Raw genomic sequence first — 72,089 nt, 5'->3', positions numbered from 1 at the left:
CAAGGGAGTTGGTAGTATTGTCAAATGCAACCATGAGGTCAAAAAAGATGAAAGTTGAAGACCTTCCATTGGCTTTAGCACTTTGAGGACATAGGTGACCTTTGCCAGAGCATTTCAGTGGAGTGGTATGCAGAGAAGTTCGATTGCAGCAGTTTGGAATGTGGGAGGAAGCTAATGAACAGGGAGCTAAGCATGCAGGATCTTTTTTTAAAATGCTTACCTGTAAAGGAAAGAGAAAGTGTTACTGGGTTAAAAAACAACAACACATTTTATGATGGAAGAAAATTGCAAGAATATATTGCTGAGGGAAAAGAAGCAGTAGAGAAACTGAAAATGTAGGAGAAAGAATTGATAGAGCAAGATCTTCCTCTGCTAAGGAAGGTTTATTAATTTCCTATGGTTGTCATAACAAATTATCAAAAACTTTTTGCCTTAAAACAACAACAATTTATTCTTTCACAGTCTAGAGGCCAGAAGTCTGAAATCAAGGTGTCAGCAGGGCCATGTTCCCTCTGGAGCCTGGCTGATGGCAAGACCCCTTCCTTGCCTCTTGTAACTTCTGATGGTTGCTGGTACTCCTTGACTTGTGGTGTGAGCACCTCAATCTTTGCCTTCATCTTCATATCACCTTTTTTTCTATGTGTTTTTGTCCTGCTCTCTTCTGTTTTCCCTTTGCCTTTCTCTATAAGGACACTTGTTATTGATGTTAGGGCCGAGCTGAATAATCCAGGATGATCTTATTTTAAGATCCTTAACTTAATCATATTTGCAAAGACCCTTTTTCCAAATAAAGTAACATTCTCAGGTTCCAGGGATTAGAATGTGAATCCATCTTTTTAGGGACTGCCCTTCAACACAGTATGGATGGGATCAAGAGTGAAGGTAAAGGGATGTGTCTAGAACTGGATAAGGGATCTTCCCCCTCAAGAATGGGGAAATGAGGATAAGATAGGTGTGTGTAGAAATTGGAATTGGAAGTTCAGAGCAAAGACTTTTCACCTGCAAGCCACATATCTCTCAATAAAGCAAGAGGCAAGGTTATTGGTTCAAGGAAGAGCAGTGAGGACAGAGCTGAATGTAGGAGAAAATTGAGGAAATGCTGCAAAGCCATGGGTGTGGGAGGACAAATGACAAAGAACTGTTACATAGCAAATGGGGAGCTAAGGTGTTGGGAACTACATATTTGTAGATCATACATTGTAGATTTTACCATAACTTTATAAATCTTTGTATTTCACTTTAATAGTATGCAGTAAAACAAAAAACTTCAAGAACAAATAAAATAAAGCGAAACAACTGCTATGAAGATGAAGCAGCAGCCTACTAACATAGTGTAGACTGGCCCAGCAAATTCACCACTTTTTCATCATGAAGCCTGGAGAAACACAGATGGTGACTAATGCACATCCAGAATTAATGTGGGAGAGAAGGGAATGAAAGCCTTCAGTCATTGGGAGCTCCATGGGGAGCAGGGCAAATTGAGCTGAATTTTCTTTGGCTGCCGATCTGAAATTTCTCTAGAAAAGGCTTTTCGAGGAAATGAGAGAAATGCCAAGAAGGGGAGTATGCTAAATGTGGGGTAGATAAGCCTCTGAACATACTGTACTTGTCCAAATGATCAAACTATAGGAACAAATTTCAGTCTGTAACTTCAGCCTTATTATCACTTTAAAAAATTCACATGGATATTTACAGAGCACAGCCATGTTTTGACCTCCATATCGCCCTGAGTCCATATTTGGTAGAAATAATACAAGCATTTATCTAAATGTCTCCAGGCAAATTCTGATCTTGAGTTTTCCCACTGTGTACCCCCAAACCCATATGCAAATATCCAGACTGCTTTAACAAGATCAGAAGAAGGAATCAGACATTATTCTGATCTGGTATCCCTTATGTCTAAGTCAGTGAGTTTAAGTAAAATCGTGATAATTGCATTAATGGAACAGTGATGAAAGATGAGCAGAAATTTTGTTCTCTGACTCCATGATATCCACTTAATTCTTCAAGTTCCAAGCTAAAGTAACATGAGTTACTTAAAGTAACATGAGTAACATGAGCACTGTAGGTCATTTCTAGATTTCATATTGTACATATATCTCTCCAGCACCAGGAGACAAGGTAGTGACTGCATATATCTTACAGTAGTGCTGCTCAAACTTTAACGTGCAAATGAATCTCCTGGGAATCTTGTTAAAATGCAGATTTTGTAGGTTTGGTGTGGGCCTGAGATTTTTGTATTTCTAACAAGCTCCCAGATGACACTGATGCTGCTGGTCCAAGGACTATAAGGTGTTAGACTACGTAAAAAACATGTAGAATACTTATATGGAATCCGAAAAGGTGAATCAGTAGCTATAGCATCAGAAAAAAAAATAGATGACAGTAAGCTGAAAATGTTTCCCTTATCTTTTGAGAAGATTTACATGTTTTAGGCTGTTAGTAAGTCTTCATATTGACCATGAATCCACTTATCTTTCTCTGTAGTGAGTATTAGCAATCAAAATAAGCCAAAAATCTACTTTAAAAATAGTTAATGAGAAATGTCTTATGTCTTAGTTTTGAGATTGAATGGATTCAGTAAGTGCATTCCTAAGAATGTATAGGTTTTTTTTTTTTTTTTTTTTTTTAAATAATAGACCTAATGAAGAAAATGGTTAATCTCTTGAAGAAGGAAGAATCTTTTGTTTTTATAGTCAGGATTTCAGTAGTAATTTTAGAGAAACTTACTAACAGTTATTAAACTACTTGCAGATTTAGCTGTCTGAGAGGATCATATTGGTCCTCATTCAACATTCACTTTCTCTTTCTTTTTATCAATCAGAAACCCAGTTTTGTGAAAGTATACCTCTAACAGCATGCAGCCATCTGCCTAAGGATAACTAGCACCTGCCCAGCTCCAACAGGGAGTCTACTTTATTACAGGATAATCCACCCCCCTGTCTTTTTTTTTTTTTTTTTTTGCTGCTGGTGGTTTAGTAAAGAGATGTGGAAGCTTCTGGGAGAGCTTCTAGAACACATTTTCTTGCTTCTAAAAGAGAACCACAGAAGAGAAAGTTTATCATCTGTAGTTTAGTAGGACCTGAGCTCGAGGACTCCCAAAGTCATCTTGTAACCAGCCTGAGAATAAAGCCAACAATAGCGGAAGGAAAGATAGAACTGATAGTATCATTAGCTGCTGATCTAACCAATCCTATAGCCCTCCCTACTTCTAGACCTCTTATGTGAAATAATTTATTTTTAAAAATTATTCTGATTAGCTTGATTTGAGATCTCTGTTAGCTGCAGTTGAAAACATCTTTCTTTTATCTTCCCACCAATTAAGGTTGAAAAGGACAAGACCTAGAGTACATTCATTACTGGATTAGCTGATGTTAGAATCCTTAGGAGGATCATAATGCAATGAAAATTTATAAACCATCTTATTAAAGCTTTATAAATTCAGTTTGGTTACATTGTAATGGCCAACCACATTGATTCTCCTGTTAGGTGAATAAATTTCTTTTTCAATTTTTTAAAAAATTATTACTTAATATCAACTTTCAAATGACACTGACAAATATTAGAGCTGAGCAAGTTTTTTTTAAAAAAAACACTGGTGTATTTGTTTTCATCTTCTACTTTATGAACTTCATATGGCTTCTGATGAGTGGTCATATGTTATTCATGACTGCTTCTACTGTGAGTAGGTATATGAAAAAAAACCAAGTCACCAGCCACTCTTTTCTCACTTTGAACACACACACACACACATTGCCAGAATGAATATTGTACAAATGTGAAAAATTGAAGCCCACATTATAGCTCAGGCTGCTGCAATGCTTTGACATTGGCTTTTCCCAAAAGTAAATAATGTTAGTTTGTTGACCATATTTTTGTTGTTGTTAAAACTCTATTTGTGAATGCTGTGAAATTTGCAATTGCTGAGCATAATGTTGTGTGAAGCACAAGAGTTGAAGAATGGCTTCTTTATGATAGCATATGGCAAATCTTTCTAATGAGAGCCATTTACTATATAAGTCTCCTACATGTGGTAGTTGACAGCAGGTGTCTGGAGAAAATCCTGCAAACATTTTTAAGTATACTGTTACTGGCAATTGGCAGGAAAAGGTAAGGATCTGGATGTGGAGGATTGAACCAGAAAGGAGAATAAAATGCAAAATGATAGTGAAAGAGAGAGAAAGAGAACGCCCTCAAGCTGGAGCCCAGCAGCTTGTTTTTGCATTAAGCAAGTATATAAAAAACTCCATTGGAGGGCACTAAACATGACATATTGCCTACATGGAAGAGAAAGGTCTTATTGTACACAGACCACTAAGTTCCCTAAGGCTCCTTTTTCAATAGAGAATGGACACAAGTGACTGGCTCACGTCAGTGTGGAGTTTAATTAAACCACTCAACACTGGTCTGCAGAAGCTGAGAATGAAATTTATTGGGGGAAAATATACATTTGGACAAGTTTTACATGAGAATTTTTTGCATCCCATGCTTAATGTCAAATGCAAGGCTGTCACCCATAATTGTGCTTTTGTGCACTGAACAAAGGCACCTGGTCCAAGGGGTGAGTGGGGGCTGCCATTGAAGCCACACAGCATTTACCAAACCAAAACCCTGACTAAGGGCTGTATTTGCTGGAAGTGGAGGTTGCATTTTTTCTTTCCATAAAGCTGCTTTCTTTATTTAAGCCATGTGCTCTAGCTCGGTGGGGCTATGGGGGGCATCTTCTAATGCACAAAAGTTGGGGGGTGCATTAAAAACAATTTATGCATGGTGGTGAGGGTGCTTTCTCTAATTCATCTACCTAGAAGAGACACCATTTTTCTTTTCTTTTCTTTTCTTTTCTTTTCTTTTCTTTTTTTTTGGAGACAAGAGTTCCTCTCTGTCACCCACGCTGGAGTACAGTGGTGTGATCTTGGCTCACTGCAACCTCCGCCTCCCGGGTTCTAGCAATTCCTCTGCCTCGGCCTCCCGAGTAGCTGGGATTACAGGCACCTGCCACCATGCCAGGCTAACTTTTTGTATTTTTAGTAGAGATGGGGTTTCACCATGTTGGGCCAGGCTGGTCTCGAGCTCCTGGCCTCGAATGATCTGCCCACCTTGGCCTCCCAAAGTGCTGGGATTATAGACGTGAGCCATGGCACCCAGCCAGGACACCTTTTTTCTATTTGGAACAAAGGCTCATACAAGCTAGCAAAAGCCCTGTTCAAGATGTAAGATTGAGTCTCTGCTCCCAACACTGGACCAGAGTAAAAGGCTGGCACAGAGGGAAATTGGCCATTTACTTACTAATATATAGGGCAGATTACTCTTATATTTTGAGTACTTTTATTATTGGAATAGATATGGCCTTACTATCTTCATGCTATTCTCAAAATTAGCCTAGTCTGTTGGTGAAAGTTAAGCTGCCAGAGGGAGCAATAGTTTTATATCCCAGAAGGGTGGAATTTATAGTCCTACCCTTCCATTGCCACCCAGTGTTTCTTGTATTGGTGTTCTTAGGAACAGGCAGTGAGCAGAGTTGATGAGGAAAAATTTTTCTTTTATTCTACATGTGATATTACAAATTCAGGTATGACTAGAGTGAGAGAGTGAAAACAAAGCAACCAAAAGTGAAAGCAAATCACACATATAGTATTTTTTTTCCTTCTTCTTTTTTTTTTTTTTTTGAGACGGAGTCTCGCTCTGTCACCCAGGCTGGAGTGCAGTGGCTGGATCTCAGCTCATTGCAAGCTACGCCTCCCGGGTTTACGCCATTCTCCTGCCTCAGCCTCCGGAGTAGCTGGGACTACAGGCGCCTGCCACCTCGCCTGGCTAAGTTTTTGCATTTTTAGTAGAGACGGGGTTTCAGTGTGTTAGCCAGGATGGTCTCGATCTCCTGACCTCGTGATCCGCCCGTCTCGGCCTCCCAAAGTGCTGCGATTACAGGCTTGAGCCACCGCGCCCGGCCTCCTTCTTCTTATCAAAGTTTAGCAGGAACAAACTTAAGGCAGTATAACCAATAACTGCACCCAGCTAGAGATGGGGATCATCACCGTTCCCAGGAGATAACAAAACTAGTTTCTTGCTAATAGGAATTAAAATCATTAGGAGCTATGATTGTAAATGAATGAACAAACAACAACAAAAAGTTTTAGTAAGGATTTTAAACTCATTTTTTTATTCTCTTTTTTTGTCCATATTAAGAGAGAAACATATATTCTCCAAGTAATTCTATTATTTATCATAAAGGTCAACTTGATTATTTCTCTATTTTATTCCCCTTTCATTGTGACGAGATTGTACATTTTAACCCATTGCAATTCCTTCCTATGGAGAAATATTCTTTCTTGTCCCATTTGGTATTGGGCTTGACCATGTGACCTTGTTTGACCAATCATATTTGAGCAGTTGTAATAAATGCCATTAAATGTTTGGCTATGACACTGTTTTCCATCTACCATGAGAAAGACATGTTCCAAGCAGGGGCTGCTTCTCCAGCCTGGGTCTGAAAATGAGAAGCTGTGTGGAGTAGAGTCACAGCCTATCTGCAGCCTACATGTAACACATATACTCAATGAATCTTTATTTCATAAGCCCAAGAAACTGGGGGATCATTTGCTATTACAGCACAGTTGCCTAATATGAAAAAAATGGCACCAGGAGTGGAATACTGCATAGCAAAACCCCTAAAAGGTGTAGCATTAGCACCTGGCCAATGTGTAACAAGGAAACTTTAAAGACAGACAAAAATGCCAGTCTGTGATGTGGAGTAGTGAACATTTGTTATAACTGCTGTCCACAAAAATTTGAAGGCAGATAGTATATTAATATACTTGTGATTTGGGTTAAGATGTAGTAAAACAGAATGTCACCAGAGTACCATAGTTGTTGTTAGATGCATTTGACAAGAAACTATAAAGAAGAGATGAGCTCAGAAAAGAACTGACCAAGGATAAGGAAAAGAAAAGGAAAATTTGGAAATGTTGAGACTTCCAGGGTTGGAAACATGCAACTATTTTTCTTATCTAACAGTAGAAGATAAAATTTAGACATCCTCTGAGCAACAGGGGCCAACTAAATCTCAATGTTCAAACAAGAATCAATTGAGGGATGTGGCTACTACATCATTAGTTAAAATCTCTAAAAGGATGACACTCCCTTCAAAATAAATCCTTTCATCTGGACAGATGGCTCAGGGAAAGGAGATGATGAGGGCATGTCTATTCTATAAAACACTGATAAGCTTGTTAGAGAGAGGATCTTGACAAAAATTGTACTATGGCTTTTGGCACATTGTCTTAGTCCATTTTGTGTTGCTATAGCAGAATCCCTGACCGGCTAATTTATCAACAATAGAAATTTATTGGGTTCTGGAGGCTGGGAAGTCCAGCATCAAGGGGCTGCATCTGGTGAGGGCCTTCCTGCTCTGTCATCCCATGGTGAAAGATTGAAGGACAAAAGAGCACAAAAGAGACTGGAAAGCAGTTGAACTTTTGGTAGGAACCTATACCCAAGATAACTAACGCACATTAATCCATTAATGAGGGAGGAGCCCTCACTATCTAAGCATATCTTAAAGGCCCCACTTCTCAACACTGTTCCATTAGGGATTAAGTTTCCAACACCTGAACACTGGGGGACACATTCAAACCATAGCATACATGGATCTAACTGGAATCAAATAGATATAAAGCCAATAGTGGTGTGTGCACATGTGCATATGTGTGTGTATGCGCATGTGCGTTGTGTGCCTATGAGAGAGAGAGAAAGAGAGCGCGCGCGTCAGGCTGTTCAATACAAAAGCAAACTGTTGGGTCCCCAATTTTCAATAGGCAGGAAGCAGATGAGTAAGATGCTCAGGTACAAAGGAGAGCATATTCTATAGTGACCTCTTTAGATGTAGCCAAAAAGGATCATGAAAAAAGAAAGACTTCCCAGAGTGTAGAGCCAAGAGAAAAATGGACTGTAGAACTACTTCCAGGAAGAACTGGAGTCCAATAGAAGAGCATTTTCTCCACACAGAAGAAGAAGCCTTTGTAACATTTGCCCAGGAAGATTTTAGATGACTGATTGTTGTGCATCTTCAACTCTCCTTTCTAAAAAGTGTTTGGTACTATTGTCTTGTTCCTGAGCCACTATTATATCTTGGGTATATAACTTGTGTTTTAGTCCAGATGTTTCTGAAGAAAGAGTAGAGATATCCAGACCTGAAATAGAGACTATCAAGAAATGCTGGTCTTCAAGCATACTGTCACAACTGGATAGAATTTCGCATGTGAAGAGGAGGAAAGCAACTTCATGATCCCAAGGGTGAACAATAGCTGATTGTATTATCGTCCTTTTCTATTTATTCTTCTCTTCCTTCAAAGAAGATTACTCATTCTCACCCAGGGAATTCTCACCCAGCTTACTGTAATTTGCTATAACCCTCCCCACCTCACCCTGCTACCATAGGTGGGGTATATTTTGTGGAAAATAAGCAAAGACCACCCAAATGAAACAAACAGAAGCTATTTATTCAGAATTCGCTATATAGCAAGGGAGTCAGCCACTATCACTTGCACTTACAGGAAATTCAAAGGCAGGCAGACAGAATAGGAAAGTTTATAGTGAAAACTATAGGGAAGACTTAAGGTGTGTTCTGATTGGAGGATATTGGCATGGGAAAGCTGCCAAACCAAGGGCTAACGACTAGGCACACCAAACTTAAATTGCCTCACTTGTTTTTAGTCACTTGCTTTTAGTTGGTTTTAAAAGCCATATAGCTAAAAGTCACACAGCTAAACTATATATATCTAAATTCCCACTACCTTCCTTAGAAATAACATCTCTAATATATAGGCCACCATGGTTTGCCTAAGTTATTTTTCAGGAACTTAGAGTCAGCTCTTGTCCAATTCCAGCAGGCCAAGACCACCAACACTTCAACTGGGTCTGCATGAGGATCCAGTGGCTGATCTTTTGATGTCAGAGGGGCAAAAACTCCACCCTTAGATCATGCTGCTGATGCCATTTTGTTACTGTGCATCCTATGAAGAGCTATGAAGCTTGACTACACTTGTGCAGATCACTGATTGCCCCACAATTCCTGTGCCTTGAACCACCTTGCCCCTCTATGCCATAAATACCCCTAAAATCTCATCTTTAGTGGGGGAAAGGATGTATTTGAGACAGATTTTCCTATCTTTTTGCTTTGGCTGACTCATGAATAAACCCTTTCTCTGCTGCAAAATTCATCATCTCAGTGATTGGCATACTGCATCACAGGCAAACGAGGCCTGGTTTGGTAACACTGTAGGCAGGCTAACTTGAAGTGTGGCATGTTATGTGATTGGTTAGGAGAGCATGTTTTACTTTCTCTGGTTGAGCCTAAGTTGAAAGCAGGGGCAAAAAGGAGGGAACTCAGGAGTCACTGATGAAGTCCTGACGGTTGTGGGCTGATTGCCACAGAGGTTGTGGTTTGGCTTCCTAGGCTGGTTGCTGCAGAGGTTGTGAGTCAGAGTTCTATTGCCTAGGTCCAGCCACTATCCATCTGTATATTTAGTCTCTCTCCTTTGTCTCACTGACATTGAGCCTCTTTGACTAGCAGGGACTTCTTTGACCAGTAGTGGGTGGACATGATAGACACCATGTTTGAGCAGAAGGTTGAAAAGCCGTTGTCTGCTTGACTCTAGCTCTCCTTTCCATCTGCTGTGAGAATAGCATGTCCCACATGGAGGCTGCATCTTCAGCCTGTGTTCTAGAATGTCAAGACATATAAAGAAGAGCTACAGCCTACTCACTGCCAAAAACACATCTGCAGCTGACCTAGAGCCCACGTGAAATGTCAATTTAAAAAAATTTCCTTTTTTAGGAAGCCATTATCATTCGAGGTTCATTGTTTCTACAATAAAGCTAATTAGTACAGTCATCCTCTGGTTTGGATTAGAGGCACTCTGACAAGTAGATGATTCTGCTTTAAGGAAAATCTAAATATAGGGTTAAAGTAATGTTTTTTGACATACTAAGAAACAATATTCTACAGCAATGAATGATAATAATATCATTATCAACTAATAATGATAATACTAATATCAACTATAATGTTGATATTAGTAGCTGATATTTATAACTAGATGATTTTGAAATATTTACATACTAATATAAAGAAAATATTATTCACCAGAATTCCTTAAAAAGAACTCTATTAGAAAAATACTTTGATAATTGATAAGGTGAGAGAGTGAGAGAATGTAGGTATAGGAAGAACTAAGTAAGTAGTAGGTCATATTTTCTTGTGACATGTTCTTATAGATCTTTGTCATTCTCCTTCAAAAGTATTTGTCATAGGTTGTAACTATAAATTTCTGTGATTTTCAGTTTATTGAGAGGCAGGAGAGCTGCAGAAGTTAAATAAATGGGAGAGTGATGAAGCCACGTTGCCTGGGTTCAAGCCTTGGTTCTGTCATTTACTAGCAAGAGGACACCTGTCCCTGTTACTTAGGATCTCTGTGTCTTATTTTCCTCTTCTGTATCATGGGCATGATTTAATAGTAACTGCTTCATATGGCTGTTGTGAGAATTAAATGCCTCAGTTCTTATGAAATGCTTTGAATTTAAGAGAAAAACAGACTTACTCTTAAAATAGGTTATTAGGGAGCTAAAGCAAATAGCAAAATGAGTTGGATATGTACAAGTACATCCATTACCTCTTATTTTTTAGTACTGAAAGAAATTAGCAGACTCATAGAGACAAATGGATTAAAAATATTATTTTCTAATACAATTTATTCTTTAAGACTGAATGATATGGTCATTAAAACATGAGTTTAAAAAAGAAATTCCATGATTTGTAGATGAGTGTAATTAACTACTTACTAAACAGAGTGAATAGGTTATTGAAGCTGAAGGTAAAAAATTTGAAGTAATAGATTTAGTCCAGAGAAAAGATACTGATACTCTAGAATACAGTATTTTTTGTTCACTAGTTATATGGCACCCCCTAATTTGTCTGTATTGGGTAGCCTTCTTTCTTCTGGTCTACAGCTATAGCTTTTTGCCTGCTAGAATAGCCAAAACAATTTTTTAACGTGAGTGTTGTGAAACTTACCCTACCAGATTATCAATATAAAATTTTTGACAATGTGGTACTGCTGCAACTATAGACATAAACAATGGAAGAGACTTGATGACTCAGAAAATGACCACTGGACCTATAGAAGCCTGGAATAGGACAGAGGTAGCATTAAATCAGTGGGGGTAAAATGGCCAAGATATGGAAACAACCTGTGTCCACTGACCAATGAATGAGTATAGAAATTGTGCACGTGGTTTCTCTCTGTCTCTCTTTGCACACACACACGCACACGCACACACAATGGAATATGGATGAACCTAGAGAACATTATACTAAGTGAAATAAGCAAGACGCAGAAAGAAATGTACAACATAATCTCATTTATATGTGGAATCTAAAAGAAAAGTCAAATACATAGAGAGTAGAGTTGGTTACCAGGGACAGGGAGGGAGAAGAAATGGGGATATGTAGGTCAGAGGGTACAAACTTGCACTTATGCAGGATGAATAACTCTGAAGATCTAATGTTTAGCTTGAGGACTATAGTTAATAATATTATATTATATATCTAAAATGTGCTAAGAGAATGATTTTAGGTGCTTTTACCACGCACACAAAGAGGTAACCGTGGAAGGTGATGGATATGTTAATTTGCTTAGCTATAGTCATTATTTCACTGTGCATATTAAAACACCATATTGTACACCTTAAGTATGTATAATAAAAAATAAATTAATGAATTTTTAAAAATCAGTGGGGTAAAATACTTAACAAACAGTGCCGAAACAATTAATTATTCATATGTAAAAAATAAAATTATATTACATTTATCTACAAAAATAAATTCTAGATTTATTGCAGAGGTAAAAACGAAAAAAGTTCAAAACTTTTAAAAGATATGGGAGAATATCTCTTATGCCATATAAGAAGGGTAGATTTCTTAGATGAGACACAAAAAGCATGAACAACAAAGGAGATGATTGATAATTACATTGATGTGAAACATTTTTATATTGTAAAATTATATTAGTAAAGTGAGAAGGCATACCATTAGCTAGAATAGAAGATATTTGCAATTGCAAAGATTTAGTATCCAGAATAAAGAACTCATAAAAATCAATAAAGAGATAAGCAAGTCCACATAAAATGAACAAATTATATGACCAGGCAATTTACTGCAAAAGGAAACTTAATAACTAATCAATGTACAAACAATCTGTAATCAGGGAATTGCAAATTAAAATGAGATCTTTTTTCACATCCATCAATTTAGCAAAAATTAAAAATGTCATCACAAATTTTGGTGAATTTTCTCCAATTTTTCAATGTAAATTGGCACAACAGTTTGGAGGACAATTTGGCAATACCCAATCAAGTGAAAAATGTGGCCCAATCTTATGCTCAACAATTTCACTCCTGGGGATATACCCTGGAGACACTTTTACACATGTGCTCTGTATCAGCTGGGGTTCATTTGTGAGGAACAGAATCTACTCTAGCTAGTTAAGTGGGATGGCATTTTCTATAAGTTATTCAATGACTTTAGCATTATTGGGAAGGCTGAAAACTGTAGGTTGTGATTTTAGGAATGACTCCAATCACAGAACTGGGCCAATAAAGGAGCTACTGCCTCCTGTATGAGCAGGAAGCCACTGGCTCCAGAACCACATTGCCATTGCCAAGGGCAGTACATTGTCACACCAAGTTACTGTCATAGTCCAGAAACTGCCAGGATCAGAAAACTGTTGCTACTGCTGCTGGATCCAGATCAGTGCCATGCGTGCTATGATCCACACCAACAACACAGACCCTGCCCTGGCTCTCGACACCTACAAAGCTCATGACTAGAAACTGCAACTCAGCCAGCACTGACTCCATGATCCTTCTTGCCAGTAGAGAGCACAGAAAGAGCAGAAGTGCAGTCTCTGTCTCACTTCTATCTCCAAAATCTTGTTAAATTTGTCTGATTTGCACAGTCTAAATCACTGCCAGAAACTGTCTGTGAAAGAGGAGGGATATTGTTTTAGCCTTCTATCCTCTGCACATGTGAATCTCAGTCAGCCATGTATATACCGCACTGCACCTCTATGGTTACTCAACACACAAACCTGCCAACACAACTTAGCAAAATCTTAAGGCTATTTTGTTGTGTAAAGCTTTTTCTCGGCCAGACTATGTACTTATATCCCTGGGGGCAGCTGGGACCTGACTTTATATTTGGAGTGGATGAAAGGTGGTAGGTTGGAGCATAAGGAGACTTGGCATCTTTTTGCAAGGTAATTACTGCAGGTGCAATCACACTGGATCTTTTAATATGACAAATTTATCTGACAGAAATGGGAGGGGCTACATTTGCTTTTTTCAGTCTCAGTGGGGCTTGGAGGTTCAGGTACTCAGAGTCATCTAAATCCACTCAAATGTTCCCATTCCAACTCACGATATCCCATGCTTTCTCAATTAGTGTGCAAACTTTCACATAAGAGACCAAGTGAGGCTGTGAATTTAAGTTGTATTTCAGTCACCTGTTGCATCTGATTATAGTTATATCTACCTTGAAGGTACAAAAGAAGACATTCATTGAGGGCAGTAGTTCTCAAAGTGTCCCTGGACCAACATTAGCATCACCTTGAAACTAATTGGAAATGTAAATTTCAGGGTTCACCTTAGATCTACTAGATTCAGAAACTCTAGAGGTTGGGGACCCAGTAGTTTGTACATGAACAAGTCTTTTTCAGGGGATTCTTATGCAAGTTGAAGTTTGAGAGTCATTATTTTAGGAAAATTCTAAAATTCTCTGGTCTCCTGTGGACTGAGCTAAGAATTTAAAATGTAGAGCTTCATGTTTTCTTTTAAAAATTTTTCCAATGCATTTAGAATTAGCCAACTCCACCCATATTTCTTTGATTTCTCATTTTCACCATAAGGGGTGTAGATCAGCCAGCTGGTCTGACAAAACCTTGTATTTTATAGGTACTTCATTCCAGCCAGGCAGAGGTTATTATCTGTTGCTAATAAGATTATCACTATTTTCAAACCCACCTAAAAGAGATAACCAACTCCAGAGGTCAGTTTCCTTGAAACTGTGTTGCATGCAACCACACTTGATACTAATTACATAATTTATTAATTTAGAATTCCATTGGCAGAGGGCAGAATCCACTTTGGCTTAAGAATTCATTTATTACTGGCAGAGAAGGACCTAATTGTTTGGGGACACAAATTTAATACAAAATTTGGGACCTTCTTCAGGAAAAGGAATATTATATTACAAATGCAAAATTAGGTATGAATTTAAACTTATTAATGAAAAAATAAATTACAACAAATTACAACTTTTAAAAAGCTTATATTTACCACAAACATCACAAATCAAGAACAATAATATGTATAATTTTATTAATCAAATGGATAAACCTTTACAGCATTTTTCTCTATATATTGCATCATACGTCCTTTGATTGACTTTATTTGATAAATGAGTTTGTAGTATCATTTTTTTGTGGGTGACCGAAATTTGTTATTATTAACAGTTTATAAAATTTCTTTCATCTTTACAACTCGTTATTGACAACACCATGTAAATTTTTAGAATTATTGCCAAAATTGGAAAAGCTGTGTCAAATTTCTTTTTTATGTGAAGCATAAGATTTGGAGAAGTTTTCCACAGATTAACTTCTGGTTCTGTCAATATTAAACTTTGTTGCCTCTTCACTACTCACTCTCCTGATGCAATGTGATCTCTCGATTTGTCCCCTCATGTCATGAAGTTGGGTGATTCCACACAGTGAGCACTAGGAGTGATTGATTGCAAACACAAAAAATATATTTGCTAATCCAATCTAATTATATGCCCAACTCAGTTTTTCCTTAACTGCAACCTGAAAATGCCTGAGGCCACTCCATCAACACTGGAAAATATAATTGAGGGGAAGTGCTAGTGGAAAGAGACAATAGCCTTCATTTGTAGCAATTAAAATATGTTTTGCAATTTTTATAAAAATACATAAGCAGTCATTGGCTCGTGCAATGAGGGTCTCTGAAATCTTAAGCTTTAATAACGTCATGGTAAATCTATCTTTAATTATAAGGTATTAAATGAAATCATTAGAGAATAGAAAAATAGACTTTCAGTTCAGCTTTCAAGTATGACTTCTAAAGCTGCACTACAGAGTGGACTACTGAGGCCATCTTTTTTTTTTTTTTTTTTTTTTTGAGATGGAGTCTCGCTCTGTCACCCAGGCTGCAGTACAGTGGTGCCATCTCGGGGCACACTGCAACCTCCGCCTCCCGGGTTCAAGCGGTTCTCCAGCCTCAGCCTCCCGAGAAGCTGGGACTGCTGGTACACAGCACCACACCAACTAATTTTTGTATTTTTAGTAGAGACAGGATTTCACCATATTGACGAGGCTGGTCTTGAATCTGGCCTCAAGTGACCCGCCCTCCTGGGCCTCCCAAAGTGCTGGGATTATAGGCATGAGCCACAGCGCATGGCCTGAGGCCATCTTTTTTATGATCTGGAAGCTGCCAGCCATAGACCTAAACCACCCACTACCATGAGCAGGAAGCTGCTACAATTAGGAAACCATCACATCATTAGGAAAGTTGTTGCTGCTGCTGCCAGTTCCAGACCCACAGCAGGTCTGCAACAATTCACAATGACAAATGGATACACTATGCCTTGCCTCTCAAACCTGTGAGTGAGTGGACATTAGGACTACTGCCAACAATATCAATACCTCTGTGATCGTGCTTATCAACCACAGCAGCAGAAATGGCAGGAGTGCAGTGTCTATCTTATTTTCAGGCTGAAAACCTTTCATGCTTGTCTTTGGTCAAACCAAAATTATATGTGGATCTCTTACTGTGAGGGAATTTGATAAACACAACTTTTAGCTTTTTAGATACCAATTTACAGAAGTCACATAAGGAGTGTAGAGTAGATACTGCTCATCAAGGAACTGAGTGCAAAATAAGACGTGATATTATGACTAACAGGCTGGGCGCAGTGGCTCACACCCGTAATCCCAGTACTTTGGGATGCTGAGGCGGGTGGATCTTGAGGTCAGGAGTTTGAGACCAGCCTGGCCAACATGGTGAAACCCTGTCTCTACTAAAAATACAAAAATTAGCCAGGTGTGGTGGCGTGCACCTGTAATTCCAGCTACTTGGGAGGCTGAGCCAGGAGAATTGTTTGAAACTGGGAGGCAGAAGTTACAATGAGCCGAGATCACGCCACTGCACTCTAGCCTGGGCGACAGAGCAAGACTCCATCTCAAAACAAAAACAAACAAACAGAAAAGTTATTGCTAACATTTATTGAATACAAGGCTCTCATCCAAAAAATGTGGAAAGAAAAACAACTTCCAATTCTTTATCAAAAGGAGAATGGATAAATAAACCAATTTATTCATATAATGAAAAACTGAATTGAAATAATTCAGTATTTCAATAATACAGTATTGAAATAACGAAATTCAGCAGTTAAAGTGAATGAACTAAAGTTATAGACATCAAGAGGAATATATTTTAGAAGTATAATATCAAGTTCACAAAAAGCGAGTTGCAGAGGGATTCATAAAGAATAACTGTTCATATAAGTTCAAAACAGAAACTCCATACAAATAGATACATCTATAATAAAAGTATAGAAACGGGACTAGGAATAATAATCAGATTCAGGATTGTGGAGTCTGAATGGTATCAGGAAGTTTTTACTGGAGCTCTTTGGTTGTGTCTAGGTGGAAAGCTACATAGCTCCATCCTGGGGTAGGGTGTGGGGTTCCATCTACGTAGAATACAGTGTGTTATCCTCCATGGAGATCATTCACTTTCTACTCAAAGAACAGTGCCTTTGTTCAACATGGCAGCTCTGAGTGTCCTCATAATGGTTTAATTTTTAAAGCTGGGGATACCAGTGTTTATTATGATATTCTCTACACATTTGTATACTTTAAAGTTTTTATAATAAAATATTCTATGAGTTGACATATGAAATTCCAATTTCCATCTATGAAATCCTTTCACTTGTGATCTTGGAAATATCGTTTCTCAAACCTAAGAATTTGATAGTCAAGTTCTACTTTACATCTCTTGTTCTTAGGCTCCCATGCTGGAAGACAGTCACACACTTTTTTTCTTGAGTGATGATCTTCATTTTAACAATTTGTTGGCATTGATGGACCAGAAGAATCTCAGAGAGTTAATCATAAGTGTATGATAATGATCTAGCTTCTAATGGAAAATTTGAAGAACTTATTATACATTTACTAAATAGTTTGAGGTCTTTGATTTCTGCTGTCATTACTGCTAAAACTCAGGATCCCAATAGTTGAACAATATGTTTTTTAGTTGATTTTTTTTTAGCACTTTGGTCTGAAATACAATATTTGTTACTAACATTTATTGAGTACTTGCTGTGTGCTGGGCATTGTTCTAAGTGCCTTATATACATACTTCATGTAAACCTTACAGTAACTTTAAACGCTAGTTTTATCTCTATTTTAGGTACTATTGTCATTGGGACAAATCCATATACATAGGGGGTCTGCAGCAAGCTCAATTCTTGCCTCCTCAGAAGAAAGAATTTGATGGAGGAGGTATAAGGCAGAAGAAGACAGGCAAGTTTTAGAGTAGGAGTGGAAGTTTATTAGAAAGCTTTAGAACAGGAATGAAAGAAAGTAAAGTATACTTGGAAGAGGGCCAAGCGAGTGACTTGAGAGATCAAATGCATGACTTGGGGTTTTGTATGTTGGCATGCTTCTGGGGTCTTGCTTTACTTCTTTGATTCTTCCCTTGGGGTGGGCTATGCACAGTGGCTGGTCAGCACTTGGGAGGGGCTGCATATGCAGTGTGTTTACTGGAATTACATGCATGCTCACTTCAGGCATTCTTCCCTTACCAGTCTAGCATTCCCAGAGGAAAGTAATATATCCTACCATTTTGCCTCTTACCAAAATGGTAGTTAAACCCTACCATTTTGCCTCTTAGTGCACATGCTTGAGCCCACTCGCCCAACTCCTAAGATCTTATTGGGAAGCTGCTGATCACCAGTTTCAGGTGTTTTCTATCTATTAGGAGACAGCCTTCTCTGGTGCCAGCTGTGACCAATTACTATTTTAGAGAGACAGCTGACAACCACCTGACCATCACCTGATGGTAGCCTGACACTTCTGTTATGTGTTTGGAGAATGGGGGAGCCTACTCCTGTCCTGCTCATGCCTGACTAGCTACCTACTGCAACAGTATTTTTGTCTCCATTTTACCAATTAGAAAAACGTACTATAAGGTCACATGGCCAAAAAAGTGATAAGGCTGAATCCTGGTTTAGCTGACTCCAGAGCTTGTGTCAATGTTTCATCTCTAAAATATATTTGCTTCAGTTCTCTGTGATAACTTCTCTCTCAGATGCTGTGAGTGTTTTCTCCTTTTCCTCTTTTCCCCTATGCCTCACCCCAGATTTTTGCACCTCAAGTGTTTGATACCCCAGGAGATATACTTTTGATCAAGGGAGGAAAGTCATTCCAGAATATCAAGTTGAAGGTTAGTCAGTTGTTGTAAAGAGAAAATTCTAATGTTACTCTGGAATTCAGTAACATTTATACACACCCACACACATTCACATTATCTTCAAAAGGAGAACTTCTAAGTGTTAATTTCATATTATTCACTTAGTCTGGTGAATATAGCCTTTAAAAAACTCCCAATCTATCTCTCATTCCGTTTTGTGGTTTCTACAGCTGATTGATCACTTCGGAAATTACTCCCCAAAGCTACATTAAGGAGCCCACCTCAAACATTACCATCTAGTGAAATTGTCAGAGACAAAAACTTCTGGCAAGTAGCTAAGTGTATTCATGGAAATATTATGTTTTCAAAAACAAACAAATACAAGCAGTGAAACCTTGCTTCCTGGGTCAAGGATTTGAGTTTTTTTGTGTGTGTTTTTGTGGGTGTGGGTCAAAGGCTGTCTATTTTAATAGTTCATCTTAGAAAGATTAAAAATACTTTCTCTGGATGCTGACAGAGAAGGAAAACTCACAGAGGCCCTTTACCCTCAACCTTGGCCCAACAGCAGCAGTGGGGCGGGGCTGGGGGTAGGGATGGGTTGGCGGGGTTGAAGAGGAGGGGGGTGCGGTTAGAGCTTGCTGTAGCAATGACTTGATTACATAATGCCTCCCATCTGTCCACAGATGTGTGAGTTTGCTCAAATGTTTTATTAGAAGTTTATTACATTTTCTTATAATCCCAGCCCATCTGCATTTGCTAGCCTATTTGCAATTTCTGAAATACTTAATCCATTTGCTATTCAGTAAACGGAGATATGAATTGAGACATGTTCTGTAAGTCCCTGGTGTCATTTTGGTGATAACACATGTTCCATGGATATAATAAATAAGATTGATAAAGTAGGCCTTGCAAGCCTCTTGATGATAATGATGATGATGTTGATGCTGGTGATATCTCTCTGGATCAGTTCACTGCCAAAGGCTCTAAATGAGAGTCAGTATTCTGTGCTGGTAACATTAATCCTACTTCAATCCACCCATAATTTGATCTACAAGGAGAGAAAACAGAAGAATAACAAGAGCAAAACAAAACAAAAACAATTCACATAGACTTTATGTAAATTTTTTAACTATACATCTAAATATCTATATCTAACTATATGTAACCCCATCAATTTTTTGGCCTTGAGAGAATTGGATCTAAGAGTTTTATCATTCTGCCACCAATAACAGCACCTTTTCAATCTGAGTGGTTGCTATCACTTATAGTTTGGCATGCCCAGTAGTAGAAAGTGGGACTCTTTATTTCTATCCATGGGAAAAACACTATGTCTATCTTGCTGACACCCCAGCTCCCAGCATGGTGCTGAGGATGTGGTAGGTCCTCAATAAATATGTCCTGAATAGATGACAGAACAGATATAGATTTGTATTGGGTGTGTCTTTTCCAGCTGGTTCATAGTTACTGAATGATTGTTGACTAAATAGATTGTTAGTTTAATGTCGACTTTATATTTCATGGTAGAATTTTCATTTGTCAGAACCACTATTTGTCATGAGAAATTCAATCTTGGAACTCCTCTGAGATTCTGAGAAAACTTTCTATTGCATATTAGCGATTCCATGCTGGATAATAGTGGCTTTCATAGGCTGAATTATTCATGTGGTTGTGTACTAAAGCTTGGTAATTTTCATCTTTTGATTTAGGAGTAGGATCTCTAAGAGACCAATTTTATTCCTTAAACTGAGAAAGGTTTGGAGTTTTTAATATCTAATTTTGGCAGCCCTCTGTCAATGAATAGAGTTTCTCTTCTTTCCCAGTCTCATAAGCAACTGTTCCATTCACATGCCATTTGTACATATAATACATTTTCAAGTTGTTTATTCCAATACAAAATGTGTTTCACATATATTGAAAGGTCAAAAAATAATGTCCTCTCTTTTATATTTTAGCATGTGCAGAATTTATTGTGGTGTTATTATGTGATTTCATTTCATTTTTATTTAAAAGGAAAACAACAACATTGAAGACATCCTGAAATAGCATTCATTTGGCAGGTAGGTCTCTGGCTTTCTGGTTCTGATTCCATGCTTAGCTGTGCCAAATCCAGTCAGAAGAGGAGAAATGGTTTACAGGTGTCATGGAATTCCATGGTTTCACTTGCAATGGGTAACCTTAGGAAGGAGAATTTCCATATATGACGCCAATGTTGATTTGTCCAAAGAAAGCATCCCCAAGTCTCAGACTGAAAATAAGGTATTTGGTTGTATGAGAGGATGAGCCCAGCAGTTGGTAACCCAGCAGGAGATTCTTCCCTGAGAAATTGTGATTATTTTCACATGTAAGAAAAGGGACAAATGAATATCATTTTCAAACCTCTGTCTGACTAAACACACCAACCAGAAATGCATCTACCTACATCATTTTAAAAGAAATTCAGTGGGGCTTTGACAGCATTGACCTTCTTTCACTGGATGTTTCTCACACTTACTTGCTCTCTGTTTTCATGTTTATAAAATGTGTTCCCAAGCCCTTTAAGATAAAATCAACAATAGTGCCTAGGGCTCCAGAGAAAGATTCCCAGTGGGAGGGTCTGGGCCTTTTGTTCCAGAGAATCTAATAGAGTGTGAAACTGACACAGACATGGGAAGATCGTTCAGCTAAAATTAAAGTCTTTGTTCCTTCATTAGTTGAACTTGAACTTCACATTTCTGAAGTTCTGCTAGGTTACTTTCTCTAAAGTTCTGATTTAATCAAGGTGAACAGGGAAGCTCATTAAAATCTATTCTCCCTCTCTCTTTCACTTTTAAAAAGAGATTGCAAAAATCCCTTTTTTTTTTTTTGGTATAGTGAATGTTCTTGATTCTTTTCTCGATGTAAATTTTGGGAAGTTAACCTGAATCTCACATATATATTTTTCATAATCATTAAAAAGGGTTTTTTCTTTTTAAAGTCTGATGGAGACTTTATCAGTTGATTGACTTCCTCAGTCCCATTGGGAAAGGTGAAGGGTCAACAGCCAGGCCTTTAGGTGATTAATGAGCTAATGTGATTACATAAAATGTATTTTTATCACCTTTAGTTTGGGGGAACTATTGAAAATGAGAGTAAACCTTAGACTGTAAATCTTTATCATTGATCTAACTTTCTTTTTTTTTCTTCTTCTAATTACATTTATTTTAATGCTGAATTTACTCCTGTGCCATAAATTTTTGTTTCTTCAGTTTCTTCTGGGATATCTTTTTCTTCTGGGCAACCTCCTCTTCTGGTTTAGGAACAATCTGTTCCTTTTCAGTAAGAATCACCTCAATGTGGCAGGGAGAGCTCTTGTATGGGTTAACCCGACCATGAGCTCTGTAGATCCGTCGGCGCATCTTAGGTGCTTTGTTCACTTGGATATGCTCAATGACCAGAGAATCTACATCTAAACCCTTAAGTTCAGCATTACTCTCTGCATTTTTAAGCATGTGCAGCAAAAATTCAGCACTCTTTTTGGGCCACGGACCTTGTGTCCAGCCCCACTGCTTGGCCTGGGCACACCTGCCAACTGCACCATTGTAATGTCAGAATGGTACACACTGTTTTTGTAAAGTGACATCTTTCAGATACTTCGTGTTCATCCCCCACATTGGTGGCATCTTTCCCGTATTTCTTCCTGATGACATTCTTCAGGTTGTGGTAAACCTCGGCTCCAATGCGCATGGCTTCCCTGAAGTTTGCTGCACCAACTGGGAGGATCATGAACTTCTGAATGGCCAGCTTGTTGCCGGCATGAGAACCGCCATTGATGACATTGAAAGCCGGGATTGGCAGGATGACTTCAGAGTTGCCAGCTAAGTCAGCGATGTGGCGGTACAGGGGAACCCCCTTCTCAACGGCACTGGCTTTGCAGATGGCGAGGGACACCCCCAGAATGGCGTTTGCACCAAACTTGGATTTATTTTCTGTTCCATCCATCTCGATCAGCAGTTTGTCAATCTTCTCTTGTTCTGTGACGTTCAGTTTCTTGCTAACCAGGGCAGGCGCAATAGTTTTAACCATGTGCTCAACAGCCTTTGAGATACCCTTCCCCATGTAGCGAGTCTTATCACTGTCCCGGAGCTCTAGGGCCTCATAGATACCAGTTGAAGCATCACTGAGCACAGCAGCTCTGAAGAGACTTTTTGAGGTGAAGAGGTCAACCTCAACAGTGGGATTCCCAGGAGAGTCAAAGATCTCCCTGGCATGGACCTTGAGAATAGACATGGTGAATTTCTAGCCGCTGGGTCTCATGGCCTAGGAGAGGAAGCGGAGGGTGCAGCAGACACCGAAGTAAGAGGGAAGCCAGCGAGGTCTGTATGCTCCGGGTCCCTACAGCTACATTGATCTAACTTTCATGTCATAGTTACTATATCTTTTTTTTAAAATATGAGCTAATAGCTCACTTTCTTTACTTAGCAGGAAAAAGGTGAGAAAATTAAAATAAAGCAAAACCTTGGGATTGAGAGTATGCAGATAAGTGGCTCTAATATTTCTTTGATCTTGATAATACAGTTAATTCTTTTATATTCCTAATTGGCAGTAGGAACTTATTGCCACAAGCCTGTGAAACTTTGTTGGATTCTGATACAATTCTAACTAGCACATTGATTTTTTTCTTCTTTTTAAGAATGTAAACTTTTCCCCTTTCTCCTTCCCTTAGTGTTGCAGTCATAAAAGTATGTGATCTCAAGTCCTTCTCTTTGATCTTTCTAAATGAAGAATGGCATGGAAAATTAAAAAGTAGCCCAATAAACTGAAAATAATTTTTTCATATTTCTTGAGGTTTTATTATATTCTTATTGTATCCTTTGTATGATACAGAACTAACTATATTACTTAACTCTGGATGTGCAACTCTAGCTACTGACCACAGAAGGTCCTAAAGCTTCAATAAGACCCTTATTTGATCAGAGCGGATGTTTAGGGTAATGACAGTGAATAGGGGAAATGAATAATGAATATGCCTTTGGGTAAATTAGCATCAAATTCAGGTTTTATAAGTTTAAGTTTATATATATAAATGCTGACTTATCCCAAACCAAAAACAAACAATACAAAACAAAAACTTGCAGAAAATACTTGGAGGATACCTCGTATGTGCAGAGCCCGTGGAAGAGTAATGGAATGAAAAGATGAATGGAGCATCAAGTCTGATCTTAAACAGCTAATTTTTAGTGGGGAAGAGACACTGGCTTATAAACAGCCATAGCTGGATGCACATGATTCAGTTTTCCTTTCTTAGAATTCTTTTCTGATTCTACACAGACGGTCACAAATTCAGATGCCTACAAGGAGCAGGCAGGTAAATACAATTAGTGAAGACAATGAGAAAGGTGGCTAATTGAAGGACACGTGGTCATTCTAAAGGTAGCCACTGCTTTTCAGCTCCAGTTATTGCTGAGTGGCAACATGAGCCCAGTGTTGCAATTTCTTTTAATTAATTTTCCAAGAGAAGTTGAATTTGATTTTTTGGGGTGAAATCTCCCAATTTTTAAATATTGGCAGATAACATCGTTTTAAAAAACACTGTACAGGCCAAATAAAACTCTGGGAAAAACAGGCTACCATTTGTGAGTACTGCATTTCCCCCACCTTCTGGTTGGCCTTATCCATTCTCATGGGCTTTATACCTATAACTTGCAAATTACGTATCTCACAGTCACCATGGATGGTAGCTGATTTTTCCTTTAAGATCAGATTTTATGCTCTATTCATATTTTCATTCCCACAGTACTTTGTCATGGGCTCTGCATTTATTAGGTATCCTCTTAAACATTTTCTGGAGGTTTTTATTTTGCTTTGTTTTTGTTTTGGGATAAGTCAGTGTTTGTACATAAAAACTTTATAAAATCTGAATTTGATGCTAATTTATCCAAAGCTTTTGAAAATATCTCTCGCTCTCTGTGCTGTTATAACTTCCTGCTCTTAGGAAGTGTTGGTTCAAGTGACAAATATGTGGAGCTGATCTGCAAGAAGTGTATGCAGGATATAGACAGCATGGACTGGAGACTTGTGTGCATTTGCAGTTCAAGGGTAGAGCACTGACCTCAACCCCAGCTTTAGCTCACAGGACTTGACCTGCTGCTCCACGTACTGAGGAAAGGTTGGTATTTTCTCTCTCTGTTTTTGTCCTCTCTCTTTTTTTTTTTTTTTATCTTTTCAAGAGCCAGTCACAGAAGAGTCATTTTTGCCCTGGGCTGGCAATTCTTTAAGTGCCTTTGACCAAGGCATGTGTATTTTCATGTTTAGAACATATGTATTTCCCTCAATTTTTTCCTACATGCTGCATTTTCTTGACTCCTCAAATTCCTCAGAATTTATAGTCAGTAACTTCTAAGTCTTCATCCTTCACTATTTGTTTGAGTTCTAGGCCTGCTGCACAATCTGTAATTGAACATGTTCAAAATAGGATTTAAAAAATTTCTCTCTCCGTGATGCTCCTTTGGCATTCTCTCCTCAGTGATTTTTATCACCATCTCCATTTGTGCAATCAAGAAATACTAATCCCAGATTGCTTTCTCACTTTTATACCTAATCAGTCAATAGCTCCTGATGATTCTACTTTCAAACCTCACCTCTGTCCTCTACACCCTGTGCCACTCCCTGAATTCAGACTTCCATCATTTCTTGCCTGTACTGTTGCCAGCTTGCACCAGTCATTTCTCCAAGCAAGCTGTTCTATTCTCTGCCACCAGGACTTCTAAAATGTGATTTTTCACAATGTTTTTTCTTTGCTTAAAAACTTTTAGTGGCAGATCCTTACAGTTTTAAAAAACAAATTCCCTGGCATGGACTACATCTTGACCTCAGCCTTCTTCAGTTTTATCTTCCATACCTTAACTATGTATCTTGCTACATGTACAATTTCTTTTCCGTAAACAAACCAGGCAGTTTTACTTTTCCATGTTATTGGACCTGCTATCCCATTGCCTGAAAGGTTCTTTGTGTCTGTGGAGACACTTGGGAAGAATAATTTCTTTGAGAAAGCCTTAGAATTCCTCAGGAGATTTAAAAGTTTTCTTCTGTATTGCCATACTACCTGTCACATACCTCTATTATTGGATTTGATGTATTATACTTTTTATAACTACATCAGTATCTTCACGACTGTGCTGTATTAACCTTTTGGTGAGAGATCAACTTATTTAAGAATCTGATAAAAACTATAAACTCCACTTCCCCAGAGGAAAAACACTTGAGAAGACATGTTAAATCTCACATATAATTTAAAATAATTTAAGATCTCTTTAAAGTCCATCTGTGGGCCCCAGATTAAAAGACCTTATACAGAAGATGAGTCCTTCAAGGGCAGAAAGGACCACATTGTTTCCATCTTTTTAGTATGCCTAGTAAGGATTGTTAACAGTTATCACAATAATACTGCTTAACAAACCAGCCCAAAACTTAACTGCTTAAAATTGTAACCATTCATTTAGCTCAAAATTCTATGAGCTGCTAATCTGGTCTGGGCTCAGTTGGGTGGCTCTTCTGCCCTTGGCTGGACCTCTACATGCATCTGCTGTTAGCCACATGCAGATTAGGCAACTCTGTTCAGGACATTTTTTGGGGGAGGGGTGGGGTGCGACGGGATTTCATTCTTCTTGCCCAGGCCGGAGTGCAATGGTACGATCTCAGCTCACTGCAACTTCCACCTCCTGGGTTCAAGCGATTCTCCTGCCTCAGCCTCCCAAGTAGCTGGGACTACAGGCATGTACCACCACACCTGGCTAATTTTTGTATTTTTAGTAGAGATGGGGTTACTCCATGTTGGCCAGGCTGGTCTTGAACTCCTGACCTCAAGTGATCCACCTGCTCGGCCTCCCAAAGTGCTGGGATTACAGGCATGAGCCACCATGCCCCGCCTGGGACATTCATTAGTAATCATCTAGAACACCTCAGCTCTCTTGCATGTAGTCTCATACCCATCCTGGACTTATTCTGTGGGTTAGTGAGTTTTCAAGGACATATGGTGGAAGTAGACCTAGACTGGAACTGACACATTATCACCTCTGCCGTGTTTTATTGGCCAAAAAAAGGTGCCAAAGTTAGTCCATATTCAAGAGATGGGAAAATATACTTCACTTTCTAATAAGAGGAACTACAAAGCCACTTTGCAAAGAGCATGTCGATATAGAAAACAGGGCCATTTTTGCAATCAATCTGCCATAGAAGCATGTAGTATACTCAAATAGTTGTTGAATACAAGTTTTTGGAAGTGAACCCCAAATTACAGAGAAAACTCAGATAAAATGAAAGAAGAAAGGAAAGACATTCTAAATAATGGGAATGATGTAGCTATTTTGTGATAAAAATTTTTTTCCTTCTGCAGTGGTTTTACATGAAGGGAGGGATCAAATGACAAAAAGATTAATACAGTGTTTATGTATGTGATTGTTTGTTTACTTAAATGTGTCCCATCACATTCCAAAACAGATTCAAGAAAACTTAGTGATGAAAGCATAAGTACTTTAAATATTCTAAGAGAAAATCTATGTGTACAGCGTTACTTCACTATCAAAATGTTATTCTTGACTGTAGATACATACTTAGAATTATCTCCTGGATGGCACTTAAGGACAGTAGAGCTACATAATATTCCTATGAATAAAATGAATTGATCTCATTACTCTAAGGAAGAACTATACCTACATAATTTCAATGGATGAGAATTACTCTTGTGGCTTCTTGCTTCTACTATAAAGAAAAGCCTTTCTCATATATAACCTTGGTCTTCCATATTGCAGATTTAGACCATTTGCTTTTTAAACCAAAGTTTATAGATTTCTCCCTAATTGGTTTCCGAGACATTTTATATCCATATTAATAAACATTTTTATGTATGAACAAAATTAATTTGTTTGTGAGTTATATGCATATGCTATGTGCCAATATATTATGCACTTTATAAGACATTTGTAAGATAGAAAATAACATAGGCTTAAAATAGATGAAAGAAAGAATACTCTAAAAATTATTTTACTTATTTTTGCTTATGATACCTAGCTCTTTTTGCTCTCATTTGTGAGAGTTGTATGATTTAATATGCTTCAATATGTTTTTAAAATCCTAGTTTAAAACTCGATTTTAACAAATTCACAATCTGACAATTTTTGAATTTCGATTGCCGTGTCTTAAAAAGATCCCTTGGGAGTATTTTTAGATCTGAATGGAATCTACAAATGGAAGGAATGAAGGAGTGGAAGGAACCCATCATTGACTAGGCTTACTAAATCATGATGGTCATTTCTCTAGTCTATATTTCAATTATGCAGAAACTTTTGTTGAAATTTGGATAAAATTTTTTATCTTCTCTGATGTTAACCACTTGTTCTTACAAATAATTGGGAGTTGCTTGTTACTGGTTTACCAACTGAATTCAAAACCATTAAAACTCTTTGGTAAATTATTAAATAGCTTAAATGTTCCATTTCTAAGTGTAAGTGTTCAGTTAGGAAAATTTTTATAGGGCTGCATTTGTATAATTATCAGCAACAACACACATAGTGATGGAAACACTTTAAATATGTTTTCAAAATGTTCTCAGCATAGCTTGAATTTCTTTCAAAGAACAGTTACTTTAAATTCATTGTGAAAATATCATCTTTACCTTGAAAGTAGATGGTGTGTGTGTGTTTCTTGTGTTTTAAAAGTCAGCAAACTCTGAGTTGTAGAAAATATTTTCATCATTGCTCCATATCTCAATATCCAACTGTAGACTCCTCTACATTAAAACAATTAATTATAGTAAAATACTCATAATACACATTTACCATTTTATCATTTTTTAAATGTATAGTTCATTAATGTTAAGTACATTCACATTGTTGGATAACCAATCTCCAGAATTATATGGATCTTGCAAAACTGATACTCTATACCTATTAAGCAACTGTCCATCCCTCCTTCTCCCTAGTCTCTAATAACTACCCTTTCATTTTCTGTCTCTATGCATTTCACTACTATAGGTACTCATATAAGTGACATTATACACTATTTTTTGTTATTGGCTTATTTCATTTAGCATAATGTCCTTGAGGCTCATCCATATTATGGCATTTGTGAGAATTTCCTTCTTTTTAAAGGCAGAACACTATTTCATTGTATGTATATCTGAATCACATTTTGCTTATCTGTTCTTCTGTTGATGGACACTGGGTTGCTTCCACCTTTTGGCTTTTGTGAATGATGGTGCTATGAACATGGGTGTACAGATATCTCTTCAGGACCCAGCTTTCAGTTATTTTGGGTATATACCCAGAAGTAGAATGTGTGCATCTTATAGTAATTCAATTTTTAATTTTTTGAGGAACTACCATTTTGTTTCCCATAACAACTATACCATTTTATATTCCCACCAATAGTGCACAAGAATATACTAACTCCAGATCCTTGCCAATACTCGCTATTTTCTGTTTCGTTTTTTGATAGTAGTCATCCTAATGGGTATTGGGTATTTGACTTCCCTTTATTTGAAGGTTCTAGTTTTTCTAAAATTAAACTTATGAGTGACATTTTGTAGCATTTTGTTACAATAGCTTGCCTATGAATGGTGAAGCAAAAAGATTTCATTAATGCTGCCTCAGTAAACTTATTCCCAAAACCTTTTAAAACATTTCATCGAAGTAGTTGCTCCATCACTGATACACTTACACAATTTTCTTTCAAAATATTGTTTTTGCTAGATTGAGTATTGCTGCTGTAATGAAAACTGCATCAGGATAAGGAGCAGGTGTACTATAAATATTAGTTGAGTGATTTTTGAGAAGACACATTCTTTAGTACATACCTTTCTGTGGTACATGCACAGGTATATGTGTGCACACACACATGCACAAATAGTTATATATTTAACCATTGAAACAGGATCTAGAAAATACCATAAGCTGAGATACATTAGAAACCTGTACTTTCATTGATCTGTAAATCAACCTCCCAACACTACAAAACATATTTTAATTATTTCTTAAAACTTCAGCTTTTTCTTTTTTTATATTAACAGAGGAATACAATTTTGTTGCCAGATTTTTTTTTTTTTTTTTTTTCTGAGACAGAGTCTCACTCTTTTGCCCAGGCTGGAGTGCAGTGGTGCAATCTCAGCTCGCTGCAACCTCCGCCTCTGAGGTTCAAGTGATTCTTGTGCCTCAGCCACCTGAGTAACTGGGATTATAGGTGTATGCCACCATGTCCAGCTAATTTTTAGTAGAGACGGGGTTTGCTACATTTCACAGACTGGTCTTGAACTCCTGGCATCAAGTGATCTGCTCACCTTGGCCTCCCAAAGTGCTGGGATTACAGGCGTGAGCCACCACGCCCAGCCTACTGCCAGATTGTTTTACATATGTTATTTTGCAATTTTAAATTATGGGGTGAAGAAAAAATGAGAACCCAATGGTATGTTTCTTTTTGTACTTTATTATTTAATGAGAAATCTCAAAGGAGACCTCTAAATATCTCTCATCAAGCTTAGTAAAATTTTTCAAAATAATAGATTAAGTATAACATGACTTTAAACTGCACATAAAATTACAGAAGCTTTTCTCCATGTTTATTTTATGACTACTTAAATTTTTTGCTAATTTTGATATGTTCACATTCTTATTAGTCATGTTTCAGGTATATATGGAATATAAGGTTCATTATTATAAAAGTGGATATAAATCTGTATTTCAAATAAACTTAAAATTTTTAAAAATATTTGGTTTGACTTCTTTCCAGAAGTAATTTAATAGTCTTTTTTAAAAAAACCTCACATTATTATTGACAAAGAGTTTAAAATATGAGGCTTTAGCTCTGTTCTTTTCTTGTGGTTGGTTTATGTTCATATTATTAATATTATCTTCAATTTTTAACTTTGTAGTAGGAATATTTTTCAGCTACCTGTTCATTTCATGAGGTTACATTTTATTAAAATGGTTAAATCTGTGTGAGGGGAACATGTTGATTGCAATACACTGCAATCCACTGAATGGATGAGGACTCCTATGGTAGAAACTGCTGACTTTTAGCCATAATTTGTTTCTTCTTCTTGAGCACATAACCAGGCTACATTTCCTGGCTTCCCTTGTAGTTAAGTGTGGCTCTGAGACTAAATCATGGCCAATGGAGGATGAACTTCAATAATATGTACCACTTCCAGTCTGGTCCCATAAAAAGCCTCCTAGAAGTGATTCTCCATGGTTCTTCCTTCTTCCTGCAGGAAGCAATGCAGATGGCTATGCTAACCATAAGTGGAAGTTGGCAGAGCCTCATCTAAGTGATGGCATGGCTTGAGCTGTCCTGCTGATCTCATCACCAGAATGGCTACCTAAGCAAAAACTAACTTTCTATTGTGTTGAGCCATTACCTGCTTGGTCTATATGTTACTGCAGCCCAGCCTGCCTGAACTGATGCTACCCCTATCATACCCTCAGCACTCTGAGCTCTCAACCTTCTTTCAGGAAGACTCACAGTCCACAGGTGGCGGGTGAGAGGTGACTGTCACCTGGTGTGGACACCTGGTGTCATCCAGATTTTAACTCTTAGTGAGGCTTTCTTTCCTTCTTAGTGTTTAGCTTAAAAGTCAATAGAAATAGAAGTTCTAGTAAATTTTTCCTAGACCCTTGGATTTGTTACACTTCCTTTAGCAAACTATTGCTTCAAGAAACTTGACTCTATGAGTTTTACATTTCTTCACTGGGCCAACTTTGTAATTGCTATAAAATGACAGTGTAAGTAGGAGTTTGGCATTGGTAGGGTTGCATTCTTCTGTAAGAAGGAAAAAAAGAGATCTGATTCTCATTCCATTGTCCTGGCAACAGAAATAAAAGCTGCATGAAATATGTAACTTTAATGTATTTTTCATTGCTCATGTGCCCTTTTATGGGATTTCCTGACTGACTTTCTCTATTCCGTAGGGTCCTCTGCTGTTAATTTGACATATGCAAAGCGTTTCTGTGTTGCTACCATTTTATTTCTTTTTTAAAGAATGAGTGATGGGAAGTAGAGCTCCACCTGAGTTCCAGTCCCATTTGCTGTGAGACTGGGCAATGTGATTCAGCCCAGATCTGACTCTTTCTCATTGGGGTTAGTTTTTGCTTGCGAAAGAATGTTGCTTAAGTTAGCCCTATTCCTGCCTTCCCACCCATGGAATAAATCACCAGTGCAGAAGAGAGTGGCAGTCCAGTTGGTACACTGCCACTAAATAGTTTCATCCTATTTTCCTGGCCCCTTCCCCACCTGCCCATCTTCATCTTATACAAATGGATATTAAGCAAATCTATGAGCATCCGAAGCAGACGGCACTTTTAAAATCAGCAGGGCAGGCTGAATTTCTACCCTCTCGTTGACAGAATTAAAACTGATGAGAAAGTGAAACATTACTTCAAATGTTTGCTTAAGAATGGGGAAGTTGGGCCCAACCCCTCCGTATTGCCAAATGTTACATGGAGCATCGTAAAATCAAATTCTCACATCTCGTTGTCCTCCCATTAGATCACATTAAACTCTGGCAATGAGGCCAGCCCGCCTTGGTGGTTTTCTGATTTGTGGTTTGCTCTTGGCTTTCCTCGTAGGCTTTAAAAATGATTTTATTTTGCGAACAAGTCAGTGATAGTCAGACTCTAGAGTAAACTTGCCTGAGCCAACATTTGCAGTAATAACATTTCACATTATCAAGAGTTTCCTGAAGGACTGCAAAGAATGAAAACAAAGAAGAGCTTTTCTGGTAGTGGTTGTTTTTCTTCAGATGCTGGTAACCTCCCGCGTAGAGAGGCTATGAATTTAGGCTTTGAAGAGCTCCTCACAAGCATCTACAGTTCTTTGCCTTTAAGGTGAAACTAGAGAACTGGAACAGATTTGGGTTTTCTTGTTTTCTGGCTTGCTGGATATGTAACTGATTCTCCCTTTTCCTTTTCTTGGGTGGCTTTTCTGATTATCTTCTTCGATGTTTCATGGCGTGGGAGCTGGAGGGTAGTGGGCTTGGCAGAGGTTGCCCTGGGTCAAGGAAGGGAAAGTTCAGTTTAGGTAAGTCCAGCTAAGTATTCCAAATAAGGACTTTCTCAATGCTCCTCATAGTGTTTTTCTCCAAAAAGTATTTATGCTGCCTGTATAAAGAAAATGAAAAGTGATCTTTAGAATAAAGCATACAGCTGATTTTTGCAGTACTTTGATGCTGATAGGGATGATGAAAATGGTGATTATGTTATGATGATTCATTAATGAAAAATAATAAGTAAATGAGCTCATGATATTAAAAATGAATGTCAGCTAGGTACACATTACCTTGAAGTGTTTTAAGATCAAAATATTTTTTTATTGTTTATTTTTTAATTGTGGTAAACTATGTACAAGAGTCATCATTTTAACTTTTTTTTTGAGATGGAGTTTCGCTGGAGTGCAATGGCATGGTCTCAGCTCACTGAAACCTCGGCTCACTGCAATCTCCGCCTTCTGGGTTCAAGCGATTCTCCTGCCTCAGCCTCCCGAGTAGCTGGGATTACAAGTGTGCACCACCAAGCTCGGCTAAGTTTTTTGTTATTATTAGTAGAGGCAGGGTTTCACCATGTTGGCCAGGCTGGTCTCGAACTCCAAACCTCAGGTGATCCACTCACCTCAGCCTCCAGGCGTGAGCCACCTCAGCCGGCCCATTTTAACCATTTTTAAGTGTACAGTTCAGTGGTATTCAGCACACTCACACTGTTGTGCAACCATCACCACCACCCATCTCCAGAACAATTTTTGTTCTTGCAAAACTGAAACTCCACACTCATTCAATAAGTCCTCATTTACCCCTGCCTCCAGTCCCTAGTAACTACCATTTTACTTTTGGTGTCTATGAATTAGACTACTCTAAATACCTCATGTAAGTGGAATCGCACAGCATTTGTCCTTTTGTGACTATCTTACTTCACTTAACATAATGTCTTCAAGGCTCACCCATGTTGTACTATGTGTCAGAATTTTCTTGTTTTTAAAGGCTGAATAATATTGCATTGTATGTTTGTACCACATTTTGTTTGTTCATCCGTGAATAGACTTGGGTTTTCAGACTCACTTTTATCAGAGAGCATCAGTAGGATTTGAATGGCAAGGATTGATGTTCTGAAAAGTAGAACTTGAATAATTACGCAAATTCTCTCAGTTTGAAATTCTTTTTTTTTATTTTTTTATTTTTATTTTTATTATTATTATACTTTAAGTTCTAGGGTACATGTGCATAACATGCAGGTTTGTTACATATGTATACTTGTGCCATGTTGCTGTGCTGCACCCATCAACTCGTCAGCACCCATCAACTCGTCAGCACCCATCAACTCGTCATTTACATCAGGTATAACTCCCAGTGCAATCCCTCCCCACTCCCCGCTCCCCATGATAGGCCCCGGTGTGTGATGTTCCCCTTCCCGAGTCCAAGTGATCTCATTGTTCAGTTCCCACCTATGAGTGAGAACATGCGGTGTTTGGTTTTCTGTTCTTGTGATAGTTTGCTAAGAATGATGGTCTGTAGGGACATGGATGCAATTTGAAATTCTTATAAGCCAAGCCAGACTAATAAAATTATATTGATCAATTTACCAACATGTATTTAGTGAATATCATGTCTTTTTCTATTTTTATTTTTTAGAGATAGGGTTTTGCCATATTGCCTGAGCTGATTGTGAACTGCTGGGCTCAAGCCATCTCCCTGCCTTAGCCTCCTGAAATCCTAGGATTACAGGCATGAGCCATCACACCTGGCCACCTTTTTATATCTTTAATAATATAGTCTTTTTTAATTATAAGATATAGCACTGCAAAAAACTAGACAATATAGAAAAATATGAAGACATATATAAAGGGAACTTGAAAAATTAGAGCCATGTTAATACTGTAAATATTTTGTGGATATGTTGTACCAAAAATGGTATTGATCTAAATATAAGCACTGTAGCTATAGATCGTGACTTTTTAAAACTTATATAGAACTGGGAACATATTCACATGCTTGCAAACTGCTTTTGTTAATTAGCAATATATTTGGGACATATATAAATATAGTTTTATGTTGGTTGCTTTTAAACATTTTAAATTGTGGAAGCTTTTCTTCATATGAACTTTCAGAATATTAATTTATAAAAATAGGAACTTTTCTAGTTAAAGTGGACAAGGGAAGTCTAGAGCTCACTGGCTCAAGACCTACAGTTAATTGCAATAGTTTTTGAGGCACCCCTCAGAGACCCCACAATTCTGTTATGGGTTGAATGTATTCTGTAAAAAGATGTTGAAGTCCTACCCGCCAAGTTCCTTTGAATGTGACCAAATGCTTACAGGGTATTTACAGATGATCAAGTTAAGATGAGGTTACCAGGGTGGACCCTAATCCAACATGATTGATGTCCCTACAAAAAAGGGAAATCTGGATGCAGACACAGGTACATGGCATAGGAAGACTGCCATGTGAAGACAAAGGCTGAGATCAGAGTGGTGCATCCAGAAGCCAAGGAACCCCAAAGATTGCCAGCAAATGCAAGAAGTAGGAGAGAAGCATGAAAGAAATTCTCCCTTACAGCCCTCAGATGGAACCAGCACTGCTGACACCTTGATCTAAGAGTTCTAGCCAACAACCATAAGACAATAGATTTCTGTTTTTCTAAGCCACCTAGATTTTGGTACTTTGTTATGGCAGCCCTAGAGAAATGAATATAGACTTCCAAAAACATGATTTGAAACCACTACTTTATGTCAATATTGTAAAAGTCTGCAGGTATTCCCCTGTATGGATGTATATAATGTACTAAATCAGTCCTTATCAATAGTCAGAATGTTCCAGTATTTTAAAGTATGATCCTGTGAACACCCTTTTAGGTAAATCTTTACATCTGCCCTGTTGTTTTCTTAAAATAATTTGCCAGAGGAGGAATTGTTGGATTAGATAATAAGGATATTCGAAATTTTGATATTACTGCCAACATACTCTCTAGACAGCCTGTACTAAGTTATTCTCTTAGCTATCAGGTCTAAGATTACATATGTTTCTCTACATCCTCACTGGATACTGTCAGTCTTTTTTAAAATCTGAATTTAGTTTTAATTTTTACTAAAGGAATATATGAAAGTATTTTAGGTAAGTAAATTAGTTTTACACGACATAGAAACTGACAGTCCTCGCTTCATCCTTCTCCACCTCTGTCATTCCTCAGTAGCAACCACGTTCAATTCTCATAGCTATTTCTTCTGTTTTTTGTAAATACTTATATTTCTAAATATCATGCTTATATTAATACTTTTAAATTTTTTCAATTTTAAATATTATTCATTGACTTACTATTATGGAAGATTAGAGCTCTCTAATATATGCCCTCCCCCATATTCCCAAATGATTTATATCACAGTTTTGGTTAAATCAGTATTCAGTTTACATATTATATATTATTGTGGCTATATTTTTTATTTTGTTTTTTATTTTAGATGGAGTCTCACTCTTGTCACCCACGCTGGAGTGCAGTGGCATGATCTCGGCTCACTGTAACCTCTGCCTGCCAGGTTCAAGTGATTCTCCTGTCCCAGCCTCCTGAGTAGCTGGAATTACAGGCACCCACCACCATGCAGGGGTAATTTTTATATTTTTAGTAGAGATGGTGTTTCACCATGTTGGCCAGGCTGGTCTCGAACTCCTGACTTTAAGTGATCCACCTGCCTCGGCCTCCCAAAGTGCTGGGATTACAGGCATAAGCCACTGTTCCCAGCCCAATGATTATAAATAGTATTTTCAACTGAGTCATATAGAATACTATATTTATTTTTCCTAAGTCTCCCTGTCCAGGATTAATCATTAATTCATTTTTTCTTTGCTTAGTTTTTGTAAATGGATTACTAATTTCTATGCAAACTCTCTGCCCAAAGTCTACATATTGTCGCAATGAATTTTAACACTGTCCTGTCAATTTAATTTTTAAAATTTTTTTTGAATTATCCTTCCAGTAGTCATTCAACCTTCTGTACCTTACTTTCTAGATCTTCTGCACATTTATCATTCTGGATTTTCCTTCACAGTAATCCCAGGGATTTCCTTTGCCTCTCTTCTGTGTTGTATCTCCTGCTTCCTGGATCCCATATCTTTCTGTTTCTTGATTTACTACCTTGCTTTTTTGGAGTTTGTTCCCACTGAGGGAGTAACAGAATCTTCCACTTATTTTAAACTTCAATGAAAGTGGTCTTTATGATTCATCAGAAGTATCATATAGGTTTCTGGTGGTAGCTTCTGTCCGTTTGCTGAAGAAAATCTTTTCTTATCAAGAGGGACCATTAAGCTTTAGTAAGTGCCTTTTCGTGTGTATTTAGGTAATAATGTAATTTTTCTTTTTTAAGCTCTTGGTGTAGTGAATTACACTAAATGACAGACTAATGTTAATCTATCCTAGCATTCCTGTGAAAAAGACTGCAAGTTCATGCTATAATTCTCTTAATGCACTACTGAGATAAAATGTCAATATTTGGCTCTCTGATTGTCTATTATTGGTGTATAGGCATGCTTGTTAGTTTTGCACATTGATTTTGTATCCTGAGACTTTGCTGAAGTTGCTTATTAGCTTAAGAAGGTTTTGGGCTGAGATGATGGGATTTTCTAAATATACAATCATGTCATCTGCAAACAGAGACAATTTGACTTCCTTTCTTCCTATTTGAATACGCTTTCTTTCTTTCTCTTGCCTGATTGCCCTGGCCAGAATGTCCAATACTATGCTGAATAGGAGCAGTGAGAGAGGGCATCCTTGTCTTGTGCCGATTTTCAAAGGAAATGCTTCCAGCTTTTGCCCATTCAGTATGATATTGGCTGTGGGTTTGTCATAAATAGCTCTTATTATTTTGAGATACATTCCATCAATACCGTTTATTGAGAGTTTTTAGCATGAAGGGCTGTTGAATTTTATTGAAGGCCTTTTCTGCATCTGTTGAGATAATCATGTGCTTTTTGTCATTGGTTCTATTTATGCGATAGTTTATGTCCTAGAAAGAGAATAAAATACCTAGGGATACAACTTACAAGGGATGTGAAGGACCTCTTCAAGGAAAACTACAAACCACTGCTCAAGGAAATAAGAGAGGACAGAAACAAATGGAAAAACATTCCATGCTCATGGACAGGAAGAATCAATATTATGAAAATGGCCATACTGCCCAAAGTAATTTATAGACTCAATGCCATCCCCATTAAGCTACCATTGACTTTCTTCTTAGAATTAGAAAAAACTACTTTAAATTTCATATGGAACCAAAAAAGAGCCCGTATGACCAAGACAATCCTCAGCACAAAGAACAGAGCTAGAGGCATCATGCTATCTGACTTTCAACTCTACTACAAGGCTACAGTAACAAAAGCAGCCTGGTACTTGCACCAAAGCAGATATATAGACCAATGGAACAGAACAGAGGCCTCAGAAATAATGCCATACATCTACAGCCATCTGATCTTTGACAAACCTGGCACAAACAACAATGGGGAAAGGATTCTATTTAATAAATAGTGTTGGGAAAACTGACTAGACTATGCAGAAAACTGAAACTGGACCCCTTCAATGTGTAAACATTATACAAAAATTAACTCAAGAGGGATTAAAGGCTTAAATGTAAGACATAAAACCATAAAAACCTAGAGGAAAACCTAGGCAATACCATTCAGGACATAGGCATGGGCAAAGACTTCTTGACTGAAACACCAAAAGCAATGGCAATAAAAGCCAAAATCGACAAACGGAATCTAATTAAACTGAAGGGCTTCTGCACAGCAAAAGAAACTATCATCAGAGTAAACAGGCAACCTATAGAATGGGAGAAAATTTTTGCAGTTTAGCCATCTGACAAAGGGCTAATATCCAGAATCTACAAGGAACTTAAACAAATGTACAAGAAAAAAACACACACAACCCCATCAAAAAGTGGGCAAAGGATATGAACAGATACTTCTCAAAAGAAGACATTTATGCAGCCAACAAACATATGTAAAAGAGCTCACCATCACTGGTCATTAGAGAAATGCAAATCAAAACCACAATGAGATATCATCTCATGCTAGTTAGAATGGCAATCATTAAAAAGTCACGAAACAACAGATGCTGGAGAGGATGTGAAGAAACAGGAATGCTGTTACACTGTTGGTGGGAATGTAAATTAGTTCAACCCATTGTGAAAGACAGTGTGGTGATTCCTCAAGGATCTAGAAGCAGAAATATCATTTGACCCAGCAATCCCATTACTGGGTATATACCCAAAGGATTATAAATCATTCTGCTATGAAGACACATGCACATGTATGTTTATTACAGCACTATTCTCAATAGCAAAGACTTGGAACCAACCCAAATGCCCATCATGTTAGACTGGATAAAGAAAATGTGGCACATATACACAATGGCACGTATACACTATGCAGCCATAAGAAAGGATGAGTTAATGTCTTTTGCAGGAACATGTATGAACCTGGAAATCATCATTCTCAGCAAACTAACACAGGAACAGAAAACCAAACACCACATGTTTTTACTCATAAGTGGGAGTTGAACAATGAGAATATATGGACACAGGGAGGGGAACATCACCCAGTGGGGCCTGTTGGGAGTTGGAAGGCTAGAGGAGGAATAGCATTAGGAGAAATACCTAATGTAGATGATGGGTTGATGGGTGCAGCAAACCACCATAGCACATGTATACCTATGTAATAACCCTGCACCTTCTGCACATGTATCCCAAAACTTAAAGTATAATATAAAAAATTCCAATATTTTGGGGGAGATTTTTGCCTCTAGTTGTCTTTGGGTTTTTTGATTTTTTTGTGGGTTTCTTTCTTTCTATTTTTATCTGGTTATGGTACACTGTGATGTTAAATTTGTAGAATGAGCTGAAAACATTCCATTTTTTTCTATGTTCTGTAAGAGTGTGAATAATACAGGAATTATCTGTTCTTTGTAAGTTTAATACAATGTGCCCAGAAGATTGTCTGGGAATTGTGTCCTTTCTAGAGTTTTGATTTCTTCTTAATTTCTTTTATAGTTATTGGGTTTTTCAGGGTGTCAGCTCATTTTTGAGTCAACTTTGCTTACTCAGTTTTTTCTACTACATTATCGATTTCAACTAATTTTCAGATTTGTTTGGCATAAACTTGTATTTGAGTTCTTATGATTAAACCTTTTTCCCACATCATTTTATTTATTTATTTATTTATTTTAGGTTCAGGGGTACATGTGTAGGTTTGTTATGTTGGTAAATTGGGTGTCATAGGGGTTTGGCATACAGATTATTTTGTCACCGAGGTAAAAAGCACAGTACCAATAGGTAGTGTTTGGATCCTCACCTTCCTCCCTCCCTCCACTGTAAAGAAGGCCCCAGTGTCTGTTGTTCCATTCTTTGTGTCCATGTGTACTCAATGGCTAGCTCCCACTCTCATTTATAAATGAGAGCATGTGGTATTTGCTTTTCTGTTCCTACATTAGTTTGCTTACGATAATGCCCTCCAGTTTCATCCATGTTACTGCATATGAGATGATTTCATTCTTTTTTACAACTGGATATATTCTGCGGTATGTATGTGCCACATTTTCTTTATCCAGTTTATCACTGATGGGCATTTAGGTTTGATCCCATGTCTTTGTTATTGTGAATAGTGCCATGATGAACATACACGTGCATGTATCTTTAAGGTAGAATAATTTATATTTCATTTGGTACATACACAATAATGGGAATGCTTGGCAGAATGGCAATTCTGTTTTACGTTCTTTGAGAAATTGCCAAACTGCTTTCCAAAATGGCTGAACTAATTCACATTCCCATCAGCAGTGTATAAGGGTTCCCTTTTCTCTGCAACCTTACCAACAGCTGTTGTTTTTTACTTTTCAGTGATAGCCATTCTGACTGGTGGGAGATGGTATCTCATTGTGGTTTTGATTTGCATTTCTGTAATAATTAGCAGTGTTGAGCATTTTTTCATATGCTTGTTGGCTCCATGTGTGTCTTCTTTTGAAAAGTGTCTGTTTATGTCCTTTGCTCACTTTTTAATGGTGGTGTTTTTTTGCTTGTTAATTTAAGTTCCTTATAGATTCTGGATATTAGACCTTTGTCAGATGCATAGTTTGCAAATATTTTCTTCCTTTCTATAGGTTGTCTGTTTATACTGTTGACAGTTTCTTTTGCTGTGCAGCAGTTCTTTAGCTTAATTAGATACCATTTGTCAATTTTTGTTTTTGTTGCAATTGCTTTTGGCATTTTTGTCATGAAATCTTTGACACGTCCTATGTCCAAAATGGTATTTCCTAGATTATCTTCTAGGATTTTTATAGTTTTGGGTTTTACATTCAAATGTTTAATCCATCTTGAGTTGATTTTTATATATGGTATAAGGAATAGGTCCAGTTTCAATCTTCTGCATATGGCTAGCCAGTTATCCCAGTAGCATTTACTGAATAGGGTGTCCTTTCCCTATTGCTTGTTTTTGTCAGGTTTGTCAAAGATCAGATAGTTGTAAGTGTACTCCCATTATTTCTGGATTCTCTAACCTATTCCATTTGTCTGTGCCTCTGTTTTTGTACAAGTACCATGCTATTTAAGCTCCTATAGCCTTGTAGTGCAGTTTAAAGTCGGGTAGTGTGATGCCTCCAGCTGTGTTCTTTTTGTTTAGGATTGTTTTGGTTATTTGGATTCTTTTTTGAATATGAGAATTCTTACATCCACATTTTATGTCTCCAGTTTTCTACTCACATATCTTTGTACTGTGTTACTACTGTGTTTTGGGATAATTTTTTTATCTCAATTTTCAAGCTTAGTTATTTGATATTTATATTTTTCCATTCTTCTATCTAGTCTATATATTTAATTATTTAAATCAAGAGTTATATTTTAAACTTCTAATTATTTCTAAAATAATTTTACCTTTTTCAATACCATACCTGTTCTATTTTATGGATACAATATTCTCACATCTCTCGTGTGTGTGTGTTTGTGTACACGTGGCGTTTGTGTTTTCTGCTGTTTCCTTGATGTAGCAGATATTCATTAGTATCATTTTCTGCATCTTCTTTGGTGAGAGAAAGTTCATATTGCTGAGTCATGCATCACTTCCATCTCTGCTATCATGCCAGTAAGTTTCTATGCTTATTGACCAAGCCGTAGGGTAGCCAGTGAAAAAGGCTAAATGAAATCCACAGAACAGGTTTTCTTCTCCTCACTAGGTAGGATTCTCCTCAGTGGAGAAGCCAGCCCTGTGGTGAGAATTCAATGGAACGCAAATGTTCTCCTACTCTGCCATTCTGAGGAGTCCAGCAATAGGTCTTTTTTCCAGACTTTCGCATAACGAATTCTCTAATCTTTTTTCTTTCCCATCCATGACTGGCCAAGCCATTAGTTCTTTCCCAGGGACTGTAGATTGAAACCCTTCTCTCTCTCTTTTCAGGGAAAGTGTAGAGCCAGATGCACTATTTAAGTTTGCTCATTGGGTGCACTTGCTTTCTCAAGTTGCCTGCTTGGCCCTCTTCCAAGCGGTACTTTTCTTGTTCTCTCTCCCCGCCTTTCCTTTCTCTTCTAAAGCTTTTTAATAAACGTTCACTCCTGCTTTGAAGCTTGCCTCAGTCTCTAATTCTGCCTTATGCCACTCAGTCGAATTCTGTCTTCTGAGGAGGCAAGAATTGAAGTTGCTATGGACCCATAGATAGGCCACTGGTAACTTGGTGTAACTCCGATCTCTTCCACCGCTAACATATTTGGTGTCATGACTTGGATACTTTCCTAGTGGAAAGTCGATGCTGGACCTTCCACCTAGAGGGCAAGTCGGCGTCCTAGTTTTCACGTTGCATGCCACGTGACTTCTTAAACATACATTTCCTGTTATTCATGCACTGTGGTTCTCTGCCTTTGTGCGGCAGCAAAGGTGTGGGCTCCCGTGCAGATATTCTCTGAGGTTTATATCTGTTTCTACCAGCTCAAGTGACCTTTAATCCTTCCTCTGCTTTTTCTTTCAACTAAAATTGGCTCTTAAGAAAAAAAAAGACAAAAAAATGCATAAAATTTTGCTCATTGAACATATTGCTTTTTCTGATTGTCCTTGTATTGGGCTACTTACAATTGGGGTTTTAATATGCAGCAGTTCAGTTTTGGCTGGTGTCAGCTACAAACCAGGCTGACATTTTTTTCTTCTTTTTCAATTGACTAGTTATAGGGAACTCCTCATAAGGCCATGTGTATTAGTGTGTGGCGAGTTTGCAATGTAGCAAGAGTATTTGTTAAATACATATTTCCCAAGAGGGAAATAGCTTGCTCTGATAATTTTAGGATTTTCCTATCAACACTTGCTGGAGTGCCTGTATAGTATCTGCATCTGTAACAATTTAAAAATCATTAGATATACTGGGTCATAAAGCCAGAGCTTCTTGAACTGCAGCCTAGACTGCTGCAGAGCCTTCTCTTATTCTGGGCCCTACTCAAAACTGGCAGCTTTAACATGTACTCAGTTTGGTAGATGATTGCATTAATGGCCCCACTTAATGGCTGCCATGTATCTATACACTTTGACTTGTAACTTTATAGTCCCTTTCTATCTGTTGTTGGGCGTAGCAATGAGGCTTGCATTGGTCAATGGGATAACAGATAACTTGACTGAAGAAGAAGCTGAAAAAGGTGCTGTGTGTTTGTATCTTTTTCCAAATCCTGTACAGTATTGGGTTGCTGGAAGATATGACACCATGTGTGAAAGAGCTGAGTTTTCCCAGCTGGGACTATCCCAGAATAGTAAGTCCCCAGTTGACTGATATAAAAATAATAAATGAGTTTCATTTGAAGCCACTATATTTTGAAGTGGTTTGTTTTATAGCATTATTAAGGTGATAGATAACTGATACAATTGGTGGTTGGATAGGAGGAGCACACTCAGATGCCGCATTCATACACATTGCCTTCTGAATGGAAAGACACTACCAAATACTGCCTTTTTCATAGTTGTAGGGTGTTCAAGGCACAGTGTCTTATCTTTCAACTTTGGAGATTTCCCGGCATAACCTCAGAAAATTAGGCTCCTGGAATGCTCTCTGAAATGTCTTCCAAATTTTCAATCTTTTTAGCTGACACTGCTGCACACTACTGGCTCACATCTCCTTTTTGCCCTCCAAACTCTATAGGAATACATCTGATTGTCAGATTCTAAATAATATATAAAACCTAAGCTGCAAAAGAGTCTTGCACATGTAATATTGAGCTTTCTAGAGCTTGACATATGGGACCAGAATATAGAATAGAAAGAGCCATGAATAGATACCAAATACCAACAGACAATATTTATCCATTCATAACCTGCAACTTGAGAAAACACTGCTAGACTGAATCCACCTTTCCAGCCTTAACATTCACTTTTCTTTATGTGTCCTTTTCCTTGGTCAAACAGAATCATTCTTCTCTGTATGCATATCACACTAAGCAGTTTTCTTTTTTCAGCTCTGCCTATTTAAATCCTGTTTATCTGTCAGGGTTATCTCAAAAATCATTGGCTCTAGTTAGCTTTCATGGATACTGTATTAGTCTGTTCTCACAGTGCTATAAAGACATAATTGAGACTGGGTAATTTGTAAAGAAAAGAGGTTTAAGCAGCTAATGATTCTGCAGGGTGTGCAGACTTCTGCTTCTAGGGAGGCCTCAGGGAGCTAACAATTATGGCAGAAGGCAAAGGGGAAGCAGGTACATCTTCACATGACTGGCAGGAGAGAGAACAAAGCAGGAAGTGCTACACACTTTCAAACAATCAGATCTTCTGGGAACTCTATCACAAGACAGCACTAGGAGGATTGTGCTAAACCGTTAGAAACAACCCCCATGATTCAGTCACCTCCCACCAGGCCCCTCCTCCAACACTGGGGATTACAGTTCGATATGAGATTTGGGTGGGAACACAGAACCAAACCATATCGGATATCTCCAGAAAGAAAGGCTTTTTCTCTCCTTTAAAATTCTTTCATGATTTGTACTTCTTTCACCATACTTCTCTTATTTCACCTGGCATTACTGTAATATTTTTACATCTCTGATCACCTTCTTCTATTGTAGAAAGACCTTGGGAATAGGGATAAATTTCTTAATTACCTTTTTATCTCATGTCATGCTAATAAAATGTTTTAGACAATATGTATTCTCTATAAATATTAGTTGATATGAATTGAAATATATTCACAGACAATGGTAGGTGTTGTGCTAAATATTGAGATGAATATGGATGGTACTCACTCTTAAGGAGCTTACAGACTGCTCACATTAGACAATATTTCAGCTCTGTACCTTCAAAGAGGACAAAGTTTATAATACTTTAAATGGGACCACAGTTAGTGAGTTGAGTTCTCTCACAGCCTACTGGGATAAGATTTGGCAGGAGAAATGTAGGTAGTAGTAAGGAAACTTATTCTTATAAAGCTCATTTTTAATTAATAAAGGTTTTGCTACAAGAAGTACTTCACCAATAAGAAAGAACTAATAAAATATTCACAAAGCTGCTTTATTTCCCAGCCAGTCCTAGCTTAAGCACAGTCAAAAAGAAGCTTTTTGGCTACATTACTTACCATAGAATATACCTTGTCTTCTTAGTCCCTGCAGAACATGCAGCTTCCTGGTTCATGTTATTCTCACGTTCCATGATATGGTAACTTGTGACATCCCTTCCTGCCTTCTCTTTCACCTTCTAAAAGAGGAGGCTACTGATTAATTTTCACTCCAGGTGGGCTATCTTTAATTGAGTTAGCTGTTGACATTCATGGGATTTTTCCTTTGCCATGTTCTATTAATAGGAGAAAATGGGTGGAGAAGAACCTTATGTGCCATATTCTATTCAGATACTGGTTATGCTTTAGGAAATGGAAGAAGCCAAGAAGGAAAGGAAGAGGTGTAGTCTGTGGTCTCTGAACCCAGCAGACTGTGGATATATAAATTTCTCTACTCTGTAGGCCTGAGTGAGACTGATGTTTTGCAGGCCCACAGAGGATGATCTTCTCTATATGAAAACATAGATGTCAAGTGTTGTATTCAGCCGTGAGAGATGACTGCCCTCTGTTGTTTCAGAATTAAGAAAGTGGAGACTCAAAAAGCTTGGTGCCAATGGAAAAATCAACAAATATAGCTGTCACTGAGGAAAGCAGTGCAGCAAGATTTTGTTTTACCCTTTGCCAACCTCAACTCACCAATGTGCTGGCTACATATGTTTAGAATTAGCAAGCAGTGTTTTATCCTTCATTTCCCCATTCCCATCCCCCACTTTTTCAGTTGCTTATCCAAAATGGAACTAAGCTTACAGGCTTCTTGGAGGTCACCCACCCCTCAATACAGGTGCAATTGAAACAGCTCCCTCCTAACTTAGCTCTTCCCTGACCACTTTGCTCTCTGACTCTCATTAGGTCTGGAGTGATTTTATTTTCATAGTTCTCTGGAGGGCTAATGAGCTTTTAAGAAACACCTGCAGCAACTCCAGATTCTACACAGTGACTTAAGTTTTCAGAGAATGTTTTAAAGAGTATTTTGTTGGGGGGCAAATTCCTTGCCCAGATAAATGAAATTGCAGCCATGAGAGCAACTTAATCCAAAATCCACATTAACTCTTTTTTTTTTCACTGATATGCCCAAACTCTAATGCCTTCATTTCCCCTTCATTTGCAACAGCAAAGCCTCCTTTACCAGAAAAATAAATGTGCAGTTGGCAAGAGCTGAATAGAGGTCTGCTTAAATGATTTTTAATTTATGTTAAAATGCTAAGAGCAGTTTTCCAGGTCCCCATTGAACACCTCACAAAATGAAGTTTTTCAAAGCCTACCTTTAAAAAAGGAACTGAAAATTTTTAAAACATTCTCTTTAGCTGCCCCAATTGTATCTTTTATTCCTGCCCTACTGGGATCAAGCAGCTGATTAGGAGTTTACACTCACTTCGTCTTAGTGCTCTGGTCTGAAAGTTAGAGACCTGTCTTCTATTCCTGCCTCCAAACAAAAAGTTGTATAAGTTTGAGCTTATCATTTGCTCTCTATACTTCCTTCTCTCATAGAATGAGTGGTAACTTAAATGTAAAGTATATAAAAAACCAAAACCACTTATGAGAAAATACTTAGATTTTCTGGTTGCTTTTACATTTGTAACATGTATTATTTCTTTTGATTGGCATCTGCTTGGAAAGAAACCACCAAGTAGTTGACCATTCAGTCTTGTCAACTCTTTTTTTTCCATTTTTTATTTTAAATTCAGGGGGTACATGAGCAGGTTTGTTACCTGAGTATATTGCATGATGCTGAGGTTTGGGTACAATTGATTCTGTCACCCAGGTATTGAGCATAGTACCCAATACTTAGTCTTTCAATTCTTGCCCCACTCCCCCCTCCCCATTCTAGTAGTCCCTGGTTTTTGTTGTTGCCATCTTTTTGTCCATCAGTACCTGATGTTTAGCTCTCACTTATAAGTGAGAACATGCAGTATGTGACTTCCTGTTCCTATGTTAATTCAGTTAGGATAATGAATTCCAGCTTCATCCATGTAGCTGCAAAGGACATGATTTTGTTCTTTTTTATGGCTGTGTAGTATTCTATGGTGTATATGTACTAGATTTTAAAAATCCAATCCACTGCTGATGGCCACCTAGGTTGATTCCATGTCTTTGCTATTGTGAATAGTGCCGTGATGAACATGCAAGTGTGTATGTCTTTTTGGTAGAAAGATTTGCTTTCTTTTGGGTATATATCCAGTAATGGAATTGCTGTGTCAAATCGTAGTTCTGTTTTAAATTCTTTTGAAAAATCTCCAGATTACCTTCCAAAGTGGCTGAACTAATTTACATTCCTACCAATGCCATTAAAAATGGCATTCTGCTCTCAGTTACAAGTCTAGGAAAATGTCTGCAGCTTTTCCTGGTATCTTTCCCTTACAGTGTCTCCAAGCCTCTCCCCAAGTTAGCTCCAGGACCTAGGGGAAACAAAGTGTTCTCCCTTGGCCTGGGTTGCTCAGATCCGCAGTGGAAAGATGAGTCATGGAGAAAGGCTCTCTGCCTCTCTTACCTACTGGGGATTCACTCATTTTTACCAGTCCGATGCTATCATGGGGGCTCTTTGCCAGTGTTCTCCTCTCTGGGATCTGGGGTGTCCTTCATAATTAATTCTGATGGATTCTTGTTTTTCTTTGTGAATTAAAGCTCACAAAGTTGATCTTTGTGTACTATATTGCTATTTTCAAGTAACCTAGGTGTGCTAAAAGCCTCTAATCGACCATCTTGGAAAAAAAAAAAAAACCTGTCAACTCTTGAGACTCTTGATTATTGATTATTATGGCCTAATTTTTAAACCAGGTTAACTTTTGTCTGCCACTTAGTATGAATCAAGGTTAAAACTTCAACAATTTTTTTATCGCACAAAGATCTAGTCATGGAGATACACACCAGGACAAGTGTTTAAAGAATAAGAATTATCTCAAATGTTCAAACTAGGTCATAAAAGTACTACGAAATAGTTAATTATCCAAAGCATTTTTTAGTTAGGTTTCAAAATTTTTCTAGTACTGTGCTAAAGTTCTGAAGGAGATGCAAAAGTCACATAAGGCCTTGTCATTATGTAACTTACAGTTTACTTGTGGGTACAAAATTGTTATGTGTGCATACATGTGTGCATGTGTAGATATAACACAAGTGGCCTATGTTAAATGAAGTATGCTAATTTCAAATGTAAGTAGCTCAGAGAAGGAAGACAGCATTGGAAGTTTAAATGATCATGAAAATTTTAGACTTTGGATGGATGACGGAGGAGAGAAAGGGAATTCTAGAATGTGAAAACAATATGAAAGGAAGGAACTCTATGGCCTAATTGTCAACTCAGTAGGAGGCATGCTCACCTAGATGGCTCAGATTTAAAAATCATGCCAAATTGAACGTACTAGCTTTTTTCTGAAAATCTCTTCTTCTATGTTTCATAATTCAGCAGGACCCTAGTATTTACCTAATTTGTTAGCCTGCCCAGCTAGGAGTCATCCTAAACTCTCCCATTCCTACTACTTCCTTTCTGTCATTCTTTCTCTGTTCTGGGGCTGCTTTTTGAGAGCTCCCAGGATGCTCATTACCTCAAGGACTGGAATAAGCTCAAGATTGTTACTGACCCCACCTCCTACTAATTTAAATTCTTCTCTCTTATTATCTCCCTTTGAGAGGCTTTGCCCTTGAATTTCTCATCTTGGGCTAATGTTTTCAAATTCGTTAATTGATTTAGATTGACTACCCAATTCTAATCAGGTACTTCCTTGAGTTAAAACTTCTGGTTTAATTTCCTAGTTTCCTCACAAGACAGTTCATCTCTGTTCAGCCAGAATAGCTAGGATACCAGAAACTGGTTAGTCTAGGTTTCTTAATCCTCTCTTGTTTATTCCTACTCTGTCTGCCTTAGTTTAGGGGTTCATAATCTTTTGCCTGGTGTGGTAGTTTGAGCTAATATGTTCAACAAGTGTTCATTCTCTCTTTCCTCTGGGGTTGGCCATGAGACTGGCTGGTGGCAGGTGGATAGAAGGGATACTATGCTAGCTGTGAGTAGAGGCTTTAGGAGATATTGCCTGTTTCTTCCCACTCCACTACCTCCCTGCACTCCTGCCATCCACCAATAGAAGAACAGAGAAGACACTGCTCCTTCATCATGAATTTTGAAATGGAAAACCCATGGAGCACACAGGAGTCTGCCTATGTAGTGTGGAGCCAAGCCAAGCCTGGCCCAACCCAGCCAAGCTAAAACTGACCATGACTGACCCACAGACCTGTCAGTAAGAAGCAAATGTTTGCTGTTGTAAACCACTAAGATTTTGAATTGTTTAATAAAACCTGACTATATTCCTGAATTTTTATAAAACCTTCTACCTCATCTTCCCAGTCTTACCTTCCTCCCATCTACCCTTCACATTAGATTAAATACAAATTCTTCAATAGCTCCAATTACTCCAGTGTCCCACAGGATAAAAATCCAAAATGGAATAAGAGACCCTTCCTTGCCCACTCTCACCTCTATTTCTGTCTTGCATTTTCAGCTCTAGTTATACCTACCTACCTAATGTTCCTGTAATTCACAATGCTTTCTCTCAGTGTCCTCTTCTGCAAATGCAGTCAACTGTTTCAAATACCTTTGCCCAGACCCCCTCCCTCTCCCACCTGATGGATGGGCTGATGAAGGGCTGATAAAGCCCTTTCCCCTGCAAAACTTACAAGATTTAAGTGTTGCCACTTCTGGAGGGCCTTCCCCCACTCCCCTAAACTCTCAAAACTATTTGCCTAATTCCGAGAGAGCAGACTTTGTTTTGAAATAGATTATTTTTATACCTCCTTTTCAAAAAAGCTTGATTGTGAACAATTTCCTAATAGCAAGTTGGTCTTTTCATCTTTTTATTCTCAGGACTTAACATTTGTTTCTTGCATATTTTAGATACTCAATAAATGATGCTGTGGATATTTAGCTGATTTTGAAATTTAATCTGCTTAATGTTCTTCTACCTGGTTGAACCACTTTCACTTAAGGTACACATACCATGAATTTGGATTACCTTCTCTCTCACCAAGGTGTTACTTCTGGAACTATACTTGAAACATTAAGTGGACACAACCATGTAAGCAATGCCCTGATCAACAAATAAAGCATTCCCAGCATCCTTCTTCTCTTACCAATCACTACAAACACTTCCCAGAAAGTAAGTATTTTTCTGACTTCTGTCACCATAGGTCGGTTTTGCCTATTTTAAAACAGTATGTAAATGGAAATAGAGGGTATGCCCACTTTCATGCCTGGCTTTTTTCTTACTCAACGTTGTAATTTGTGAGATTTATTCAAATTATTGTGTATAGCAGTAGATCATTTTTATTGCTGTATTGTACTCCCTAGTATAAATATATCATAATTTTTCCATTACACTGTTAATAGTTACTTAGGTTGTTGCCAGTTTTGGGCTCTTACGAATAAAAGTGTCACAAACACATTTTTATACATGTCTTTTGGTGCACATATGTGAATTTCTGCTGAGTAAAAACCTAGGAGTTGAATGTATGGTTCATAGGGCATTTTATGTGTTCACCTATGGTAGATACTTCTAGACTTTTCTCCAAAGTGACTGTACCAAGAGTTCCTCTTGTTTTATATACTTGCCAGCTCCTTGTCTTGTCAGTCTTTTTACTTGTAATCATTCGGGTGGACACATCGTGTCATTAATTTGCATTTCCCTGATGACTAATGACATTGAGCACTTAAAAAAATATGTGGCTTTTTCCCTTTTTTTTTTTTTTTTTAACCATTTGGATATCTTCTTTTGTGAAATCTCATTTTTCTTTGGGTTATCGTTTTCTTATTTGTTTATATGAATTCTCTGAAACCAATTTGTTGGTATTTTGGTATACCATTTTTTTTTGCTTCTACCTTTCCAAGACAGATTGGTCTGTAATTTTCCTTTTTTATTATATCCATGTCAGCTTTTAGTGAAGGATATTCTGGTCTCATAAAATGAGTTGGAAAGTGTTCTGTCTTTTTATATTCTTTGGAAAGTTTAATGTAAGGGTGGTGTTATTTCTAATTTCTTCTCTAGGAGTCAGTGAACATAGCACACGAGCAGATGAACCCCGGAATCAGAGTGCTCGGACTGAATCCTCACTTGGCTACTTTTTTATCATGTCAACCTTGGAAAAGATACACAATCTATTTCTGCCTCAGCTTTCTCATCTATAAAACGGGGATAATAAAAATATTTACTTTCTGAAATCTTTTTTTTTTCGAGACGGAGTCTCGCTGTGTCGCCCAGGCTGGAGTGCAGTGGCGCGATCTCGGCTCACTGCAAGCTCCGCCTCCCGGGTTCACGCCATTCTCCCGCCTCAGCCTCCGAGTAGCTGGGACTACAGGCGCCCGCCACCACGCCCGGCTAGTTTTTTGTATTTTTAGTAGAGACGGGGTTTCACCATGTTAGCCTGGATGGTCTCGATCTCCTGACCTCGTGATCCACCCGCCTCGGCCTCCCAAAGTGCTGGGATTACAGGCTTGAGCCACCGCGCCCGGCCACTTTCTGAAATCTTTGTCAGGATCTTTGAGTCACATGTAGAATTCTCACTACCATTTCTGGCACACAATAGGAGTTCAATAATTATTATTTATCCATTTATTCAATATTTTTGCATACAGTGCAGTCTTATTGAAGCTGAAGCCATGTCCTTCTTATGGTGTTGGTTCAACAATAAGCATTCCATGGGTTGACGAAGTAAGTGGAATCTTTCAAAGCAATGCCAAAATCAAATTCTTCTTTATACTTGGCCTTTCCTCAGGGATATTTTTTTTCTTTTCCTTTTTCTCTATTTTGTGAAATGTCAGGGAAGAGACATAAGAAGCTTTCTGTGGAAATAGTACCCAGAGAAAGACATGGATCTTAGTCATGGTACTTTTTTGGGGTTTTGGCAATGTCCTAGGTGGGTGTGGGTCCACATGGCAAATATTCCAGTGGTTAGAGGGGAGTTTGGACTTTTGATTTTTACTGCCTGGTAACTAACCTCAGAGATCTTTGGTTTTTCTTTTTAACAAAAGGAAGTCCAGTCTTCCCAGGGTGCAGTTTGAATTCCTGATTTGGTGGTTGTTCCGGGCTCTGAAAATTCTATGCAGTTTTAAAACAATAATAGTTATTGCTATGCAAATGTCCCCCCCCCCCCTTTAGCCTTTGTGTCATTAAAATGCCACTCAAGTGGAATGTTTGTTTTCAACTGGCTTATATCTCAGATTTAAGATACGTGGATCTCTGATGAACTCTGAAACAATTAATACTACATCTTCATCAGAAAAGCCACAGAAATTAGGGTTAAACAGGTCTTGTTGTGGTTTTCTCTTTTTTTTTTTTTTTTAAGTTTACCATCTTAAGCATTTTTATTTTTATTTTTATTTTTTATTTTTTATTTTTTTTAAATTATTTTTTATTATTATACTTTAAGTTCTAGGGTACATGTGCATAACGTGCAGGTTTGTTACATATGTATCCTTGTGCCCTGTTGCTGTGCTGCACCCATCAACTTGTCAGCACCCATCAACTCATCATTTACATCAGGTATAACTCCCAATGCAATCCTTCCCCCCTCCCCCCTCCCCATGATAGGCCCCGGTGTGTGATGTTCCCCTTCCCGAGTCCAAGTGATCTCATTGTTCAGTTCCCACTTATGAGTGAGAACATGCGGTGTTTGGTTTTCTGTTCTTGTGATAGTTTGCTAAGAATCTTTTTCCAGCTTTACTGGTTTCTCTGTCTGTTCTCCCTATGTCTTATCTCAGTCTGCTCTTTTGAGTTTGAAATGAATTATCCCTTCCAGACCTCCCCTATCTATCCCCACCCCAACATATGCACATTCCTCCTCTTGCACAGTTCCTGACCTAGAGTCCTTCATATAAGCGAGGAAAAAATAGAAAGATAACAACACTTCTGTGGATTCGCGTAGCTCACATGTGTCTGGTCTCCTGAGGAGAAATCGCTCCACTCAATAAATCCCATGATCCAGCCACAGAAATCTTTGCCATTTCAAAGAATAATTTTCATGATTCTGTGCTTTTGCTTAACCTCAGTTGTTCAAAATTCTAATCATCTTTCGTAGGACATTCATCAAATGTCACCTTATTTGTGATGTCATTCTGATGTCAGAATGAGATTTTTCCTTTGGGTTCTTTTTGCATTTTGTTTATGCCCCTATTGTAATATTCCTATCAAATCCCAATTCAAAATCCTGGGTATGCAAGCAATGTGATTTTATTTTTCTGTCATTAATTTGTATCTTTTGTGGTTAAATCATAGATATTTCCTTCCTCCACTTCCAGGGATTTCATCTAAGTATGGATGTGGTAGACACAGAATCAATAGCCCCAATTCTTCACCTTTCTCTTTACTGAATAACTTTGGACAAGGCTATTCTGAGCTCTTGACTCCAGATTCAGCCACGGGACTTAGCAGGATATTAGCAAGCATATATCAATAGGATATTATCAGGTGTAATGTGATTAGAGGTTTGAAACATATGCAGGTTTGGATATGCTGACCTTTGTACCTTCACTGGCACCATAAGAGAAACAAGCCTCAACTAGTCCACCAGTCCTAGAAAAAGGGTGAGAGACATGTCCAGCAGAATTTACCCACCATCACATCAGCCTAGATCAGCTAACTCCCAGCAAACCTGCAGACACATTTGCTAAATAGCTATTATTTTAAGACACTGAGTTTGGGATAATTTGTTAATGCAGCATTTTTCTAGCAAGAGCTAGCATCTAACGTGTAGATTTGGGGCAAGGTAATAGTATTTTAATAAGACTTTTATATTGTTTGGTACATCTTTGTTCCATCTTCTTTTTGCTCATCAATCCATTGAAATGGCTGTTACGTTTTTCTCATATTGACCAATAGGTCTTTAGCGCTCACTTCTCTCTCTCAGCAACTTCTGTTATTTTCACATGCCTCACTGGAGCATGGAACACTCAGGCTGTCTGGGACCGGTCTGCTATAGCTTAGTTACCCTGCCCTCTGAAGACCCTATCAACTCCCTGGGATTCACATGAGAACTGAGACATAGCTTCCTCCATATTTAAGCTGATTGCATATCTGAGGTGTCCATTGTTTTCTCTCCCTTTCCTAAGAGTCAGCCCAGGGCAGTTATGGGTAGAGGGGTAATAAATAGGGCCCCTTATCAGAGAAACCACCTAAGTGTAGATTTTTGTCACTTCTTCAACTCTTTTCTGTCCCAGCCCTCAAACCCTTTATCTTTTCTGGGGCAGGAAAACTAATTCTAACTGATTATGTATTATTTTGAATCTGTTGTTTATGATGCAAAATTTGGGCCTCAAGTCCTTCAGAGCTTTGACTTAGAAGTCTAGAATTTGGCCCTTTTTTTGGATACAATTAATATGGTAAAGTTTTGTTGCCTGAATGGGGGTAGTTTATAGGGTAAAATAATTTTTGGACAAAAACAAAGCATATGTTAATATTGAAAAATAATTCTGTCACACATTCTATTGCCAACAAGAAGTAGAATCACTAATGACTTATGCCTTCAATTCAGGCCTCTGTCCTGAATTTGCGACTTATGTGTCAAATGCTTACTTAAGACCTCCTCTTGGATGTCCTGCAGAAGATCTCAAGGTCAATATGTCTAAAATGGAACACATCCTTTTGCTTTGATCTAACCATTCCCCAGGATTCCTTATCTCAATACCTGGTATTATCATCCACCCAATTGTCTGGAAAGACCTCTGGGAAACCTCCCTGACTTGTACCTTTTCTTTATAGCTTATATCCCATCATCAATTTACATCCTACATTTCTTTCTCTCTATTCCCTCTGTCCAGGCTAATGGAATCCATCTTCATCTCCTACCTGGGGTACTGTGACAGTCTCTTAAACAGTCTCTCCAATTCCAGTCTTTCTTCCCTCTAATCAATTCTCCATGCTGTAGCCATCTTCTAACAATAAAACCAGGTCATGTCAGGCCTGTACTAAAAGTCTATCTATAACTTTCCATTGCATTTAAGATAGAACTCGAAACCCTTGATATGGCAGGTAAGGCCCTGTCTGGCCTAGACCTTGCCTATGTCTTCAGCCTCATTTCGTGCCACTCCTACCCTAGATCTTTTTACTTGCATCAGGCTTCCTTCCATATCTTGAATGAGCTATGCCCTTTTCATGTGTCCAGGTTTCTGCTCAAATCCTTTCTTTCCCCAAAGAGTCTCTCCATCTCTACTCTACCTGTTCCCTGCCACTGACACCACACCTACTTTTTCCTGGATAATTCCTATAGTTCAATTTAAATAGTATGTCCTTTAGGATGCCTGTCCTGACTTTATCTGTCTTCTGTGATATACTTGCATATCATCCTGTTAATTTCCAAAACTCTCATCAAACTTCTAATTTTCTTTTCATTTAAATAAACTTTTAATTGAAGTACAGCATCACACAAAAATGTGAACAAATCATGAGTGTATATATATATATATAGAGAGAGAGAGAGAGAGAGAGATGAATTTTCATAAAATGTGCACATACATGTTATCACCTATTCAGATAAAAAAATATATTACCAGCACTCCAAAAACCCCTTTGTTCCCTCTTCCAGTAATAAGCTCCTTCAAGGTAACCAATATCTTGACTTCTAGTGCCACAGATTAGTTTGTATTTTCTTGAACTTCACTTAAATCAAACCATACAGTCTGTATTTCTTGGAGTCTTCTTTGACTCGATATTACGTTTGTAAAATTCATGGTGTGAACGGCAGTGGTCTTTCTTTCCTGTTTCTTTGAATGAATATACCGTGATGTGTTTAATCCATTCTAATGTTCATTGTCATTTGTGTCATTTTTAATTTCTGGCTATCATGGCTGCTGCTGCTGTAATGAACATTCTTTTATGCTTGTATCTGCTTTTTATTTCTGAAAGATTTATGTATTTCTATTAGGTGTATTTCTGGGAGTAAATTTGCAGGGTCATGGGTAGGCATATGTTCAGTGTTAGTAGACACTGTCAAGCAGTTTCCTAAATGGGTTCTAGTAATTTAAACTCCCACCAGCCCCATGAATATATATACCTACTATGTGTTCACAGAAATTAAAAATTAAAAATTAAATAAATAAAAAATAAACTCCCACCATGAGTGTATGAAAATTTTAGTGAATTTGCATTCTTGTCAACATTTGGTATTTCCAATATTTTATTTATTCTTTCTGATGTGTGTATAGTGGTATCTTCATTGTGTTTTTACAAATTGCATCTCCATAATGGTGACTAATGAGGATGAATGTCTTTTTATTGGCTATTTATATATCGGCCATTTATATATCTTCTTTTGTAAAATCCTGTTCAAGTCTTTGCTCACTTTGTTATTGGGCTGCCTCCCCTACCACACTCCATTGATATGTTAGAGGTTTGTTTTATATTCTTTTTGTAATCTATTTTGTATATTTGTCTGTTGTTGAATATGTGTGCATTGCAAATATCATCTCCTAGTCTTTGGCTTACCTTTCACAGAACCTTCTGAAGAACAGAAGTTCTCAATTTTAATAAGGTATAATTTGTCAAGATTTTTCTTTGTGGATTTTCTGTCTTATTTAAGAAATTGTTATCTACCCCCAAATCATGACTTTATTCTCTTGTTTTTTTCTTTCCTAGAAGCTTATTGTTTTACACTATTCATGTAAAAGTGATTTTTGTTTATGTTGTAAAATGAGTACATCAAGATATGTATCTTTAATATCCAGTTTATTGAAAAGACCATCCTTACCATGTGTTAATTTTATCATAAATCAGGTATATATTTGTTTCTTTTTTTTAACTTTAAACAAATTTTTGTTACACAAAGATAGTCACATAATTGGATATTTCTCTACTTTGTACACAATTATTCTCACTCTCCACAGAATGGCTGCTTAACTTCTCATCTGGTGGTGGCAAGCACTGAAATCCTCATTTTAACAGAACAGTAGTACAAATGCCTCAGTGATTTAAGTTGAAAGCAGTACATTGGTACATGGCTCTTTTACCCAGCATCAGGAATGTATAAATGTCTTTTTATTCAAAAATACAAACTAAATTATCTGTGGGCATGGACAATGACAGCAGTAAACCATTATATATTTTGTCAACTGAAACCAGTAACTGATGGTTTTTGTGATTTCCTTAACATCAGCCAGGCTTTTCTTCATTTTCTCCAACTGTCTTCTCTGAAGTTATTGGTGAGGAACACTGCCTTGGGCTTCCTGTCACAGTTTATTAATAAAGATAAAGCACTGCTCTAGGAGTTAGAACATGCCACCTCCCATACCACCTCCCATTCCATCCATTGCACCCATTCCAGGATCCTTCTCTTCTTTAGGAATTTCTGTGACTACAACTTCTGCTGTAATTAACAGAGAGGCCACACCAGAAGCATCCAATAAAGCAGTTCTCACAAGCTTTGTTGGGTCAGTAATTCCTTTTTGCAGCATATTCACAAAATCTCCGACCATAACATCATAACCAACTTCTGAGGAACTTTGCATAATTTTCTCAACTATCAAAGATACTTCAACACCTGCTTTCTTAGCAATGGTCATTGCTAGAATTTTGAGTGTTCTTTTGATAATTTCTATACCAATGTTTTGATCTTCATTAGCTGGAGTCAATGAGTCCAAGGCTGAATTGCACCAAAGCAGGGCACAACCCCCTCCCAAAACAATGCCTTCTTCAACAGCAGCTCTTGTAGCATGAAGGGCATCTGCAACTCCGTCTTTCTTTTCATTCACTTCAGCATCACTTGTCTCACCAACCTTCAGCACAGCTACTCCATCTGAAAGTTTTGCCAGCACTTCATTCAGGTTTTCTTTTTCATATTCACTAGTTGTGACATCTAACTGCGCAATGATATTTTGAACACATTTTTCAATTTGAGCCTTGTCACCTTTTCCTTTTAAGAGCATGGCATCATCTTTGGTCACAACGACCTCTCCAACTTTTCCTAAGTCATGAGGCTGAACGTCTTCAAGATTTAGGGTCAACCCCTCTTCTCCAAACACTGCACCATCAGTAGCAATAGCCATATCTTTAAGCTGGTTGTTTCTATTGTCACCAAACCCTGGAGCCTTGACTGCCACAACCTGAAGACTAACCGTTAGCCTATTCAAGACGAGTGTACTTAGAGCTTCTCCATTAACTCTTCAGTGATTATGACCAAAGGCTTACAGTGAGCATTGGCAATTTCAAGAGCAGGTACAATGGACTGGACACTAGAAATTTTCTTTTCACTCAACAGAATATAGGCATCCTGGAATTCACATTTCTTTTTTTTTTTTGAGACGGAGTCTCGCTCTGTCGCCCAGGCTGGAGTGCAGTGGCTGGATCTCAGCTCACTGCAAGCTCCGCCTCCCGGGTTTACGCCATTCTCCTGCCTCAGCCTCCGGAGTAGCTGGGACTACAGGCGCCCGCCACCTCGCCCGGCTAGTGGTTTTTTTTTTGTATTTTTCAGTAGAGAGGGGGTTTCACCGTGTTAGCCAGGATGGTCTCGATCTCCTGACCTCGTGATCCACCCGTCTCGGCCTCCCAAAGTGCTAGGATTACAGGCTTGAGCCACCGCGCCCGGCCGGAATTCACATTTCTGATCTTTTGATATATTAGTTAAGTATGGAGAAATATATCCTCGATCAACCTTCATGCCTGCAATAATTTCTAATTCATCATTCAGTGTTTTTCCATTCTTTACTGTGATGATACCCTTTCTTCCAACCTTTTTCACTGCATCAGAGATGATATTACCAATTTCTTTGTCTCCATTTGCAGAAACTGTAGCAATCCGTGCAGTTTCTTCAGGGGTGGTCAGAGGTTTAGACTGATTTTTAAGCTCAGCTATTATAGCATCAACAGCTAACATCACACCTCTCCTGATTTCCACTGGATTAGCCCCTTTGCTAATCTTCTCTAAGCCTTCCTTGGCAATAGAGTGTGCCAGTGCAGTAACAGTGGTAGTGCCATCCACAGCTTCTTTATTTGTGCTATTGGCAACATCTTGAACAAATTTAGCTCCAGTATATTTTATATTTATCCTTTAAGTCAATTGGCTTTGCAACAGTCACACCATCTTTTGTTACTTTAGGACTTCCCCAGCTCTGCTCAATAATCACTGTTCTTCCCTTTGGCCCCATTGTAATGGCTACAGCATCGGCTAAAAGTTCTATACCTTGAAGCATTAAGGCTCAGGCATCTGCACCAAAATTATCTTTGGCATAAGCCCAAGTGAGATGAGGAGCCAGTACCCTGGACACCGGTCTCATCTGGCAAAAGACTGTGGGTAGACGAAGCATTTCTGCGGGGCGGCAACAGGTTGTGCGCTTGGTGAGGCAGGTGAGGCAGGTGGTCGGCGGTCAGTGAGGGAAGTATATATTTGTTTCTGAGCTATGTCTTTTGTTTCATTGTCCTATTTGCCTAATAACTAATTAAAAGTCCTTTCTTCTACTTTGAACTACATGTTTTATAAAGGCTAGAGCAACGTGTATTTCTTATTATTACTGTATTCTTATTTATTATAATAGTGCCTTACACCTTGGTTGGGACTTACTACAGTTTTGCTGAACATTGAATTAATAGCCATCTTTCATAAAGAGTTTAAATGATCAAATATTGAATAGAAGTGCTGAAAGTGGGCAACTTTGTCTTTTTCTGATCTTACTGGAAAAGCTTTCAGCTTTTCACCATTGAGGGTGATGTTAGCTGTGGGCTTGTCCTATATGTCTTTTATTATATTGAGGTACCTTCCTTCTACACATAGTTTACTGACAGTTTTTAACATAAAAGGATTATGAATTTTGTCAAATGCTTTCTCTGCATGTACTGAGATAGTCATATAATTTTTGTATTTTATTCTGTTAATGTGGTGTATCACATTTATTGACTTGAGTATGTTCAATCATCCTTGCTAGGATGGGGATAAATCCTACTTGATTGTGAAATATTATTTTTTAAATGTGCTATTGAACTTGGTTTTCTAGTATTCTTTTCAGGATTTTTGCATCTGTGTTTATCAGAGATATTTGGTCTGTAATTTTCTTTTCTTGCAATGCCCTTTTCTGGCTTTGGCGTCAGGGTGAAGCTGGTCTCATAAAATGTGTTTGGAAGTGTTCACTCATTTTCAAGTTTTAAAGGGAGTTTAAGAAGAAATTGTATTAGTTTTTCTTTAAATGTTTGGAAGAATTTGCCATGAGGCTATCTGGTTCTGGGCTTTTTTGTTAGTGATTCAAGCTTTCTACTTGTTGTTGGTCTATTCAGATTTTCTGTTTCTTTATGGTTCAGTCTTGGTAGGTTATATATTTCTAGGAATTTATCCATTTATTCTAGGTTAGTTAATGTGTTGACACAGAATTATTCATAATAGTTTCTTATGATCCTTTGTATTTCTATGATATGAGTTGTAGTGTTGCCTCTTTCATTTCTGATTTTCTTTGAGTCTTTCTTTCTTTTAGTGTAACAAAGTTTTTTAAAAAATCTTGTAGTTTTATTGATTCTTTTTTAGTTTTTATGTCATTTATTTCTGTTCTGACTTGTATTATTTCCTTTCTTCTGCTGACTTTGCACATAGTGTTTTTTTCCCTAGTTCCATGATGTATAATGTGAGGTTGGTTATTTGAGATCTTTCTTCTTTTTTGATGTAGGTGTTTTTTGCTGTAAACTTACCTTTTAAAACTGCTTTGGCTGCATCCCAGAAGTTTTGGGATGTTGTGTTTTTATTTTTGTTTGTGTGAGGATATTTTAAAATTTACCTTTTAATTTCTCCTTTGACCTATTGGTTATTTATGATCATGTTTTTAAATTTCTACATATTTATACATTTTTGAGATTGTTTATGCTATTTATTGAGCTCTAGTTTTATACCATTGTGGTGAAAAAAGATACTTCCTATAATTTAAATCTTATTACATTTGTTAAGATTTGTTTTATGACCTAACAAATTATCCTGAAGAATGTTTTATGCGCATGTGAGAAGAATGTGTATTATGTTGCTTTCAGATGGAATGTTCTACATATGTCTGTTAGGTTTATTTGGTTTAAAGTGTAGTTCAAGTCCAAAGTTTTCTTATTGATTATCTGTCTGAATGATCTGTCCATAGTGAAAGTAAAGTATTGATGTACCTTACTGTTATTGTATTGTAGTCTCTCTCTCCCCTCAGATCATTTAATATTTGCTTTATATATGTAGGTGTGCTGATACTGGGTGTATATATTTATAATTCTTATGTCCTTTTGAAGAACTGACCCCTTTATCATTACATAATAACCTTCTTTGCTTCTTATTATAGTTTTTGACTTAAATGATATTTTGTCTAAGTATAGCTACTCCTGATCTCTTTTGGTTTCCATTTAGTAGAATATCCTTTTCCATCGCTTCACTTTCAGTCCATTTGTGTCCATGAAGGTGGAGTGAGTTTCTTGTAGGCAGCATATAGTTGTGCCTTGGTCTCTAAAAAATCTATTCAGCCACTCTACAGCTTCTGATTGAAGAATATAATCCATTTACATTTAAAGTAATTATTTATAGGTAACGATATACTATTACCATTTTGTTACTCTTTTTTTGTTTGTTTTATAGATCTTTTGTTCATTTTTTTCCTTTCTTGTTGTTTTTCTTCATGGTTTGATGGTGATGAGTTTCTATGGTGGTGTGTTTTGAATATTTATTTTTATATTTTGTGTATCTACTGTAGGTTTTTGCTTTGTGGTTACCACTAGACTTGCATGAAACATCTTATAGTTATAACAGATGATTTTAAGCTGATAACCAGTTAACTTTGCCTACAAAAGCTACATTTTTACTTCCCCCACTTATACTTAATGTATCTCATGTCATAATTTACATCCTTTTGTAAACTGTATCTCTTAACAAATGATTGTAGCTATAGTTACTTATTTATTTTTTAATTTTACTTTAAGTTCTAGGGTACATGTGCACAACGTGCAGGTTTATTACATAGGTATACATGTGCCTTGTTGGTTTGCTGCACCCATTAACTCATCATTTACATTAGGTATTTTTCCTAATGTACCCATCCCCCTGCTCTCCACCCTATGACAGGCCCCCATGTGTGATGTTCCCTACCCTGTGTCCAAGTGTTCTCATTGTTCAATTTCCACCTATGAGTGAGAACATGTGGTGTTTGGTTTTTTGTCCTTGTGATAGTTTGCTCAGAATGGTGGTTCCCAGCTTCATCCATGTCCCTGAAAAGGACATGAACTCATCGTTTTTTATGGCTGCATAGTATTCCATGGTGTATATGTGCCACATTTTCTTAATGCAGTCTATCATTGATGGACATTTGGGTTGGTTCCAAGTCTTTGCTATTGTGAATAGTGCCAGAATAAACATATATGTGCGTGTGTCTTTACAGTAGCATGATTTGCAATCCTTTGGGTGTATACCCAGTAGTGGGATGGCTGGGTCATATGGTACATCTAGTTCTAGATCTTTGAGGAATCGCCATACTGTTTTCCATAATGGTTGAACTAGGTTCCAGATCCTGGAGGAATCACCATACAGTCTTCCAAAATGGTTGAACTAGTGTACACTCCCACTAACAGTGTAAAAGTGTTCCTATTTCTCCACATCCTCTCCAGCACATATTGTTTCCTGACTTTTTAATGATCGCCATTCTAACTGGTATGAAATGGTATTTCATTGTGATTTTGATTTGCATTTCTCTGATGACCAGTGATGAAGAGCATTTTTTCATGTGTCTGTTGGCTGCATAAATGTCTTCTTTTGAGAAGTGTCTGTTCATATCATTTGCCCACTTTTTGATGGGGTTGTTTGTTTATTTTCTTGTAAATTTGTTTAAGTTCTTTGTAGATTCTGGATATTAGCCCTTTGTCAGATGGGTAGATTGCAAAAATTTTCTCCCATTCTGTAGGTTGCCTATTGACTCTGATGGTAGTTTCTTTTGATGTGCAGAAGCTCCTCAGTTTAATTAGATCCCATGTGTCAATTCTGGCTTTTGTTGCCATAGCTTTTGGTGTTTTAGTCATGAAGTCTTTGTCCATGCCTATGTCCTGAAAGGTATTGCCTAGGTTTTCTCCTAGGAATTTTATGTCTAACACTACATAAAATGTTAGACCTAGGTTTTAGGTCTAACATTTAAGTCTTTATTCCATTTTGAATTAATTTTTGCATAAGGTGTAAGGAAGGGATCCAGTTTCAGCTTTCTACGTATGGTTAACCAGTTTTCCCAGCACCATTTATTAAATAGGGAATCCTTTCCCCATTTCTTGTTTTTGTCAGGTTTGTCAAAGGTCAAATGATTGTAGATGTGTGGTGTTATTTCCAAGGCCTCTTTTCTGTTACATTGGTCTATATCTCTGTTTTAGTACCAGTATCATGCTGTTTTGGCTACTGTCACTTTGTAGTATAGTTTGAATTCAGGTAGCGTGATGCCTCCAGCTTTGTTCTTTTTGCTTAGGATTGTCTTGGTAATGCAGGCTCTTTTTTGATTCCATATGAACTTTAAAGTAGTTTTTTCCAATACTGTGAAGAAAGTCATTGGTAGCTTGATGGGAATGGCATTGAATCTATAAATTACCTTGGGCCATATGGCCATTTTCATGATATTGATTCTTCCTATCCATGGGCATGGAATGTTCTTCCATTTGTTTGTGTCCTCTTATTTGGTTGAGCACTGGTTTGTAGTTCTCATTGAAGAGGTCCTTCACATCCCTTGTAAGTTCAGTTCCTAGGTATTTTATCTCTTTGTTGAAATTGTGAATGGGAATTCACTCATGATTTGGCTCTCTGTTTGTCTGTTATTGGTGTATAGGAATGCTTGTGATTTTTGCACATTGATTTTATATCCTGAGGCTTTGTTGTAGTTGCTTATCAGCTTAAGGAGATTTTGGGCTGAGATGATGGGGTCTTCTAAATATATAATCATGTCATCTGCAAACAGGGACAGTTGAACTTCCTCTTTTCCTAATTGAACACCCTTTATTTATTTCTCTTGCCTGATTGTCCTGGTCAGAACTTTCAACAATATGTTGAATAGGAGTGGTGAGAGAGGGCATCCTGTCTTGTACCAGTTTTCAAAGGGAATGTTTCCAGTTTTTGCCCGTTCAGTGTGATATTGGCTGTTGGTTTGTCATAAATAGCTCTTATTATTTTGAGATATGTTCCATCAATATGTAGTTTATTGAGAGTTTTTAGCATGAAGGGCTGTTGAATTTTGTCAGCCTTTCCTGCATCTATTGAGATAATCATGTGGTTTTTGTCGTTGGTTCTGTTTACCAGATAGATTCTGTTTATCAATTTGCATATGTTGACCTAGTCTTGCCTCCCAGGGCTGAAGCTGACTCGATTGTGGTGGATAAGCTTTTTGATGTGCTACTGGATTCGGTTTGCCGGTATTTCATTGAGGATTTTTGCATCGATGTTCATTAGGGATATTGGTCTAAAGTTTTCTTTTTTTGTTGTGTCTCTGCCAGGCTTTGGTATCAGGATGATGCTGGCCTCATAAAATGAGTTAGGGAGGATTCCCTCTTTTTCTATTGATTGGAATAGTTTCAGAAGGAATGCTACCAGCTCCGTTTTGTACCTCTGGTAGAATTCGGCTGTGAATCTGTCTGGTCCTGGACTTTTTTTGGTTGGTAGGCTATTAATTATTGCCTCAATTTCAGAGCCTGTTATTGGTCTATTCAGATATTCACCTTCTTCCTGGTTTTGTCTTGGGAGGGTGCATGTGTCCAGGAATTTATCCCTTTCTTCTAGATTTTCTAGTTTATTTGCGTAGAGGTGTTTATAGTATTCTCTGATGGTAGTTTGTATTTCTGTGGTATCAGTGGTGATATCATCCCCTTTATAATTTTTTGCTGCATCTATCTGATTCTTGTCTCTTTTCTTCTTTATTAGTCTTGCTAGTGGTCTATCAATTTGGTTGATCTTTTCAAAACACCAGCTCCTGGATTCATTGATTTTTTGAAGGGTTTTTTTGGGTCTCTATCTCTTTCAGTTCTGCTCTGATCTTGATTATTTCTTGTCTTTTGCTAGCTTTTGAATTTGTTTGCTCTTGCTTCTCTGGTTCTTTTAATTGTGATACTAGGGTTTCCATTTTAGATCTTTCCTGCTTTCTCTTGTGGGCATTTAGTGCTCTAAATTTCTCTCTACACATTACTTTAAATGTGTCCCGGAGATTCTGGTGTGTTGTGTCTTTGTTCTCATTGGTTTCAAAGAACATCTTTATTTCCACCTTCATTTCGTTATTTACCCAGTAGTCATTCAGAAGCAGGTTGTTCAGTTTCCATGTAGTTGTGCGGTTTTGAGTGAGTGTCTTAATCCTGAGTTCTAACTTGATTGCATTGTGGTCTGAGAGACAGTTTGTTGTGATATCTGTTATTTTACTTTTGCTGAGGAGTGCTTTACTTCCAACTATGTGGTCAGTTTTGGAATAAGTGTGTGTGGTGCTGAGAAGAATGTATATTCTGTTGATTTGGGGTGGAGAGTTCTGTAGATATCTATTAGGTCAGCTTGGTGCAGAGCTGAGTTCAAGTCCTGGATATGCTTGTTAACCTTCTGTCTCATTGATCTGTTTAATATTGACATTGGGGTGTTAAAGTCTCCCTTTATTATTGTGTGGGAGTCTAAGTCTCTTTGTAAGTCTCTAAGGACTTGCTTTAGGAATCTGGGTGCTCCTGTATTGGGTGCATATATATTTAGGATAGTTAGCTCTTCTTGTTGAATTGATCCCTTTACCATTATGTAATAGCCTTCTTTGTCTCTCTTGATCTTTGTTGGGTGAAAGTCTGTTTTATCAGAGACTAGGATTGCAACCCCTGCTTTTTTTTTTTTTTTTCTTTTTGCTTTCCGTTTGCTTGGTAGATCTTCCTCCATCCCTTTATTTTGAGCCTATGTATGTCTCTGCATGTGAGCTGGGTCTCCTGAATACAGACACTGATGAGTCTTGACTCTTGATCCAATTTGCCAGTCTGTGTCTTTTAATTGGGGCATTCAGCCCATTTACATTTAAAGTTAATATTGTTATGTGTGAATTTGATCCTGTTATTATGATGTTAGCTGGTTATTTTGCCCGTTCTTTGATGGAATTTTGTCTTAGCATCAATGGTCTTTACTATTTGGCATGTTTTTGCAGTGGCTGGTAACAGTTGTTCCTTTCTATGTTTAGTGCTTCCTTCAGGAGCTCTTGTAAGTCAGGCCTGGTGGTGACAAAATCTCTCAGCATTTGCTTGTCTGTAAAGGATTTTATTTCTCCTTCACTTATGAAGTTTAGTTTGGCTGGATATGAAATTCTGGGTTGAAAATTCTTTTCTTTAAGAATGTTGAATATTGGCCCTCACTCTCTTTTGGCTTGTAGAGTTTCTGCCGAGAGTTCTGCTGTTAGTCTAATGGGCTTCGCTTTGTGGGTAACCCAGCCTTTCTCTCTGACTGTCCTTAACATTTTTTCCTCATTTCAGCCTTGGAGAATCTGACAATTTTGTGTCTTGGGGTTGCTCTTCTTGAGGAGTATCTTTGTGGTGACCTCCGTATCTCCTGAATTTGAATATTGGCCTGTCTTGCTAGGTGGGGAAGTTCTCCTGGATAATATCCTGAAGAGTATTTTCCAACTTGGTTCCATTCTCCTTATCACTTTCAAGTACACCAATCAAACATAGATTTGGTCTTTACACATAGTCCCATATTTCTTGGAGGCTTTGTTTATTTCTTTTTACTTTTTTGTCTCTAATCTTGTTTTCTTGCTTTATTTCATTAATTTGATCTTCAATCACTGATACTCTTTTTTCCACATGATCTTATCGGCTATTGAAGCTTGTGCATGTATCATGAAGTTCTTGTACCATGGTTTTCAGCTCCATCAGGTCATGTAAAGTCTTCTCTACACTGTTTATTCTAGTTAGTCATTCATCTAATCTTTTTTCAAGGTTTTTAGCTTCCTTGCGATGAATTCAAACATCCTTCTTTAGCTTGGAGACCTTCTAAAGCCTACTTCTGTCAGCTTGTCAAAGTCATTCTCTGTTCATCTTTGTTCCATTGCTGACAAGGAGCTGTGATCCTTTGGAGGAGAAAAGGCACTCTGGTTTCTAGAATTTTCAGTTTTTCTTCTCTGGTTTCTCCCCATCTTTGTGGTTTTATCTGCCTTTGGTCTTTGATGTTGGTGACCTACTGATGGTGTTTTGGTGTGGATGTCCTTTTTGTTGATGTTGATGCTATTCCTTTCTGTTTGTTAGTTTTCCTTCTGAGAGCCAGGTCTCTTAGCTGCAGGTCTGTTGGAGCTTGCTGGAGGTCCACTCCAGACCCTGTTTGCCTGGGTATCATGGTAGAGGCTGCAGAACAGCAAATATTTCAGAACAGCAAATATTGCTGCCTGATCCTTCCTCTGGAAGCTTCGTCCCATAGGGGTACCCACCTGTATGAGGTCTCAGTCAGTCCCTACTGGGTGGTGTATCCCAGTTAGGTTACATGGGAGCCAGAGACCCACTTGAGGAGGCAGTCTTTTCATTCTCAGAGCTCAAACACCATGCTGGGAGAACCACTGCTCTCTTCAGAGCTGTCAGACAGGGATGTTTAAGTCTGCAGAAGTTTCTGCTGCCTTTTGTCCCGCTATGCCCTGCCTCCAGAGGTGGGGTTTACAGAGGTAGCAGGTCTTGCAGAGCTGCAGTGGGTTCTGCCTAGTTCGAGCTTCCCGGCTGCTTTGTTTACCTACTTAAGCCTCAGCAATGGTGGATGCCCCTCCCTCTGCCAGGCTGCTGTCTCATAGGTTGATCTCAGACTGCTGCACTAGCAGTTACGAAGGCTCCATGGGCATGTGACCCACTGAGCCAGGCATGGGATATAATCTCCTGGTGTGCCATTTGCTAAGACCATTGGAAAAGCACAGTATTTGGCTGAGAGTGTCCCGATTTTCCAGGTACAGTCTGTGACGGCTTCCCTTGGCTAGGAAAGGAAAATCCCCTGACCCCTTGCACATTCTGGGTGAGGCTATGCCCTGCCCTTCTTCAGCTCACCCTCCATAGGCTGCACCCACTGTCCAACCAGTTGCAATGAGATGAACGGGGATACCTCAGTTGGAAATGCAGAAATCACTGTCTTCTGCATCAATCATGCTGGGAGCTGCAAACTGGAGGTGTTCCTATTCGACTATCTTGGAAAGAACTTCTCTAGCTATAGTTATTTTTTAACAGTTTTGTGGAAAAAGCTTCGTGAAACTGATCTGAGCAATAGCTTTCTGAATATGACCCCCAAAGCACAGGACACAAAACAAAAATAAAAGAATGGAATTCCGTCATACTAAAAAAGTTTTGCACAGCAAAACAAAGGGACAAATAGACACACACGTGTGCACACACACACACACATCAAACAAGAGTGAAGCTACAATCTACAAAATGAAAGAAAATATTTCAAAACCATACATCTGAAAAGGGGTAAGTATTAAAAATATATAACGGTCTTAAAGAATGCAATAGCAAGAAAGCAAATAACCCAATTTAAAATGGTCATACAACCTGAATAGACATTTCTCAAAAGAAGGCATACAAATGGACAACAGATATATAAAAAAAAAAGCTCATCAGCAGGGAAATGCAAATTGAAACCACAATGAGATATCACCTCATACATGTTAGGATGCTACTATCAAAAAGACAAGAGACAACAAGTGTTTGTGGTAATGTAGAGAAAAGGGAATCTGTGTGCACTGAGGGTAGGAATATAAACTATTAGAGCCATGATGGAAAACAGTATGGAGATTCCTCAAAAAATTTAAAATAAGGCTATCATAAAATCCAGCAATCTTACTTCTTTGTATGTATCCAAAGGAAATAAAATCAGTATGTTGAAGAGATGACCACACTCTCGTGTTCATTGCAGCATTATTCACAATAGCCATGATATAGAATCAACAGATTAATTGATAAAGAAAAGGTGGTATATATAAAAAATGAAACGCTATTCAGTCTCAAAAAAGAAGGAAATTCTGTCATTTGCAGCAACACAAATGAACCTGGAGGACATTAGGTTAAGTGAAGTAAGCCAGTCATGAAGGAACAAATGACACATTATCTCATTTATATGTGGAATCTAAAAAGGTCAAACTCATAGGAGCAGAGAGTAGAATGGTGGTTATCAGGGGCTGGGTGGGAGGGGGGATAGGGAGATATGGTTTAAAGATTAAAAGTTTTAGTTTTATAGGATAAACTCTGGAGATCTGTTATATAGCATGGTAAGTAGAGTTAATAATAATGTATTGTGTACTTGAGAATTGCTAAGAGAGTAGATCTTAAATGTTCTTCACACACATGATAACTGTGAGTTGATGAATATATTAGCTTGACTGCTAATCATTTCACAGTGCATACATATATCAAAACATCAATTTACATTATAATAGATACAATTTTTATTTGTCAGTTATATCAATAAATCTGGAAAAATGATAGAATATATTCACAAATTGATAATTATCTCTGAAGTGATTATATAAATGCTAGTTACAATAACCTCTTCTGTGTTTTAGGTTTATTCATAAAAATAGTGGTCTCTTTTAAAATGCTCCTCCAAGAAACATGCATAAAACTCTCATTATTTGCATATGACTTTGTGTACTTAAAATAGACTAAATCATCCACTTTTGGGGCTATCGAGCTAAGAGTTTGTTATTGATACTGCTGATACTGTCATTGATACTGCTGATATTGTCATTGATACTACTGACACTGATTATTATTAATCATATTGATATTACTGGTCCAGTAGAATCAATAACAAACTTTTAGCTTGGTAACTGTATTATATGAATATATTCTACTTTTCAAAAATTAAGACATTACAGATAAAACTAAAGTTTTCTTTGATCAACACTCTCAAATTCAGGTCCTTTTCCTTCTCCTAACTAATGACTATTATTGTATTTAGCATGAATATTTTCATATTTTAAAAAATATTTTTCATAGATATATATGCCCTTGTGAAATTCACAATGTTGTTTTTATGTTTGCCTTTGTTTTTATCATAAATGGTTTCATATTTCATGTATCTTTCTGTAATTTGCTAATTTTGCCTAACAGTATTTTGAGACCCATCTATTTTAATACATAAAGTTCATACTTATTTTATTTAATTGGGTCTATAATATTTTATTTTATAAATATTTGATGTTTTGCCAGGCATGGTGGCTCACACCTATAAGCCCAACACTTTGGGAGGCTGAGGTGGGAAGATCACTCAGAGTTCAAGACCAGCCTGGGAAACACAACAAGACCCTGTCTCTATAAAAACTAAAAAAAAAATTAGCCGGGTATGGTGGTGTGCACCTGTAGTCCCTGCTACTCGGGAGACTGATGCAGGAGGATTGCTTGAGCCCAAGAGTTCAAGATTGCAGTGAGCTATGATCATACTACTATACTCCAGCCTAGGTGACAGAGAGACCCTGTCTATAGAGAAAAAATAATTTTTTTTATTGTATAATGTTATAATGTAGGGGCCAAATGTTCAGACCATCTAGGTTCAAATAGAAGCTCTATCACTTTGTGTGGCCTTGGGAAAGTTACTTAACCAAGGTGTGCTTCAGTTTCTCATCTATAAGGTGGAGATAATAGTGTCTAACTCATGTTATTATTTTGCTGTAAGAAGTCAATGGTTTTTTGTTTTTTGTTTTTTTTTTTTGAGATGAAGTTTCACTCTTGTTGCCCAGGCTGGAGTGCAATGGCGTGATCTTAGTTCACTGCAACCTCTGCCTCCTGAGTTCAAGTGATTCTCCTGCCTCAGCTTCCCAAGTAACTGGGATTGTAGGAATGCAGCACCACTCCTGGCAAATTTTGTATTTTTAGTGGAGACCGGGTTTTACCATGTTGGTCAGGTTGGTCTTGAACTCCTGACCTCAAGCAATCCACCCGCCTCGGTCTCCCCCAGTGAGCCACTGTGCCTGGTTGGAGTCAATGATCTTTTAATTAAAACTCAGTAAAAATTTCTTTCATATTTACCTGCATATTTACCATTTCTGATGCTGATTACTTCATTGGGTAGTTCCAAATTTCTATCAGGTACCACTTTCTTTCTGTTTGAAGAATGTCTTTTCTTCCAGTGCAGTTCTGCTGGTGATATATTTCCTAAGCCATTGTTTGCCTGAAAAGTTTTTATTTTGCCTTCATTTTGTAACATATTTTACTGGGTATAGAATTTTAGATTGATTTTTTTTCAGTTTTCTAGTTTGTATAGTTTCTGACAAAAAGTGCCTTATCAGAAATGATACAACCTCTGTCATTGTACTTTTGTGTGTAATATGTCTCTTTTTATGACCTTAAGATTTTCTTTATCACTGTTTTTCGAACATTGTTATAATGTGCTTTGGTAGGAATAATCTTTGTGTTATTTTGCTTGAGGTTTGTTAAACTTCTTGGACCTTTGTGTTTAGAATTTTGATCAAATTTGGAAAGTTTTCATCCAGTAGTTATTCAAATATTTTTTCTGTATTTCCATCCCCTTACATTCCCTCCTACTGAGAGTATGATTATGTGTATGTTAGTGTGCTTGATAATGTCCCACAGGTCATTAGGGCCTTATTCAATGTTTTAAAAATTATCTCTTTTGTGTATTATTTTGGATAGTTTCTCTTGCTATAGCTTTTTGTTCACTAATCTTTTCTTCTGTTAATCCTATTCTGTGTATTTTTTTCATCTCTGAAAGTTCCACTTGTAACATTTTTGTCTTTCATTCTCATTATGCTGATATTTTTCTTTAAATTTTTCAGTATAATATTAATACACTTTGATTTAAAGTCTTCAATAATTTCATCGTCTGTATCATTTGTTTTTCTATCTATTGATTTTTCTTTTGCTTATCTGTAACATTTTTATGTTTGTTTTGTAGTCTGCTCAGGTTGCTATAACAAAATACCTCATAGACTGGGTAGCCTAAATAACAAACATTTATTTCTCACAGTTCTGGGGGCTGTAAAGTTCAAGATTAAGGTGCATGGTGTCTTTTTGGTTTACAGATGGTTGCCTTCTTGCTGCATCTTCACATGGTGGAGAGAGTGAGTGAGCACTGGTCTGTTTCTCT

General features: G+C 37.7%; 1 protein-coding gene, 1 long non-coding RNA gene and 2 pseudogenes across 2 annotated transcripts; all 4 read right to left on the bottom strand.

The window, feature by feature from the left end:
- Positions 1–21,714: 21,714 nt before the first annotated feature.
- Positions 21,715–22,148, bottom strand: LOC112624579 (annotated as a pseudogene).
- Position 22,149: 1 nt separating this feature from the next.
- LOC112624578 (alpha-enolase-like) lies at positions 22,150–22,894 on the bottom strand (the record flags this gene model as incomplete). Its single annotated transcript, XM_025385318.1, has 1 exon — positions 22,150–22,894. A coding segment is annotated over exon 1 (636 nt), but the record flags the coding sequence as incomplete, so codon positions are not given.
- Positions 22,895–29,960: 7,066 nt separating this feature from the next.
- Positions 29,961–53,108, bottom strand: LOC112625454. The gene is made up of 2 exons (XR_003119599.1): positions 52,988–53,108; positions 29,961–32,642 (listed from the first exon to the last, which is right to left on the bottom strand). It is a non-coding gene; the product is annotated as an uncharacterized LOC112625454 (long non-coding RNA).
- Positions 53,109–57,222: 4,114 nt separating this feature from the next.
- On the bottom strand, positions 57,223–59,349 carry LOC112625126 (annotated as a pseudogene).
- Positions 59,350–72,089: the final 12,740 nt, after the last annotated feature.

The sequence above is a fragment of the Theropithecus gelada genome, chromosome 5 (genome assembly GCF_003255815.1).
Source record: "Theropithecus gelada isolate Dixy chromosome 5, Tgel_1.0, whole genome shotgun sequence".
Lineage (NCBI taxonomy): Eukaryota > Metazoa > Chordata > Mammalia > Primates > Cercopithecidae > Theropithecus > Theropithecus gelada.
The sequence above is the reverse complement of the archived record's forward strand: the minus strand, read 5'-3'. Positions and strand labels throughout refer to the sequence as shown.